Raw genomic sequence first — 72,089 nt, forward strand, 5'->3', positions numbered from 1 at the left:
CAGCCGTCTGGGACCATTGGTATTTTTCCTTTACTTCGACGACGTTCACCAGGGCCCCGATTATCGTTTGCAGACGATCTGAAAGTTTTTCTGCGCATCCGTTCAATCGCCGACTACCGTTCTTTCCAAAATCAGACTGACATCTTTGCTGACTGGTGTAGTCTATACCGACTTGTGGTCAACCCAGCTAAGTGTACAATCATTACTTTCTCACGCAAGAAACAACCGATTATTTTCAACTGCAAACTACTAGGCACGACTATCGAACGGGTGCATTGCGTGAAAGACTTAGGCGTTTTTCTAGGCCCAAAGCTGACATACTCACACCATATATCGTATATCGTCGACAAAGCGTCCAGAACGCTTGGCTTTGTCTTCAAGATTACTAAGAACTTCACATACATTGACTGCTTGAAATCGCTCTATTGCCATAGAGGTAACTCTAAGACCACTGGGTCCCGAAGAAAATCATTATTATTTTTGGCTCACTCAGTACCAGAACAACGGTCCCAAGCAGTCCCAAGCTATATCACTCACCCCTGCATGTTCTGCATGAATCCACACACCCCTGATGTTATCTGTCAAACTTTCATAGCGAATCAAAACAAACATAGTGTAGTAATAGAATTTCAACTAGAATAGGGTACGTTAATCGTTTGCTTGGGACCAATAGGCAATTTAAAATCGTTAGTTTCGTATTGATTGTTGCTATTGCTCTCTCGTACGATCTACTTTGGAATACTGCTCTGCAGTCTGGAGCCCGAACTACAATGGAGCCCGAATTGAATCTGTGCAACGACGTTTTCATCGCTTCGCGCTCCGTTAGCTCCCTTGGAGATACCCACTTCGCCTTCCAAGCTACGAGAATCGCTGCCAATTGATCAATGTCGAGCCCTTACGTATCCGAAGAGATGTTTTCAGAGCCTTAACCGTCGCCGATACTCTGCAAGGAAGAATCGACTGCGAAGCAATTCTGGAACAAGTGAACATTAATGTTCAACCTCGATCACTACGCAACAGTTTTATCATAGTGGTAACTCTAAGACTAGAAGCATAGAGGTAACTCTAAGACTAGAAGGTCCCGAAATAACGTGCTCGAATTTTTGGCTCAGCTCTGGTACTCTCTTCGGTCCCAAGCTAATCGATTTACCCCTCGAAACATAGGAAAAACCACTAGCCCCTCATTTTATCTGCCAAACTTTCATAGCGAATCAAAAGAAACATTGCGTAGTACTAAAATTTCGACTAGAATGGGGTACGTTAATCGTTTGCTTGGGACCAATAGGCTAGTCAAGTAGGGAGCCAATTTAAAATCGTTAGTTTCGTATTGATTGTTGCTAGAAGGTCCCCAAGAAACGTGCTCAACTTTTTGGCTCAGCTCTGGTACTCTCTTCGGTCCCAAGCTAATCGATGCACCCCTCTAAACATAGGAAAATCCACGAACCCCTCATTTTATCTGTTAAACTTTCATAGCGAATCAAAACAAACTTAATGTAGTACTAGAATTTCGACTAGAATGGGATACGTTAATTTCAAGTTGAGCACGTATCTTCGTCATAGCCTAGTCAGTAAAGGCACGGTGATACCAAGCCGGAGGCGGCGGGTTCGATTCCCGGTCCGGTCGAGGGAATCTTTCGGGTTGGAAATTTTCTCGACTTCCCTGGGCATAGAGTATCATTGTGCTTGCCACACAATATACAAATTTATGCATTGGTATTGGCATCGAAAGCTCTCAATTAATAACTGTGGAAGTGCATTTAGAACACTAAGTTGAGAGCACACAATAAGCTAATATGCGCTAAGCAATAAGCTTGAAATGCGAACAAGAAGAAGAACGTTTCTTCGGAACCTTCTGGTCTAAGAGTTACCTCTATGGTTCAAACGAGTAGCGTCGAGGTTCGATTTCCACTTGACGTGGAATATACTTCGCCGAAGATTCTCTGCCTTTTTTGCTGACCGAAGGCGTTTGACGCCCAACAGCTAAAGTGTAAAATTTAAGACTTTTTCAGTAACTTGACAATGCTTTCCTTGTTATTTTCGTTTGTAACTGTAGTATATGTATGTAGCCTTTATAATTTGTACTTTTTTTACAACACATCATTGGGAATATATTTCTAGTCTGTTGATGCAAACATAACAAATAAACAAAAATATGCGATTATTTTACTTGATGGAACAAACTGGCTTGATTATGTTTTCACATTTTTCATTATTAAAGTACGAAATTTTATCACGCAATATAAAAAAAACATATACACGTCAAATCTACGTAAGAATCACGTAGCTGCTTCGAATGCTTTCATGATTACATGATGGTAGTGAAATTGATGAACATATCATGTCATCTTCACTGGAGCTGATGATGAGTGTGACAACATTTTCACATCAAACTTCTATGTGCGGTTGTGTGATTTTTGCTTACGTAACATGAGTTTACGTGATTTCTTCTTCTTCTTCTGCATATCGCATATTAGCTTATTGCGTGCTCTCAACTTAGTGTTCTAGATGCACTTCCACAGTTATTAATTGAGAGCTTTCGATGCCTGTACCATTTTTGCATTAGTATAATTGTATGGTAAGCAAGTACAATCATACTCTATGCCCCCCGAACATAACCTAATATCAGTATATGTTAATACTATATGTGGGCTTGTCTTTACGACTTACTTATCCACCCGAACACTTCGACCGAATAATTGAAGGGCCATTCTTCACGAAACCACAAATACAGCAGACCGGAATATTCATCGATTATTTTACAGTATATTAATATGAATCATTGATCAGTTGAATATAGTTACATGAGAGATTATATACTAACAACGCACACTTATCAACGCCTAAGCTCTAAGACACTGTTACATTTTTCTTTCCATTATCATGTTTATAGGTTTTTGCTTGCCGAATCAATTTTTATACAGCCTAATTCTGTAATTTCTAGCGCTGAGCAGGTTTCAAACCCATTTGCTCCGCCGCTATTTATCACGAGATTGAGAAGGACACCATCGAACACTGACATTCACAATCTTGTTTGTATTAAGGTTGCTTTTTTGCTTTTATTGTTGGACCATCTGTTGAAGACTTATAAAGAGAGTTGTGCTGTAGCGGTTATCGACAGTAATTATCCTTCCGTATGTGCTATTAAACATGATTTAGTTTTAAAAATTATGATATTTATATACAGAATGAAAATAACTCCTTATTCAGCTATAAAAACAGACCTGCGAACAGTGAGTATGAAAATGATTCATCTTAAAATTCATAAAAAAATACACTTTCAACGCTCTCATCGGCTCGGCTTACAGTGGTCACACGGTTGTTTAAGATGTCAACATCTCATCGCACTGTTCGATCAAAATGAATTTCTATTGCATGGTTAGAACGGTTCTTTTCGCTTACACTTAACACTAGCGCTATAGATCGTCGTTTCGAGAGGTTGTTGGTCGCCTCTAGTTGCACTCCGCTATTTCCGACTCCACGTTTGGCATCTGCGGTTGACTCTTGGATTTGACCACCATGCACGAGTTGGCTACCGACTCGAATAATCTAAAAGAAGGCAAAAATATTCGATTAACTGGTCTAGTTCCAGCGACAATGGTTTCCGAGCATACTTCTCAATTTCCGGTGCACAGTGAACGAAATCATGGTCCCAGAATTTGTACGCTGGATTCTTGATTAACTCGATGAAGGTGATCAGCAGTCCCCACGGATGCGGGCGGTTCACAATCAATCGTTCCAGTAGAACGCGAGTGATTTGCTCCTGTAATTTTCAACGGTCATATCATGTTGCTGGCAAATCTGTACATTCAAAAAGCCCTACCTGTATCGCCTCCGAGTTGGCTTCCACGAACAGATAAAGGATCGCACAGCTAAAGTAGTGCGTGTGACTGTTCGGATACCGCAGCTGGTTGGCAATCGCGTTCAGGAACAGATATCGACCCTCGTTGTCCAGATCTACCGCCAGATTCTGGAAGATATCCATATGGGCACTGTGTACGATGGTGGCCATCGTGGGACCCAGATTTTTCGATCTAAATGTGGGTGTGACAAAAGGTCATAAGTTACTTCTTCTTTAGCCAAAGTGATAGAGGTTTTTTTTTTCACATTACCGAATATGAGCGATTGCCTGGGTACCAACGTACAGCACCAGGGCATTCATCAGCGGGATGTTGTACCGGGAACCGGGTTCGTTCGAGATTTGCAAATTGCTACGCAGTTCCGAGAGGAACGTTACCGGCGAACGGGCCTTCAGATATGAGTCTAGATCTTTTTTGAAGCTGCTCGGAGTGATTGCCGCGGCATAGTTGGTGAAGATGCGTGGCGAGCCGCCGATGTCGGTTAACATGTCGACCTGAAAATGAAATAAAAATAATTTCACCAAATTGGTTTAAGCTAAGACTAGAAATTACCTTCAGATTCGGTGTGAACGGATCGGGCAGGCGCATATTTCTCGGATACGCCGAAAGTATAAGATTCCTCATCTGAATGCAGTTCGGTGGGATCACATCGCAGAACCCGAAGTGGTAGTCGCACAAGAACTCCGGGAAATCATGCAACAAAACCAACAGCACACGGAGCGTTCCCTTGTACAGGTGCTGAACCGGCTTGGCCAATTCGGCATTACGCAGGAACGGCGCAAGGTACTTGAACAGATGGATCAACAGCTGCGAATACATGGACCATCCCTTCTGCTGGGGAATCGAAGCCAGAATGCGACCGATGAAGACACGATGCGAAATGAGCTCCAACCAAGAATAGCAGAATCCCGGAGCAAGCGAAGGCCGCAGGATATGGTACGTGTGACAAAAGGCAGTGATCACACTGAGGCTGATATTTTCCAGCACGGGATCATGCGCGCTCAGCTCCAGGAACAGCATAATGAAAATCCGATGGTAACCCATCTGCTGGAAGGCGGTGCCGTGCACTTCCTGATCCTGCATCAGAATGCCAACCACGATGCCAAGAACCTTGTTTAGCAGATTCAGCTTGGTGCTGGAGTTTCCACTTTCACCCGAGTGTTTGACCAACAGCGCAATCAACCGAACGTACGCATCGATCCACTGAAAGATCTTCGTCTTCGGATCGTTCATGTTGCGATACGTCAGATCGATGCAGCACTGCGTAGCATGACGGAAGAATCTGGTCAGCGGTTCATCTCCCTTCAGGATTCCGTACACGTTCATCTTGTTGACAAAGACGCTAAATGCCTTGATCGGATCCCGTCCAGCAGCCTGGGTATGAAAGATCGTAATCCAATCCTTCAGCAAATACTCTGCCCGTTCGGCAAAGCCCGGCGGATCTTCGATGTCGGTGGCCTGAGAATAATGAGTTAGGTAGGTTAATAAAGTAGCTGCAAATAAGTGAAAGATCAAACCACTCACCCTAGCTTGTATGATGCCGGAATGGATGTATGACGTCGGTCCAGCATGGGCACGATCTACCAGGAACGTGTTGGGATCATGGTTCGAACGAAGCATTTCCATCAGATGAGCCAAACCTTCCGGAGCTCGGGGATGCGCCGACAGTCTCGCCAGCAGTTCGATTGTATTCAACAGATCATTATCGGTAATCACCGTATTGGGGCGCTCGTCGATGAAGTAGGTCTGCACCAGTTGCATTGCGAACACAACGGCCACGTAATTGTTACCGTTGTCCATCAGCTGCATCAGCATCATATCGTACTGCGGCATGTTAACAAAGTTGGACGAAATCAACAGATCAACTGCTTCGACATTGTACCGGATCTCCTCCCGGCACTCCAACATGTACCGAGTGATCGCTTTGTTGGTACATACCGGCCCGAAGGCGCGTTGATCCTGCAGCAGACGCATCACCCGCAGGTGAATGTCACGGTACAGTTTGATCTGATCGATGTGATCCGGGATGTTCATCAGACCTTCCATGATGCCTTCGACGGCTTTGTTAAGTAGATTGCAAGCGGGAACGTTTTCCCGCGAACGTCGAGCGATGATGAGACATTCCAGCAGCGTATGCATGTTGTTAACGTGGACCTGTGTTCCGACAATGAGGAATTGTAAATGTTTTTGTTGGTAGAACAGGGAAAGCATATCAGCGATGGCAGCTCCAGCAATAGGAACCATGTCCGTTAAATCAATCAGGAAACCAAAATCTGAGTGTGGACCATTTGTTTCATATGAAATTTCTGAGTAGACCCGATAATTGTCACGCTGTAGCACCCAAAATATTCTCTAAGGCTCAGTAATTTGAGAGTTCTTGTAGATCTAGATGTATCAGGATTTCCAAAAGCATTCGAAAAAAAATAGATGGCTGTCACTCTAAAAAATCGTCACTTTCGATTTACGTGAAGTATCACGTACTGATCAGTGTTTAGGAAATGACGTGACATTAGTAACTTTGACCAGCATTAAGGTTCCACAAAGGGTAAGTAATTTGGATTATGCAGTTCAACAAAACTAACGTCAAACATCACTTCAAGTTTTCCTAACAATTGGGTTGTTTAGGAGTATTGAAGTAAATGCATATTCGTTATTTGCCTTAAAAATGGAACCGAAATCCAAAATTTTCTCAATTTCGGTGCACTGAAACTATTTTAAATAAGTACGATTACATTAACAAAAATCACCATCTTAGCACCCCTTGGTGGGACTTTGTATGGGAGCAAGCTGTCAAAAAATCCAGATGAATGTCTACGGGATTTATAAAAATATCAATTAGGCTCAGAAAACGAAGCTTTATCAGATAATGTATAAAAATCGGTATATTTTTCGAAGTTAAACAACCCAATTCTTCCCTTGGAATTCTCCTCTGGATTCTCTTCTCCCTTGGAGTTCCCTACAAATTCTCATCAAATTAATTCATTCAAGTTCATACGCTATGAATCGTTTGCAAGCCCCTTATTAAAAGACCTTACCCCCAGAAAATAAGGCTTGACAGTTCGCTGAATTGATTCTCGATATCTACTCCTTGACATCTCGACGCTCTCATTCCGGCTCTCAACTGTGTGTTTTTCAATTGCATTTTCAGTTTTAAATTTAGAGCATAGCAAGCACAACGGGACTCTTTGCCCAGCTAAGTTGAAAAAAATTCAACCCGAAAGATTCTCTAGACCACCGGAGTGGGAAAGAAACCCGCCACCTCTGGCTTGGTAATACTGTGCCCTAACTGACGAGACTATCTGAGGTTCCCTGGTTGTCAACATGTCGTCGTAACATTTCTATTCTAAACTCTTAATATGCGCTATTGCTATTGGATGACCATCAATCCCCTTTATGATGCACCTGCAGCTGCCAATGTATGCTCAATGAAATAAAACACACTTACATGCAACTGAGGCACATTTACCGCACTGCTGATGAATGCTTCCATCTTGCTGGCCAATTCATCGTACAGCACGCCTATCTCGTCCGGAGTGACAGCCGCCGGAGCAGGGAACTGAGGAACCGCTGGGATCGCTTCCGGCTAAAATTGAAAGCCCATTTTAGGATTAAGCTTTCCCATCAAGAAAACCCAATTATCATCTTACCAATTTCGGAGCAAACAGCGCATTATCCCGGTCGGTGATCGGTTGAAATCCGGGGATGTTCCGAGCAAACTCTTCATACACTGCCAACTGGCTAGGCGAAACGCCTCCGACGCTCAACCGAATCCTCTCCGGCATCCGTTCGGCCTGGTAGGTCAGCACGCTGGCATCGCAGTAGCGACGACCTTCCTGACGGGCGATCTTGCGCAACTCGTTGTCCGTGGCCAGCAGTTTATCCATCTCGGGGACGACCTTCTCGATGGCGGTCTTCTGAATGAAGGCCGATACCAATTCCATGTTATCCGCTGCCAGCTGACTTGCAGCCGCTTCCGCGACGTCCTTCTGTGCCGGACTGAGCGTGGTCATGAACGCCGTCTTGATATTGTTCTGGATGTTCTGCATCAGTTGATCGCGACAGGTTATCATGGCCATGCCAGCTGCAAGGTTACGAGCAAGATTGTGTGATGCGGTACGCATCCGCTGCTCGTCCGGATCCAAGGCAAAGTCCTTTCGGATGATTTGTTCGCACGTTTTGGAAGCGATCTTGACACTTCGTTCGACCACCGGAGTAATCCAATCGGTGATGGTGCGTTCCAGGGCCGTCTTGATGATCTGCTTTAGGTGTGGGTGAGTGTGCAGAAGGGCAATGTTGGGAGAGTACGTGACGTGTTGGTTAATGCAGGAAAAGTTTGAAATGTTGATATCGGAGTAGTGGAAGCGTGGCTCGGGTGGACCGGTGACGGCAAGCGATGGATCCATAGCGGGGGTGGCCGGCGATCCGGATGGTCCAGCAGAAGCGACTTCTTCGGCTACCTGCATGACCGGCATGGGTTGCATGGGTTCCTTAGCTGGTTTTGGCTGAGACAGCTGATATTCGATGTTTTGGGCACGTTCCGGATCTTTTAGGTAGATGGCAGGTTTCAAATCCGCCACGTCAATGTTCAAATTCTTGCAGAGAACTTCGATCTCAAACTTGAGGTTCAGTTTCAGATCCGGTTCTTGATGCAACTCCGCCAGGATGTTCATGATAGCCATCGTCCAGGGATTAGGAGGTTTGAACACCTTGCTCTTGGCGCATGATTCCAGGACCTTCGCAACGAAAGGAACCACGTATAACAATTCTTGCTGACCCTTGTTGTATGCTTCCACCAGTAGCGATTTGATGTCAATGTCCAAGTGTAGGATAGGTCTGTTCCGGCCCAAGGTCATCATTCCCAGCCAATGACCGAGGTTCTTCAGTAGGCTTCTATCGGAAAAGTTGGCAATTCCTTTGTCCGATCGAAGCAGCACCTTAATGTTGCGGAAAGTTTCCTTCGTGACCAGTTTGTTGACCTCCTGAATCTTCAGGGCATCCAAAAAGTTCGAGTAGAGAACGTGGAAGTTTACTTCGATTGAAGCTCGCTTCAGTACCAGATACTGAGACAACCAGCCGTGATAATCTTTCTGGAGGATATCCTTGATCTCTTCGCACTTTTGCTGTAGGTTCAACTGGCTGAGATTGTTGAAGATGAAGGCCGTTTTATCCTGCACGGCATCCGGTGGGTTGATGATTTTTTCCTCACCATCTTGGGTTGCCACCAGAAGAGTGTCAATGTTGGTAGCGTTGGCGATGGATTTGACTCGTGCGGGTTGACCCGTTGTGCCACCACCGAGTTGGGAACCCAGATTGACCTTGGCAGCTGCGGGAGGTGCAGCCGAAGTGAGGTTGCTGGTTCCCGTTGCGGTACTGCTACGGTACAGTGGGTTGCCACCACCTACTCCGGACGGTCCCGGAAGGAGTTGCGTAATAGACGATGGCAGTGGTCCCGGTCCGAGAGTCTTATTCGGGGGTTCTTGTCCTTGAGCACCGTACTCGATGTACTCTATCAGATGAGGTGGGAACTGATCGAAATGGGGTATCGAATGGACGTACTCGCAGTACTTTGGATAGAGATGGAGCTTGTTCTTGAAGCGATCCAGGGCAGTGATACCAAAGTAATACATTTTCGATCCGTCCGGTTTCTTGAGGGCATCTAGGACGCAACGGAGCGCTAATCCGAGTGCGACGTACGTGGTGACCAGATTCCGTTCAACCATTCCACCGAAGAGCTGAGCAGTGATCTGAAGTTCTTTGTCCGGATACTGGGGGAAGAATTTGTACTCTTCGAACAGATTACGTAGCATGCACTGATAAACGTCGCACTCCCGACGGATCGGAGAATCCTTGAAACGCTGCAGCATGTCCAGTACCTCGTCGATGGACAACGTGTTGTGGGGTGGATGATTGTAGATCCGCTGGAAGTAGCTGTTGGCTTCATCTTCCACTTCCTTCGAGACGGCTTGGCATCCGATTTCGGCGAAGTTTGTCTGTCCTGCATTCGGTATGGTCAGTTTATCACCGGTGGGAGTTTGCGGTAAGCGTCCAATGTTTCCCACAGGTGCGCTTGGCGGCATCGACATCAACGGGAAGGGGCTGTTCGAAGGCCCGGCAAGAAGTCTGGATGGTGAGGCTGGCGTTGACACCAGATTACCAAGGGCGCTTCCAAAACTGAAAGCACTATTACCTGGAGCACCCAGGTTTAATCCGGCCATGTTGCTTGCTAAACCGGACAACGATTCAACCGATGGTCCGGGGAAGATCTGTCCTCCAAGAGCAGAAGCACTGAAAGAAGCTTCTAGGACACGATGCGGCCGAACTACTCCCGGTGGAGGAGGCTGTTGTTGCTGCGGTGCCTGCTGAGCTCGGGTCTTACTGGTCAACATCAGGTTGTACTGGGTCATACTCATAATGATTTCAGCCACCTCTTGGCTTACATTTCCGACGCACGCCTGCAAACAGGATAGGATGGTGCTCAACGTCTCTGGAGGTAGCTGGGCCGATTTCGGAATCTGTTCGTCGGCAAACTTTCCCATCATAATTTGCGGAAAACGACGCTGCAGAAACTTGATGATCGTCTTGACGAACGGCTCCCCATGTTCGCGGATCTTGTCCGCTAGCCACTTCTCCAGCTTCAGATACTCCCGCCGCGACGCCAGACAAGCCAAATCGATGATGAATATGAACGATCGCACGTTCAAGAGATTCGATAGGGCTTTCAAGTCTTGAGCCACGTCCAGGATCCGCGACAGGCGAGATTGATCGTTCTCTCCACGAAGGTACCACTCGCTCATCGAATGCAGAATGATGTGCCTCAACGAAGGATTGAAGCTGGTATTATTCCACGCGTGGTGCAGAATCGTACCCGAATTCGGATGATTGCCGAGGAAAATTGGGATCAACGTGGTGAACAAGTCCTGACGGGAAACGGTCACCGGTGGATTGATCTGCAGCAGCGCCATGAACAGAATATCCGGGCAAAGCTGGATCGGGATTTTGAAGATTTCCATCGCCTGAGCGTAGAACCCATTATCGGCAACGTACAGCAAAACGTCCACCAGATGGAGCGACAACCATGAGGCCACTTCCTTGTTGTCCGTTTCCGGTGGTGTCTTCAGCAAATCAACCGAAACACTCGTATAGATGTGATCCGCAAACGAGTACAGATCGGGGCTCTTCAAAATCATCGTTATCAACGACAGTTGTCCTTCTACATTCGTCCATCGCTGGTAGACGCATTCGACGGGGAAGTTCTGTCCCAAGCCGCTGGCCTGCATTCCCATTTTGACGATAGACAATAGCAGTGCCAAACCTGGTCGGTCTTTGATCAAGAAATCCGAATGATCCAACCCCAGGCAGACATCCTTCCAGTTCAAATTTGGAACCACATCCTTCAAGGCCTGCACGAAAATCTCCGGTTTCCAGGTGCTGTTCTCCGAGCTTGAACCTCCATTCTGGCCGTCCTTCCCTTTCCCTCCAGGATCGCTGCCCTGCGGCCAGAAGCTGCTCGGGGTCGGCAAATTGATACTGCTCTCCGAAAGCGACGCATGAGTTAGACACATCGACGATATGATCTTTGATACATCCTGAGCGGAAATCTCCCGACCACCGACCTTCAGCAGATGATTCTTGCAATCGTCAACCGAGGCCGTGAAACCGTACCCGATTTCCATCACCAGACTACCCCAGGCTGTATCCATAATCGATGAACGGAGCAACGACTGCGAATTGGCCTTCACCGATTCGGCTGAAAGTTCTGAGTTTTCTGGGTACAGCAGCGGAGCAAGGATCAACGGTACACGATCCCGAGGGAAGTCCCGACACAGCTGCTGTACAAACTTTCCGTAAGTTGCGTCCGATAGGCCAAAGTCCTGGTGTTTCTCGTGGGATATCAACGATAGGATGTGCTGTAACAGTTCCGGAGAGACGTCGTTGAGACTGCCGTCCTGACTTGATACGGATGATTCTGTAATAATTGAAAGTTAGAATTTGAAATTTCCTATCAATGATTCATATCGGAAACTACCTAGGTCAATATAGGATTGAATAAGATCGGCAATGCAGCTACGAGCGTTATCTTCCGCACTCCGTACAATCTCCGGATGGCACGAATGGACAAGGGCAAGGGCAAGAGCGGCTTGCTGGATCGGCGAACAGTTAAGAGTCTTTACGATGCGAGTTACAAGACTGATCGACGGGGTCAAAGTCTGCATTTGGAAAAAATGAGAATAGATTATTTATGTTGCATAAAACTAGTCTGGTAACCCTACCCACATCTCGTCACACACTTGCACAACATTGAGGTTAGGTGTGCAAGTCGAGAGAAAAAAAAGAAAAACAAGAACAAAAGAGTCCTCTCACACAAGCTCATACAGAAGATCTCTCTTCCAACAAACCCAACAACAAAAATCCACTCTTACCCTTTGATGCGGTAGCGGATTGTCCACCGCGAAGCAAACGTTCCCGACCAGCTGCGGTTTGGTCAGCAATCCGACCAATTCCGTCGACAGCAAACGGGCTTGCAGTGACAATGGACCGCTACTTTGGTTATTGTTGTTGTTGTTATTGTTGCTAGTACTGGTGGTGGTGCTGCTACTATTGCTATTGCTCCTGGAATGTCCCGGGGTGGTAGCGTCTCCTCCGGTTCCTCCAGCCGAACTACTGGAAAAATCTACCGCAGACAATAGACAACGCAGCAAATGGCGATCAGCTTCTAATCCAAAATCTTTCACAAACTGCACGGCCGCCGTCGCCAGGAGGAAGAGCAGGATTCGGCAAACCCAAAATGAACGGGAATCAAGTCGCGTTCGACCGGAAAAAAAATCGGATGGTACAGAAGAAAAAAGCGAAAAAGAAAAGTTAGTGGAGCTCAATCGCGCACTGCTTTCGGCACTAATATTCACTTTTCCCGATATCACAAATGGCCACAAATGTACCGAATCGAAGGATTTTCCATGGTGCACGGTCGGGGACGAATTTTTCTCGCTTTTTAGCCAGCAAACACGACCGGGCCGTGGCTGTCTGTGAGGAAGATCGCTTGCTTCTCTTACTTCCGATCAAACATGGCCGAATGAATCGCGAGCAGTCGTCGGCTTGTCGGGTCGGTGCTGCAGATGATGAGCGAAGCCCACAAGCACCATCTATGTCCATGCAACTTACCAACACCAATGAACGTGCTCCAGTGTTTGACAGCTGGACTTCTTTTGTGCATTCTGACCGTTAGCACCAACATTGTTTGTATGCGTTTGTCAGCATCATCAATAAATTAAAATAAAAGAAGAAATCAAACATGGTACTACTAGGGTGGTTCAATAAATCGATTTCGCTCCACCCCGCTCAATCAGCTCTAAATCAGGTGCTTATTGTTCTTCCTAAATTTGAGCTCATTCCCTAATAAAATTATTATGGTTATTTTGCATAACGACTTATTCGGAGTATCATTCAAACCATTTGTGGAATAGTTCTATCATTCGTTCGTTTATGGTATTTTTGGTTTGTTTGTTTGGTTTATGGTATGGTTTGTTTGAAATCTCATTCCACACTGGCCCTTTGAAACTTCTAATGGCGGTAAGCTCCAACTCGGATTAACTTTTAATACCGTCCCTGTTTGGATGATCTACAATATGTTTGCATAAAGTCGTGTTGATCAACTCTGACTTCAACATCAAAGCAGTCGGACATTCTTGATCGGGATTTAATCCGAGGATAATACCGGTTGGAGCTTACAACCATAAGGGAATTACTATCAATTTGTTCTCATCGTCCTAGCCTTTTGCCATAATGATACCCGTACGTTTGCTATCTATTGTTATGCAGAATTTAATCAGCTAGAACTTTGTTGAAATCAACTTTTTTATTGAACCTCGGATTAAACTTCAAGAAAACTTATTATTAATTAATTACAGGATGGGCACTGGATTTAAGAAATCGAATTACCGTTTTTCCCGGGTTTTCCAGGATGTTCAACATAGTTTTCCCGGATTCATAAAAAGAGCAAAATATTTTTTTTAAATTACCATGTTGGTTGATTCCAGTAGTAGGTGTCGCTGAAAACAGTTACGGGATTTTATTTTTAAGACAAAAAACCGGAAAACATCTCTATTAAAAAAAAATCAGAATTTTGAAAACTTGTATATCAGACAAGCCATTTTCTCTGTCGCAGTTTGTCTGTTGTCAATACTTTACTGTTGAGAAATTGTCTGGCAACGTGATTACACTACCTACTGACTGTCACAGTCAAATTGGTGCCAGCCTTTTTATGCCTTTTTGTATGGTGATTACATTGTAAGGACAGACAAAACTCTGTAGCTGTGATCACATTGGAAGACAATTTGTGAGTTTGACAGCTGATGTTTGACAGAGAACGGAACAGCGATTAAAGTTTAAAGAATTTGTTTCCAATTTGAGTGATAGAATGTAATGTAAGGTTTCTTAATTCGACCACTTATGGGTCACCGTTCGACGATTACACTTGGCAGTTTTTGGCTCACTGCTTAAATTTTCACTGCAATCGTCCATACAATTTTAATAAAAGATTAATTATTAATAACTTCTATGTCATAAAACTAAAGGTGGTTCAAAATCAACTAAATCATACATTAAATTTCAAAATAAAACCGAGCAATTTTGACACACTAAATTTTCGGGCTTGTTGCCTAAATCGAACGGGTACTGTAACTGTTAACCGATTACATTAGAAACCAGATAAACTGTGCAGTATTGTACAGATAAACTGGTTAGCGTTTTAAAATTTAGATAATTTTTTAAAGTCTGAAAATTCAAATATGTTTAAAAGTCTCAGTTACATGTAAATTTTTAGAAAGACACTAAGTAGAACGCTACTGGACCGAACGAATCATTGGACCGAATGATGTATCATGATAGATTGATGATAGAAGGAATTGTTCAAATATAACATGAGAAAATTTGAGGCTAGATCAGTTTGTTACATTCTTGTAAACTTTTCTTAATTTCAAACTTCAAAACAATTTAAATTCTAAACATGGCGTTATTTTAGGATCTCGGAATGAACAAAAAACGTAAATCTTGAACTAAGACAAAATTTTAGGATTCTGTAGCCCACAACAATTTACTCTCTTTAAGAATTCTGAGGACAATTATAAACAAAGACATTTGACTAGAAGTTCCCGTTAATTTTAAGAAGCATTTCAAGAAAATAGTCAGGAGAACTAAAGGTTTATTCCAAGGTTGTTTTGAAGATACTATTATCGGGATCCCTGGAGGTAATTCTAAAGTAACTCGGAAGGACGTTCGACAAACTTAATGATGATACGAGTACAATTATGACACTACCTTGGCACTACCCATAAATATCACCTAAGGCAGAAAATCTATCAATTAATCAATTTATAAAAGAATTTTGAGGAGAGCTCCAGTCCGATAGTAAACGATTCCAAAAACAAACTTAACTATGGATAAAAATTCAAAAAATCTTTGTAGAACTTCAAGCTAGTTTGAAGATAGATTAATGTTCAACAGGACCAGTGGCGTTTCCTTAACCTCAATCTACCTGTGCACCAACTCTCAAAACAAACAATCATCAAAATATTGCTTACAATGGATAGATATCGAGTAAACTAGAAGATTAAGTGTATTTTTCAACCGATTCGAGTATGAATATGGCATTAAATCTGGTTTTGAAAGTTGGTGCACTGGTAAAAAGTGAGGTTACGCGACGCCACTGCACACGACCGATGAGACTAACTCAGAGCGAAGAATCACTTTTACTCAATTGTATTAGGAATGTATAAAAACGCAGGTGATCTACGTTTTTTATAAATTTCTCATGCAACCGAGTAAAAGTAATTCCATCCTCTGAGTCAGTCTCATCGGCCGTGCAGAAGATTCTAAAGAAATTTCCAATTCTAAGGAGAGTTTCATGACAATTCCAAAGAGGCATCCAACTAGAACTCCAAGATATTCTCTCTACACTATTTTGCGAAGGAACAAGGGAATTCTGAGCAAAACTCCACACTGAAAACATAGGTTATTATTTTATTCATTAAGATACATTACCAAAACTATACGTCGGCCCTAAACTTAGTGTTCTAGATGCAGTTGTTAATTGAGAGCTTTCTAGGCCTGTGCCATTTGTGGATTGGTATAATTGTGACGCAAGTACAATCATATTGTCGTTACAGCTGAAAACTGTAAAAACCCGTTAGAGAAAATCGATGTTGCCCTCGTTCTATGCGTTATACATAGCATCGGAAGTAGTGCGCACCTTAGCGTATCATTGTGCGATTACAACGTACTACTTCCAACACTATGTATAACGTATAGAACGAGAGTAATATCATAGAGGTAACTCTAAGACTAGAAGGTCCCGCAGAAACGTGCTCAACTTTTTGGCACAGCTCTGGTACTCTCTTCGGTCCCAAGCTAATCGATTCACCCCTCGAAACATAGGAAAAACCAATAACCCCTCATTTTATCTGTCAAACTTTCATAGCGAATCAAAACAAACATTGCGTAATACTAGAATTTCGACTAGAATAGGGTACGTTAATCGTTTGCTTGAGACCAATAGGCTAGTCAAGTGGTGAGCCAATTTAAAATCGTTAGTTTCGTATTGATTGTTGGTAATATCATAGACGTAACCAGAAGGTCCCGAAGAAACGTGCTCAACTTTTTGGCTCAACTCTGGTACTATCTTCGGTCTCAAGCTAATAGATGCACCCCTCTAAACATAGGAAAATCCACGAACCCCTCACTTTATCTGTCAAACTTTCATAGCGAATCAAAACAAACTGTAGTACTGGAATTCGACTAGAATGGGGTACACTTATAGATGTGAGATCATGGTGGGTGCAATTGACCGTGTACCGAACCGTGGGCTCAATTTCGCTGATGATGTTGCTCTACTAGCACAACGGCGCTCTGATATGCAGAGTAAGTTCAATGACCTAGCCAAACGCTCCTCTGCGGCGGCGGGTCTCACCATCAACGACAACAAGACCAAATCGTTGGATGTAAACACGGGCAACCCTTCCAACTTTACGGTAGCGGGGCAAGCAGTGTAGTGAATGTCGAAAGTTTCCAATATCTTGGCAGCCAAATAGCGTCGGACGGCGGGACCAAGAGCGACATAGGTGCACGAATCAAGAAGGCTAGGGCTGCTTTTGCGAGTTTACGAAACGTAGCGGCGGAGCCTCAACAAGGAAATAAAGCATGTCGATAGCAATCTGACCTGGGCCCAGGTCAAGGCAAAAGCGAGCAGCCGCCCAGGATGGAAGTCTTTCACGTTGGCCCTTTCCACCTCCGGTGGTGTACCCTTAAGTAGGTATAGATGTACTTGGGACCAATAGGCTAGTCACGTAGTGAGCCAATTTAAAATCGTTAGTTTCCACCAGTTGGTAATATCACTTTTCGCTAGTGCGTTTTCCAGTTTTCAGCAGTAACGATACTAGTAATCATCTTTGTTTACAGAAGACGGCAACAAGGAAGCAATCAGGAATTGGTAACGTTGTCATGTGTCCATGAAACCTAATCAATTCTGAAGAACACATTCCGTTCAGTTTCAGCATACAGTACTGCAAGAAAAAAGGTGCTCAGCTCGGTGCTCAGTGGAAAACTTTTTCTTTAAAAAGCGATTTTTGTTGTTGTATCAATATTAAAGGTTAAGGTTTGTTTGTCAAAAATATTGCATTTTCAGTGCATTGCCACAATTCAAAATCAAAACATTGATATAAATTACTTCTGTCAATTGCAATTACAGAGCGAAAATGTTTACATGCACTTTTGGCCCTGGCAGAAAAAAGTGCTCATTAGTGTTAGTAGTTTTAGATGAGCGCACCTCTCACTTCATTCATCTTGAATCTGTCATAGCTCATGCTGACTATCACTATTGTTTACAGTTCCTTTGGACGTGTTCGACGCAAATTGCGATATACTTTTTACGTTGTAAAATGGAAACCTAACAAATTGCCGTTCCTGTGCGGAAGCTCATCGTGCGAGACTGTGAAAATCAAATACCTTTTCCTAAAATTGCAACCATGTACGCAGTAAATTATTCTGAGACCCTATAGGTATGGAAAAAGTTTCAGGAAACCGGATCTGTGCCGGATTAGTCAGGATATGGCCGAAAACGGATTACTACTCCTCGCGAAGATACAAATATTGTTCGTCAAGCCGAGTGATCAAAGAAAACCTGCAGCTAACCATATCTGAACGTACTGTGCACTCTAGACTCCGTGGATCAGGCTTGAAAAATACACTGGCAGTGCGTCACCCATTGATTCGAAAGCAGAACAACAACAAGCGATTGAAATACGCAGAAAAACCTGTGTAGTTTTGGAAACAAGCTCTATGGAGTGAGAGTAAATTTGACCTCTTCGGGACCAAAGAGCGTCAAAAAGTTTGGATAAAACCAAGTGAAAGTTTGTTGGACCGGAATGTTCAGAAGACCGTCAAACATGATGGAAGGAACATCCTGGTGTGGAGATGCTTTGTGTGGTCAGGAGTAGGCAATTTGATGAAAATCGATGGAATAATGACAGCTGACAGGTATATTGCCATCAATAACGAGAATTTGGAGGAGTCGCGGTTGAAGCTTGAAGACTTGAGGATAGGTACATTTTCCAACAGGACAATAACCCGAAGCATACCGCTCGGAAAACCATGAAGTTTTTCCGCAGATGCCGTATAAAATTGCTTGATTGGCCACCGCAATCCCCAGACTTGAACCCAATCGAGAATTTGTGGTCAATCCTCGACCAGCAGGTTGACAAAGACGAGGTCACAAACAAAAATAAGCTGTTTGAAGTTCTCGAGCATGCCAGAATATTGATGAAAGCATTAGAATAACCTGGTTGAAAGTATACTACGGCGTTTACAAGCAGTCATCAAGGTTAAAGGAGGACATACGAAATACTAAATTCTATGTTCATGGTTTGGAAAAATTGAAAACTTGTGTGAGCACTTTTTTCTTCCACTACTGATAAGCCAATAATGACGATTTTATTGATAATTTTTTATTTTATTTTATAAGTCTGTATTTTGTTCAAATACACCAAATTTCTACAACTACATATTACGAAGTTATAGCAATCAAACGAGAAAAAAAAATACGTAATGAGCACTTTATTTCTGCCAGTACTGTAACAACCACATTACCAAAGATCGAAACCTGTTTGTCCGAAGTGAACTGACCCGCTCGAGACAGATGAAAATCGCTGATGCTTTGGAGAAGCTGCGAGCTGGAAAAGCCGGTGACTACGGAACTGTCACTAGGGACGATGGAAAAGTTGCACTGGCAACACGAGAAAGCACGAATGGTTGGCCGTAAAGCAAACCAAGCCCGATCGACTAATGCTTCGTTGCAGAAATGTTGTTGCGGAGGATTAAAGCAAAGAAGAATGCTAAGATAAAACAGTTGGAAGAAAACACTTTCTATTTTAGTGTGCTCTTCCACGGTCCCTTTCATCGAAGACAACATATCAAGAAGACTGGAAACTTTGCCTGAATCCGTGCGACAGACACAGTACCGCCATAGAGGTAACTCTAAGACTAGAAGGTCCCGAAATAACGTGTTCAACTTTTTGGCTCAGCTCTGGTACTATCTTCGGTCCCAAGATAATCGATTCACCCCTTGAAACACAGGAAAAACCAATAACCCCTCTGTTCCGTCGAGCGGTGACCAGGCCCTACGTTGTGTTTTAATGTCTTTCCGGATCCACGCACGTTTCAAAAACCAACCGAATTTTTGATTTCTTCCACTTACAGAAACTTAACTTTTCCTGATAAATTGACTCTTCTGAGATGCTCCAAAACTTAATCGACAGTTGAAAAATTTAATTCTATAACGTTTTTGCAAAGATCCTGCTGGTGAAAAGGAATATTGTTGTTGCGAAATATGGAAAATTAGAAAAGTGCCTTAGTGGTTATGATCTTCCGGATTTCTTGTGTGTGGATAGTTAAGGTACAAATCAGTTCAGATCTGTGGAAAATCGTACAATAAGACAATTATCGATAGAATTTGGTAAGATGTTGAATGAAAAATGCATTAAATTGCGTTGTGAAAAATTGTTATTCTGATGTAAACAAACGGTTTGGTTGACGTTTCGTCTCAAACTCACGTGGCGCACTCTACGTTGGTGGTGCATTAAAAATGCGTATAACAAATAGCATCCCTACGGTGATTGAAAAAAAACATGAGTGCTGCGAAGATTTTTTTTTTCTTTGATTTGTTTTCCATCGATCTTGTTTTCCGTGCTAAGCACCAATGCTACCGACACCAGGGAGACAGTTTCCACACCTGGACCCTACCTATCGACCCATCAACTCGTGAACCGGGGACCAACGTTTTTACTTCCCTTCCGAAGGAAGACGTGATCAGAGATGTTATGTCTCAGAATATCCCGGTGGTGCCGACTGGGATTGAACCCAGGCCTGCTGGAGTGAGAGGTAATCGCGCTTACCACTACACCACCGGCGCCGCTACTATGAGATATTATAATAATATGTTTCATCTGTAAGATGCAAGAAGAGGAGGTAAAGCTTGTGTATGACACATAAATCCTGTCAATTTGACTTTCAGAGGGTCACATTAGCGATTTTAGCTGTAATGAGCAATCGCAACAAGTGAGCGCTCATTGTTATAGCTAATCGCTGATTGTGACTCTGGAAGCGAAATTAACAGGTTTTATGTGTTATACACAAACTATACTAACTTCCTCTTCCTGCATCTCATAAAGGATGTCCCACATCAAATTGCATCACGGAAAAAAACGCTGTAGAAAATTACCTTGTTGACCGATCCTTTTCAAACTTTCAGACAATAAAATATAACCCACTTTTCGAAACGCGGTTGATTTTTGGTTTTTTGAAATTACACCCCCAATATGTCGCCGAAAGATGTAATCCTACGTCAGAGCAAACAGCAATCTCATTTCAAGAACTATTTTAGAGTTACCGAAGTTACATCCATTGTTGGGCGCTAGATGGAAACAATATGCCGATTTTGACGGATTTTGACTATATGTTTTAGTATTACTTCTACGTGAAGTCAACGATTTACATAGTTGAAGATACTAATTTCAAATAACAGACTGTAGTGGTAATTTTTATACGATAGATGGAGTAGATGAAAGCATAAAGTTGATAGTTCCGTTAGAGTACGGCAGTGTGAAGATTGCATATAAATATTAGAATAGCGAGCTAGGACAACTATTAAGGAAGGTACAAATCGGTTTTTTTCAATATGCCGATATTAAATCCATGTTCCTGAAAAGTATTCATTCACAATGGTAAGTTTAGTAACTGTTTATCGCACTCAATTGTTACGGAAATTATAAGCATATATTAATTAGTAGCTACGTCTACAGGGAAATTTCGACTGTAAGTAAATAATTTTATTGCGATATAATTTAAATCATAGCTGATGGCAGCTTATTAGACCCAGATTAGGGACATGTACCCTAACTCAACAATACAATTCTCGTTTTCCTATCGCACCTGATGATTTTCGATTCCCAAATTTTCCCGAATGGATGGGACAAATTTGTATGGCGGATCACAACTCACTGCTCTTTCAGTCTGCATTGAGGTTCTCAACATATATGCCAAATTTAAAGGAATTTAGTTAGGACTTGGTTTTGCGGGAGAATTTTATTTTGTGTATGGGAAAATGTATAGGAATTCGGAATACCGATTCGAAAAATAATGCAGATAAATTTTGTCGAAGACCACACATACTAATACACTTAATTGTAGGCTTAGTGCTTCGCTACCCTAATAAAATTGTTATGTTTATTTTGCTTAACGACGTGTTCAGAGTATCATTTGTGGAATAGTTCTATAATTTGGTTTATCATTCGGGTATGATATTTTTTTATTAAGGTACCTACAGGTATACATATGATCATAGGTATGCGCGGAGCACTTGGTCTAAAGTAAAAGGTCATTTTTAATGTGGAATCGTTAAGTAAAGTAATCCAATTTAATCTTTTCATCTCTTTATCAACATATTTTTTGTTTCAAATGCGTGTAGATCGGTCCCAGAAAATTTAATTGAGGAGTTCGGCTAGTTTGATGCCTGCCGGTTATGCTTACTGAGTAAGATCGTGGGTTTACCCATAAGCTCCTCCTAAATAAAATCATTACAATGGTCGCAGCGCCTACCATATCCCTACCATCCAACTCCATAGCATCTATGAGGGCGTCGGTTAGTCGCTGGCGTCCCATTAAATAGATGTAACATCAACAATATCCTTCCTTCCCCTGGAACGGAGAAGATGGGCCTGGTCAAGGTGTGATTCGTGTTGATGCGGGATGTAATAACAGGAAAGTTTTGCAAACATGCAACATTTTACTACATGTATTTAACTGTAATCTCTGATGAAATAATTATGAAGAACTGATAGAACTATGATGATCCCATAATAAATTATATACCTGAGCTTCTTGCAGAACTGCATTCTACTTTTCTAATAAACACCTTTAAGAATCGATCTCTGTAAATATTTGAAATAACTCAAGAACTGCGTCCAGAGAATTCCTATTGATATTATTTTGTAATAATATTGTAGTTTATTGTGACCCGCTACCAAACTCTCAAAAGACGAAAAATTGTTTTTAAAAATTTCACTGATTTCAGATATAGGGGAATTTACGTATTCTCGTCAATCTAAGCAGCGTCCGAACTTTTATTAGCGATTTCTCAGCGGTTTTGACAGGTTTGTTTGTTGACATTTATCTGCTGCTTGCTGTTCTACCAATTCCAATCGACAGAATTGATCAAAACGGGTTGAACATGTTTTTACAACGCTCCAAACTTCTCAGGTGAGAGTGACTATTGTCGGCAGTCTCTTTTTCTTCGGCACCCTTTCCATTTGAACTGCGTGTTAACCAGCTGTTCTATTATCGGCAACTCGAAATCAGCCGTATTTTGTAGTATGTATATTTCATTTAAAGAAAAATATGGTATAACAGGAATTCACAGTCGTAAAAATGTAATCAGATTTAAGCTGAAAAGGCAAGGAATCGGCTTAATACATTCAGCGAAGAGTTTTGATGGGAAAATACAGTAAAATAAACGTTTCAATTTCGGTTGCCGAAAACAGTCAATGGGTGCCGAAGCCATAATTTACCCTACTTTAAAAAAAAAGTTCCGTGTTGGATCTAAAATAACTAATAACTAAATTCCTCAGAGTAGCGTAAAACGTATTCGTAGCCCCTTTTTTCTCCATTTATGGCTGAACGACGATTGTCACAGAATTGCATTATACATTTCTCTCAGTGTCTCAGTCTCGTCCCCAAACAATAATATTGGATCGATAAGTGTAGCCATAATTTTTTTTTCTTTCTTTTGCTTCTTACCAGCTTCCATGGAAAATCCTTCAGACGGTCTACCGATGAGCACATTCACATTTTTTGTTAGTCAGGGTCATTTAGGTAGGTGTTGTTATACACGCAGAAAAATGGATTTTTGTTTCAGGGCCTAATGTATTTTGTTATTGATTCAAACATATTGTATCACTATTTCAACAAAACATATTTTTGAATCAACAAAATGGTTTTTAGAATCAACAAACAGATTATTGACTCTACAACCAGTTTGTTGATTCAAAAATATTTTTCTTTGAATTAACCTAATAATATATTTGAAACAATATCAAAAATACATTAGGCCCTGAGTCAAAAATATATCCATTTGAATTTAAAAACCATTTCTCTGCGTGTATCGGTTAAAGACGATCAACTAATGGTGATAAAAAATGATCCGATTTCACACTCGCACACATAATGGTTGTTAGAAATAATAATGCACATTAATAACTAGCCACTGATGACGATGCAATGATTTTTGTTTTCCGCAGACATAAACACATAATCTTCAAAGCTCTCGGTAGATAATTGGGTTAGCTTTGGCGATTTTCTTCACTGATTCTCACCTGTGCTAGTTGACGACTGTTCGTGGCAAAGTTCTTCTTGTTCAAGTTCGAAACCAGGTAACTGATCTGCGTTAGGGCGTATGAGCAGGGCTCTTGGTTCATACTTCCATCCAAAGGGGCTCACGAGCGCTTCCAACGCTTCCGCGGTTGAAGCCCTCTTCGATTATTGCCACCAACTTGTTTGAATTGATATTTATGGGAGAAAGCAACGACCACGACGACGACGACGAAGAAACTTCCCGATGCTGTGTTGTTTTGTTCTGCGATGATGACCGACAGCACCGGCTTTCTGATACTGCTGCACGGGTGACGTTTAAATGCTTCTCACTACCACTACCACGACAGCTGCTCTTCTCGCGCTGCTGCTCCTGAGGTGACTGATGACAACGATGACGACGACGACGACGGGGACGGAGGAAGAAAATTTCGTTCGAGGGAGGAATATTTTTGATTTTAATTTTCACGTTCTGGGCCCACATTGGGGCGGGTTTTTCGATGACCACCAATGGCAGCACACTCCGAGGAATACTTTACGGCTGAAATTGAACGGTATCGAGCAAGAAAATAAACGGAAAAATCGCAAATACTACACGCGCGAACTGATTTGCAACCACTTCCTTGTAATAGGTATCGAACATTGTGGAGGCACCTCGCGAGTTTTCACTTTTGTCATCATTCGGAACGATCAGAAAAAAAAATGATGACAGCTCTGACAAGTAAGTGGTCGGTTGGGGTGCGTTCGGTGCTTTCGTTTGGATACATTTGCTCAGGGGCGTACTAGGGCGGAAGATGGGATAGTGCTCGGTATACAATGACATTTACACTGTAACTAGAAAGTACCTATTTTGCGGTAAAGTAGGTAAACTCATAAAATGGGTAAAACATCATTACCCACTAATGGGTAAAGAGCTTGTACGTCAAATCATGGAGTACTTTTTACCCATTTCCAAAATTGATTGTATTTGGTAACTGGGTAAAAAGTACCAATTTTAAATAATATTTCAATGGGATATAATCTGATATTTGAAAATTTGTTTTTTTGTATGGAAAATACGTTTCGAAAGAAAAGAAAATAAAAATTACTGATTACTAGACTTGGTTTTTATTGAACGTAAACAATGAATTTAAAAATACAATAATCGTCAAAATCGTTTTCGTCAGCATTGATGAATTCCATATAAACGATAAAACAAAACGATTGACCATCTGCCGGGTGCTGGTCGTTTTGATTCCGTAACGCATGAACACACACTGGCGGACGAATGTTGAAAACAGTTAACACTTTGAATAGAGTGTCCAACGCGCAGATGGAGTCAATTCCACCGTGGATGCGTCAACGAAGATGGATTAATTCGACAGTGAGCATGCATAAGGGCGAATACGCGATGATCGATTCTCTTCATCGATTTTCTCTTTGCATTGCTACAGCTAAGCGAAACAATTTTCTAGAATTTGTTCAATGCAGAGTAGTAACAGGTTATATTGGCTTTCAAAAGCAACAGCAAACGCACCGAGAAACGTTAAATCTAGCGAGTTATTAACAAAAGAGAAAATCGACGAAGAGAATCGATCATCGCGTATAGGCCCTTATGCATGCTCACTGTCGAATTGTTGCCATTGAAAATCAGGTGGGGCACCAACTTTTATTTTATTTTTAAACGAGACAAAAGCACTCCAGGTATGTCAGCAAACTAACGGTGCAACAAAGATATTTTCACCCAATAATGGGTAAAAATTTACCCATAACAGTGTATACACTGAAACAAAGATAATAGTTAGGAATACTATTTTGCAGAAAACACTTATTTTCAGATTAACTACGTTTAAAACCGTTAAATCTACCATGATTTCAGTATAGTTAACTATAAATATAATCAAATTTACTACTATTCTGTCAAAACTACTATGCTTACTCAAACGGCATAGTAGTTTTGATAGAAAAAATAGTAAAATTAAATGAATTTCGTTTCTGCAAAAATCTATTGGTGGGAGTATTTAATTGACCACTTTGTCAAGCAGTTTTGGCGTGACATTCTACCAGCGATTTCACAAAACTGGACCAACTAATTTCTATTTTTCTATGAAACGCACAAATATTGGCTACTTATCTCGAGGTCCTAGAAGAAAAAATCTCAAAATAATGTTTTATTTCAAAGTTCGAGTGGTAGTAAACGTCATTTTAAGTGCTCGAATGAAGTGGTTAATTTAAACCATCAATATAGTATTTTTGCCAATAGATTTTGTTTCTGTGTATAAGGTCCGGGCCAAGGTGACTACATATAGGTATTCTAATGTGTGAAATTCATGATTCAGTCATGTTGGATTTTTGTATGGGACAGCGACCGAGTTTGTTTACAATTTGCTCTAAAACCGCACCATTTATATACCCACCATGGTCCGGGCCAACAGGCAGCTTGCTGGTATTAGAAGCAAAAAGATTGTAAACATTGCTGAGCACTCAAGTGACGACGTCACTGTACCATAACATTCCATACTGCGAACAGTGAGATTTACGTCACTCCCAACAGCTGTTTCGTGTTAAAAGATAAAAATTGCAATGAAATACGAACACTAACATCAATAAGCCTGTTGGCCCGGACCTAATATAAAGGACAATGCTCGGTATAGTGTTATCTGATGCGGTTATCTTTTCACGGCCAACTAACAACAACTCAAGCTGAACATTGCATTAGGTCCTAAATAACATTGATCGATTCTCTTCGTCGACTTTCTCTTTCGTTAATAGCTTGAGCACATATCCATTTCTTGTTGTGTTTTTCGTATTAAATGCTACATAAAAGCTTCTTTTATCGTTCTGTGTGCTGAAAATACCTTGGAATGTCTTTACATGGCCGTGGGGATACAAAGAGAAAGTCGACGAAGAGAATCTGTCAATGTTACTTGTTAAGGCATATGAGCCCGATATGCGGTATAAGAGGTGAGGAGAAAGGAAACTAGTGGACTCTTTCGTTCTCGCGTCTTCTTATGCAGCAACAGACGTGACGTCACGTCTGCTGTTGCATAAGAACACCGTCAGAATGAAAGAGTCCACTAGTTTCCTTTCTCCTCACCTCTTATACCGCACATCGATATCAGCCATCATGACAACCATCTTTGGGGGCCTCCCTTAGCTCAGTCGGTAAAGGCGCAGCTACAAAGCAAGACCATGCTGGAGGTGGCTGGGTTCGATTCCCGGTCCGGTCTAGGAATTTTTCAGGTTGGAAAATTTCTCGACTTCCCTGGGCATAGAAGTATGATTAGACTTGCCACACAATCATATAAATGCAAAAACGGTACAGGCATCGAAAGCTCTTAATTAATAACTGTGGAAGTGCATCAAGAACACTAAGTTGAGAGCACGCCATAAGCTAATATGCGATATGCAATAAGCTTGAAATGCAAAGAAGAAGAAGAAGAAGAAGACAACCATCTTTAGAATCTTCATGGAATCACCTTAAAGTTTACACTTTTTTAACACCCTAATAAACAAATCAAGAGCAACATGTGAAAAGCTGTGAAAAGGGCATACACGCTTTTTGCAAACAAACCTTTGTACGCCCTTTTCTCGCCAACCAAGGGTCGTTTTCGCAAACCAGAAACATCATCTGGAAGGGGAAAGTTTCCCCTACCCGGTGATGTTGATGGTTTGCGTAGGTGTCATATTGATGGCGAGAAAAGGGCATAAGAAGGTTTATTTACAAAAAGCTTGTATGCCCTTTTCACATGTTGTCCTTGAAATACCATTAAACGAACGGTATCCCGGATGGTAGAACTATTCCACAAATGGTTTGGATGATACCCCGAACACGTTGTTAAGCTCTTTCTTATAGTTATTTATATAAGGGAATTCTTTTAATGTCCTCATAAGTATTTAAATGCTTAAGCAACGTATAGGGAGAGGGGGTAAATTTTTCCTCCGAAACGGTGTAACGGTTTGAGGTGTATCGGTAGATAGGTTTAATCGAAAACCATTTGCGAAGTTGGATTCTGATTCCCGAAAAAAAATAACAACAAAAATACATTAAAAAACAATGTAACAATAAGACGAAAATTATTGTCTTAACAATGATTTCTATTGTTACGTCTACAATAAATTTACCTTGATTTATGTTGTACAAAACAGTAAATTTCATGGTAAATGGAAAATTTACAATAAAAATGGGGGGTTGTTAAGTATCTTAACAATGAAATTTTCGTGATTTTCCCATATAATTTTTTTGACGTTGGATAACGTCTTTCGGCAACATACGGGGGTACAAAATTGAAAACAGTCATTTTGGATGCGTTACAAAAAATTAAAAGATTTTGAACGATAATAACTCAACCGTCTCTCGATAGATTTACGAGATAATGGCATCAATCGATTGGAAATATTTCTAGCAATTTGCTGAATGTTTCAAAACTATTGATTTCAGTCTGTAAACTATTGAAAAATGGTTAAAAGTAAACCATTGTCAAAAGATGGTGAAAATCGATTGATTTTTTTTATATTCTTATACTTTCTCCAACCGAGACATCAGATGCGAGTATCTGACACCTCTGATATTTTCTGTTCTACTATATAAGCGTCCAACAAGGTCGCCCGTTCCATCATTGTCAACAACATCAGCCCAACAAAACGGCCCTTTTCAGGGCCACCAAACTTTCGCAAAAGATTTATTAAGGAATATTCCTAAAATATAATATACACAATTAAGTACAACACATAACAGACGTTATCCAACGCCAACCCTGCGGTCGTATCTAGTATACAACCCTTCCAACTTTTTCAATAACATTATATATTATTGTTATTTTACTGTTGGTTGGCGAATTTATTGATTAAAAAAAATAACAGTGTACTTAAGAGTGTATGTGTTGGCTTGCCAGATCTACTTTATCGACTTTAAAAATAAATCGAAAAAATAAAACATTGCCCCGGGAAGGGAAGGGGGTGGTATGTCTGTTACGGGTGGTCCTTTTTTTTACTGGTTATGGATCGAGATTCGATCCGGAACTTGTGAGAAATACAGGCCAACTCCCCTGCGCTCGATATCCCTAGGTCACGTCTCCTTGGTGGTTGAACGTCGTTGATAAGTTAATGCATTCGACTGGAGAGAATCGCCCATGAAATATGCTTCCACCTGAGAGTTCCTTCCTGACATCTTCAAGTGGTGGAATTGTATAATTATTGTATGATTATTGACTGCACGGAAAAGGTCTCCATTAAGCTTTAGAGAGGGTCTAGGATAAGATATGAGCGGACGCGGACTGCCTGGTTTTGAGCCAAACGAACTGTCAAAGCCAGAGCCATACGAGCAGCGCCTATCTTAATTACATTGGCAGTGTTGCTGACCCTCTCATAGTCTGCATGCTTCAATCAGATTTATTTTTATTGTTCGTGAAGTAACCCACAATGAAAATACACCAATATTTAATGTAACAACAATTTTTATTGGGATAGAGTTGTTTATTATTGTTCATGATCGAATCATGTTAACAATAAAATAAATGAAAAATACGATAAAAATCATTGTAACAACATTTTATTATGTACATTCATTGTACAGCTAGGTAGCAGTTTTTCACTGTAATTTTTTTTTCGGGTTTTCATCCGCTCAAACCATCTCCTCGGAAGTGACAAATCGCGAACAACTTCCAACTATAAACTCCAGTCTATGCCACGGCTCGGGATTTTGTTCGGCTACCATCTAACTGCAGCTTTTATTCGCCGGTTTCTGGATATATTGTATTGGAGCTACAGCTTATTTTTCGAGTAATTTGATTTACTAGGGCACAATTTTTGGTTGGGTATTATTTTTAACACCTAATATGTTAGTTGACAGGAGCGAGCCTTTACAAAGTCCAACGGACAGGCGCTAAGATGGTGATTTTTCTAATGTAATCGCACTTATTTAAAATAGTTGCAGTACATTAAAAATGATCAAATTTTGGATATCCAGTTCCATTTTTAATGCAAGTTAAAAATTGTATCTTTCTTTTGTAATAATTACAAGTAACTCACCCCTCCACTGTAATCAAATGCATGTTGGCTACCAGCATGTTATAAAGCCCCAGCCTGAATCTGTAAAAGCAAATTAAAATTTAATGCTAGGATGGGTTTTGATTCTCGAGAAATTTGCATTTGAAGCCATTGTTTACGTTTGGTAGTTCCACCTATTTCAAATGTTGATCTACAAATTCAATAATGTTTCTTCAAATAATTTGAAAATTCAACTATTAATATTTTGCTACGTACATATAAAGCACAATATATTTCATACAACATGGAATAAATAACAAAATCCCTGCTCGCCCTTACCAAAGCTTGTCGGAAAACACAATTTCCTTAAAGATACTATCCTGCTTGTCGTGGCTAACGGTGGTCTTCTTCGACACGATCGCATCGTGGACCTTTTCCTTGACCTCGCTAGCCTTAAAATCGATGCGCATGTAGAACAAACGCACCACGTGATCCTCCGTCAGCGAAGGATAGCTGGAGAGCAGTGTGTGCAGATCAAGGATCAACATTTCCGCATCGCACGTTAGCAAGTTTGCCAGATTGGAGATTACGTCGATGGGTGAATCACTTTTCGCTACATTCGGGGCCACTTTTTCGAAGAAAGTCTTGATCTGCTTGGCTTCTTTGATGACCTTCTTTGCCAGGATCTCACACTCCTGCCGTGGTTTGTTGAGTCGCTTCGATAGCATTGCCTTGATGTACCGCTTGGCCACTAGCCGCTGTGCTTCGTTGATGACGTACTCGAAATTGGTCGACCGCAGATGGTTGTAGTCCTAGGATGAGCTAGAATTGATTACCAACGTTTATTGCAAAAATCCCTATATAACCTACCTGAAAATAATCCTCTAAAGTGACACAAATCGTATCCACGGACACGGAAGATCCGACCCACTTCAAAGTAAACAGCTCGTTGAAGGGTATCTCCAAATCCAAAAAAGCTTCCTCGAGCAAAAATAGTCCCGCTTCGTCCCGAAGAGCCTGGTACGTGTTCAACAATCGCTCAAACTCTTCGTAGTGCATGGTCTTAGACTTTGGCCAGTACAGTTGTTTCATCTGCTGAGCATTTTCCATCATCTGGGCACAGTTGTTCACGATCGTGATTATGTGCTGCGTAAAGAACGGTGCCTGGCTACGATCACGAAAATGTCTCTCCTTGTACTCGATAATCGCCCCGCGATAGTTGTGACCGTACTTGATCACTTGTTGAATACTTAAAATGAATGCATTGAACGTCAAATCGGAATGTATCGTATTGGTGACCTGCAGGTTCTGATCAATCATCTGGAAAATTATAACCGGTGCCGAAGTGTGATAGTACTGATCAGCTGAGTCTGCTGGGACGCCATTGATCCAATCAGCCTTCTCCGTTTCCAGCGTTTTGGTCATCCATTCCTGATAGTTTCGTTCCATCGTCTGCAGATAGGCCGATTCCATTTCTTTGAGCACCTCATCACTCACCAGAGGCCCAACGTCCGACAGATCAATAAACAAGTCAGGATGATGCATCAACTCCCGGCCGGGATAGGTATTCATAATCCAAGAAAGAATCGTAACAAACTCGTTCCCTTCCAGCCCCATCTGAATCAGTTCTTCAAGCTGAAAATTAAACCCGTTAAACAAATTTCAGAAAAGCAACCAACATTCTTAACTTACGTATTTCGACAGCGCATTATGGTACATGCTGACATACTCCTTCAAAATGTTAAAATGCGGTGGAAAGCACGGAACGCACAACGATTTCACCACCCTGAGATCCTCTAGAAGGAACTGTCTAGTCAGTTCCAAGTCCCGAACCAGCCACAGTTTATTATCTGCTCGCTCTTCCAGCTTGGAACCTTCGATGCGCTGCATGACGGCCTCGTTCAGAACCTGCATGGCCTTTTTGCGCCACTCTTTCGGCCTTCCCGGTGGAATAAATCCCGTCTGTTTCTGCTGTTGCAAAGCAAAGGCATCTGCCTTCTCTTCCCGCTCGATTATCCTCAGTGCGGTCACAATCACCGTCGGCTCCTTGCGGACCGTATTCAGCGTACGCTGCAATATCAACCGGATTTTCTTTTCCAACGTCAACGAAACCGTTTCCACCTTCTCAAAGTACCGCTTCAGCGTTATCTTATCGTGAGCGTTCTGCTTGGGCAGCTTGTGCAGCTCGAACAGCAAATCGTCTCGGGAGTTTTCCAAATCTGACAAGCACTGATGCGCGTGCAGCAGCTTGTCCTCCTCGATCCATTGCATCGTTTTTGCCACGCTGGACTGAACAGTAAAGATATGTTTTAAATTCTCCATTGCCGTCATGTACTGCGAGTGCTTGGCATTCTCATCCCGCACAGCCTCCAGAGCATCATAGATCGCCGGAACGTCCGTCAGCTGCGATATTGCACCTTTCATCTGCTCGTCGATTTCCCCGATATCTTCCAGTGCCGAGAGCAGCTTCTTCACGCCGACCTTCACATCGTCTGTCTGGTTTTGCATGCATGTCTTCAGCATAGCTTCAATCGATACCTTCTTCCTGTAGACTCGGTGTCGATATTGATCCACCTTTTCCAGCTGGCCGGGGCGCTGGAACATGTTTTTAATTTCCTTAATCGCCGCATGGCGGGCTTCTTCGTCGATCTGCTTGAGATCCATTGCGTTATTTTCAGGAAATTTACGGAAAGTTGCAAATTTTTAAGCAGCGAAAAACTTAGATGCCAACAGAGGCGTATTTTTTTACCTTTTTTTATTTTTTTGTTGTCATTCTTCCGATGACGATGACGTAAACAAAATGAGTCGCGTTCACAAGACTCAAAATCATGATTATGAGTATAGTCGCTATATTATTTATAGTCTGGCGGATACACGGTGTTTCGTGAAAACCCATTTATGGGTAAAAAAATTCTCGTTTTCAAACCATGTACACAGCAAAAAAAAATGTAATATCGATCAACGTAATTCAAGCTGATGTAGGAAATAATGATGTAATAGCAAAAACCAGATACAATATTACATCAATGAATGTGATTTTGTTCGCAAAATCGATGTACATCGTACAACGTAATATTACACAACCGGCGGAATGATCTCTGTTCAGCTGTTTAGATGTAATATTCAACAACTTTTTTTCTGTGTATGCAGCTGTCAAAAAATGGAGGAATTTGGAAATCATAATATGGGTGAAAAAATACCCATTTAAAGAATCAGTTCACGATTGCATAATGGGTATATTTTCTACCCACTAATGGGTGAAAAAACACTTGGAAATTTTATCGTCTCATTCCGTCACCGACCATTGGTAATGCAAACAGTTTCTGTCCGCTTTTTTTTTATCAAAAATGGACGATCTCCGGAAAAGGTTAGATTCCGAAACATTGGAGAGACTTACGGATAAGTCTATGCAGTTTTATCCAATATGGTATTATAATATCTCGTGTAATATTTTTTTTCGCTACACCTGCATTTATTTTAAATGTAAATATTAGAAAGTTTTTTATATCAACGAGGACAAATAACCCAGCACCACCATCCTCCATTTGAAGAAATGGGTATTTTTTTACCCATTTTACGAAAAACACAATTCAAGAAGATGGGTAAAAAAACACCCATTTATTGACAGATCCCCCATTTACCCATTACAGAGTAAACCATAGTTTACCCATTAAATGAGGAGGGGCACTTTTAGCGGAAATGGGTGTTTTTATACCCATTAATGGGTTTTCGCGAAACACCGTGTAGAATTTCGATCCATCAAAAATCAATGAGCTGGATTACCGAGGTGAAGCAATCATTTAAGTTGTGTGAGTAAAACCCCTGTACGATACAAGCAATTAGTGACGTCACTACTTACGTTTACGTTGATTTTTTGGTTTACTAATACAACAATATTTCACGATCTGCTTCCAATTCTCGCGTAACATTTGAAAAGTCCTATCCTAGTTGATCGATTCTCTTCATCGACTTTCTCTTTGGTTTACCACGGCAACAAAAACGAATTTCTCGCTAAACTCGCAGGACAGTTCGATAGAGTTGTTAGCTTGCGCCTGAAACAACACACTCAATATTGGAAATTCATTTGCAGTCGGGTTATTCGCGAAAGAGAAAATCGACGAAGAGAATCGATTAGCAATGATAGGCCCTTTTCTCGTGTTGCGCGGGAATTCAATATATTTTAGACTAACAATTGAAAAGGTACTATTAATTTTATAAACAGAACGTTGATTATTCTTTCCTTGTCAATCAAACGCAAATTACCAGCATCATCGGATAGAGGAAACTTGCCCCAACCCAAAGATGGTGTTAGTTTGCGTAGACGAGCTTTGAGTAACTAGAAAAGGATTTCCGAAGTTTTGTTCGCAATAGCTGATGAGCTCTTTTCTGTTGTTGGTCGTGAATTCAGTGTTAAAATTTCAAAGGGGCGTAATTGCCATCAATTTCTCGCGAATGAAATCTTACCTCTCCAAAATAACAATGCTAGCTGGTGGAGGAAACATTTTTTTTCATGAGTGAGCTTTTATTTGCGAGAAATCGATGGCTAAAGCCATTGTTTACAAATGCAATTACGCCCCTTTGTAGTCTTGGCACTGATTTGTTCGATTGGTTCCACTACACGCAGAAAAATGTACCGTCGAAACAAAAATATTTGAGGTAAATTTAAACGTAAACTCAGTTTGTTCTGGCCACAAACATAAACTAGGTTGATTTCAAACGTATTCTACACACTTAAACAGAGATCCTGAGTTCGGTAAAAAAAATTACCGTTTTAATTCGGTAATTCTAAACATTACAGATGTTTCGGTATTTTCTCGCTCTATTGCTGAAAACTGTAAATAAAATTACCGAATTTCGGTGATGTCATTTCAATTCAACGAAAACGGTAAAAAAAATTACCGGCAGATCTGTAAATCAGCTTCATCACTGACTTCGGTGAAATATTTTACTGAAGTTTCGGTAAACAACCCGTTCCATTACCGAGTTCGGTAGTTTTCACAGCGAGAAACGTCAAATTCATCATATTGTGATTTTCGACCTTCTTAAAAAAATCGCGTGGTTTCAAACGAGCCAAGACTGATGACGCAGTATTGAACAATCCCTTATCAGGTGTTGTAAAATGGATACAGGTGAGACGTATGGTATAATAAAAATTAGTTGCTTTATTAATATTTTTTGTTCTAGCTCGAAGATGATTTTCCGCAGGATAGTGGAAGCATTCCACTATTGGTAGTGCGAGGAAATTTCCCTGACGTGACGGATGGATGTGCAGTATGCTGGCATACCATTGCTATTCCCGTTGGCGACTATCTAAAATCAGCATTTGGGATCTTCATCCAATGCTTCCCTGTTTTCGGTGTACCACTGAATCCTTCCGACAAAAAAAAAAATTTTTTTTGGAGCAGTTTTCAACATCAACATATTGACCACAACAGGAGCAAAATTTTTGCATGGATTGCAATAACTGCCAGCGCTACGTGTAAGTTTTGAGCTATTCGATTTACATAAAACATGTCCGTAAGAATGAAATAAATGACTAAGGAAAAATGTTTTTAATTTAAATAATTGATAAAACCAAGAAAACAACTTGAAACAATATTAAAGCGAATTAAACATTTTTTTTTAAATTACAGATCTTTCGGTAATTTTCATTTTCCATATCGACTCCAAAATTACAGTTCTCCGGTAAAATCAATTACAGATCAAGCTTGTTTTTTCGGTAAACGTTACCGATCGTTCGGTAAATTTGACATCTAGTTTTGCTGATTCAGTTTACAGATTTTTCGGTAATGTTCTCGATTACCGAACACATTACCGACCGTTCAGCTGTTGAGAATTCGGTAAATGAATTACCGAAGTCGGTAATTTTTTCTAAGTGTGATATGTTTGAATTCATTGATAATAATGTTTAAAACAAAAATAATGTTAGGTTTATTTTAAAAATATTCGTGTTGAAAATAAACGTGAATATTTTTGATTTATTTGGAAACTATATGCGATCAAAAATTAATATGTTTATTTTAAACATGATTTTCATGTTTAAAATAAACAAACATGTATTGAAATTATTTTAGCATTTGAATGCTGAATAAATCAAAATAAAATGGATAGCAAATAAATGGAAATTTCTGCTATTATGGAAAGTCTGTGGATGTTTGGATCCGGGGAGCCGTCGGGGTGGGTGTCCGATCCGATACAGTTCAGTAAAACCGGTGAAACTTTGTGATATTAGCGTCATTTTTCGTTTCTGACGCTGGTCCTCATACCGGCCTCTTTCTAAGTTTAGTGTTCGGGGATGATCTGTTTTTCTTTCGACGTTGGGTGGGGGGTGAGGATGATATGGGGATCGGCATCAGAAACGACGGATTGACGTTAATATTGTGATGTTCCACCGGTTTTGTCGAGCTTGGAACACTTGCTTGCGTTGGTTTCCGGACCCTCTACTTTGGTTTCGCCGCTTGCAGGCCGTTTTCGGTTAAGTTTGCCGAATGTAAACAAGAAGGAAAAAAGGACACGCTAAAAATTAATTACCCAGATTATGTATTGTTGAAATAAACATGCTTTTGAATTTAATTTAAACATACATATTTTTGTTGAAAACATATTTTTAATTTACTTTGAACTATTCATATTTTTATTTAATAAACATATATATTTTTAACTTAAATGAACAAAATTTGGTTCCGTGTATTTGACAGCTCAATTGGTTCCCGAGATTCCATTCGCCAGACTATGAATACAGCGACTTTAATTATGAGAGGTCACTCAATTAAAGCCCTACAAAAAAGTATGGACGACTGTCATCACAAAACTGAAAAAAGCTGTTCCAATCGAGCAAAGCGGTGCATTTTGACGGTTCGATTGGAACAACTTTTGACAGACGTCCATACTTTTACTGTAGGGCTTTACACTCAATGCGAAGGTACACTGAAACAAAGACCATAGTTAGAAATACTATTTTGCAGAAAACACTTATTTTCGGTATAACCATAGAGGTAACTCTAAGACCACTGGGTCCCGAAGAAAATCATTATTATTTTTGGCTCACTCAGTACCAGAACAACGGTCCCAAGCAGTCCCAAGCTATTTCACTCACCCCTGCATGTTCTGCATGAATCCACACACCCCTGATGTTATCTGTCAAACTTTCATAGCGAATCAAAACAAACATAGTGTAGTAATAGAATTTCAACTAGAATAGGGTACGTTAATCGTTTGCTTGGGACCAATAGGCTACTAAAGTGGTGAGCCAATTTAAAATCGCTAGTTTCGTATTGATTGTTGGTATAACTACGCTTAATGCCGTTAAATTCACCATGATTTCAGTATAACTGACTATAAATATAAACAAAGTTAATAACCATTCTCTCAAAACTACTATGCTTACTAAAACGGCATAGTAGTTTTGATAGAAAAAATAGTAAAATTAAATGAATTTCGTTTCTGCACAAATCTATTGGTGGGAGTATTTAACTTAAACCATCAATATAGTAATTTTGCCTATGGATTTTGTTCCTGTGTAGCATTAAACAATGTTCACCGTAGCATGTCAAAAGGGTTTATCCTACACCGAGGCAAAAGAACCACTTAAGAATTTTAGGCACAAGAAATCGATATGAATTTCATAGATTTGCCTTGTAAACAATAATGACGACAAAAAATAACTAACCGTAGCAGACTAGAACAACAAACGAAGTGACAGGCGACTAACTGGCGAAGAAATCAATCAAAATAATGAACGCTGTAATACGCCTTTTTAATGCACCACAAACGTAGAGTGCGCCACGCGAGTTCGAGAAGAAACGTCAACCAAACCGTTTGTTTACATCAGAATAAGTATTTTCCCCAACGCAAATAACAGCATTTTTCATTCAAAATCTTGCCAATTTCCATCGGTAATTGTCTTATTGTACACAAATCTGAACTGATTTGCACCTTAACTATTCACACACAAGAAATCCGGAAGATCATAACCACTAAGGCACTTTTCTAATTTTCCATTTTTCTCAACAAAAATATTCTTGAACACCAGCAGGATCTTTTCAAAAACGTTACAGAATTAAATTTTTCAACTGTAGATTAAGTTTTGCAGCATCTCAGATGAATCAATTTATCAGGAAAAGTAAAAAAGTGTTCCGCTTCCTATGTCGCAAGGCAAAAATTTATGCTCACAACACTCTTTTTGACGTTCTCCTATTCACCACCAGATGTTAAATCGATCGTTTAGTTTCTATTAAAAAGGCCTATAGAATTTTCTTAAAAGCTTGTGCCATTATCCACCAGATGGACTAGTATTTTTGTTTTGATTTGAACAAAGTTGATTTTGTGTGCAGTGATCACAGGGAACAGACGTTGAGGCTCCAACAAAATTTCTCTAAAAACTTGTGTAAAGATTCCTATTCGACTTAAGCACCACTAACGGCGACTGCCCCACTAACGGCGACTGCCCCACTCAAAAACTCTCTTTGACAACATGATGACGCTGGCGTTGCAAAACTTACACTAGACACTAAGTGCTGGTAGCGCCAAGTGGCAATTTTCAACAGATAATTTATCGATACTAGCGCCAAATTGGTCGAAAGTGATAAATTTATAGAGGAAATTAGGAGATGCTAGCGCCACGTCACGCTAGGCGACGTTTCCAATTAACTTTACACAAGTTTCTGACCGAATCTCTGTGCCGAAAGCGAATTATTCCCACTTCTCTCAATTGGCAAATCAAAGTTGGCACTCGTGGAGAATAGAAGAACTATAACAGTGATGATGGTTTCAAAATTTTCCACGGGGAAGTATACGAATGCAATCTTAAAATGCTTTTATTTTGCAAATGGAACATTTTATTTAAATCTGGTTGCTGCTACAGTGGTAGAAAAGCTCAAATCTATGTGTACACCTAAAAATCTGAAAAGAAATTAATTTTTCTGTATTATTTGTCTATTGAGTAGTCCTTAAGTTTTCTACTAACATAGCATCAACCAGATTTAAATAAAATGCTCCATTTGCAAAATAAAAGCATTTTAAGATTGCACTCGTATACCTCACCGTGTAAAATTTTGAAACCATCATCACTCTCATAGTTCTTCTATTCTCCACGAGTGCCAACTTTGATTTGCCAATTTCTATGTTGGGATTTTTATAACTTCCTACCAGCGGAACAGCGCCATCTCTGTGGAAAATGGTCGGACGATATGATTTTTTCTATGAACGCTCACTGTCGACTTGATTATGGAACACGTCCACAAGTTTATTTATGATCATTTTGTAACATGACGTTTCAGCACACGCACACATGCCGCCACCCACGCGTGTGTTGGTTGAACACAAAATACAAAACATTGGCGACTCCCGCACACAAAAGAGGCGCATAAAATCGGATTTTAGTGATTCTAGGCGAGGCGTTCGTTCCTCGTTCATATTAAATTTTATCGCATAGCATTGTCGGTAGCCAGTCCCAATCACCACATACAGAGAAGCAACTGGAGGAGACCAGCAGCAAAAGACAACAATATCGTGTGCATATCTTATCAGTTTTGCATTGGTCTTTTGTTGCAACTTGTGTATCGTCTGGTGTTCTTGTTTTTGGATTCATTTCTTCTCCACGGACCTCTGCCTATACCTGGTTATTCCATTTAAGTTCCACTTGAAAAAGAAAATGGTAAGTTTCCATCTGGGACCTATGCACTTAATCGATCACTTCCTGCAAGCATTTAGGGAATGGATTATCGAAACTGTTGGTTTTGTTTAATTACAGAGCGAGGCACAGATCTGCGACATCAGCCCCGAGGCCAAGGAGGAGATTAGCAAGTTTCGATTCCGCCGGAATGCCACCAACACTGCCCTGATCTGTGAGTAATGTCTGTCTGCTATTATCTAGATTATTACCAGCGTAAATCATGCGATCAATGCACTATTATTGTGTTGGCATCGTAGAGCAGTAGAAAAGTGGATGATTCATCGAGTTACAGCCATTTAAATCTTTTGCTCATTCCCGTTTATTCTTTTTTTTTCCTTGTCCTGATAAAGGGTTCATTCACCAGGATAACGTTTGACTAAATAGATTACCATTAAAATGTTAACGAGTCTTAAATACGATTAACGTCTATCCTCGTCTATCTATTGACGAAACATTGTTCTTTTGTTTTGTTAGTGAAAATTGACCGCGAGAAGCAACTGGTCACAGTAGACGAGCTGCTGGATGACGTCTCGGTCGAAGACCTACAAGAGCAGTTGCCTAGCCATCAACCTCGGTACATTATCTATAGCTACAAGATGGTGCATGACGATTCGCGGATATCATACCCGATGTGTTTCATCTTCTACACTCCACGGGACAGCCAGATGGAACTGTGCATGCTGTATGCCAAGACACGCATAGCTTTGCAACGAGAGGCGGACCTGACGCGGTATTACGAGATCCGCGAGCTGGACGAGATGACCGAAGATTGGCTGAAAGAAAAATTACGATAAACTGGGAAACATCGTCGATTGCCAAACGTCGCCAGGAGTTTGTAAACTAAACTGTAAGATTTTAACCATTTCCGCTTTTTGAAAATCTATATTTTTGTATGGACAATTTTGAAGGTCGGTCACGAACGGCAGCAAGTGCAGTTTACCTAGATGCAAAAACATTAAGTTGACTTGAATTTTACTTGGCTACGAACACATCAATCAAACGCATCATAACGAACAGTATGTGACGGCTGCATTTCATTTTAGTAGGTTTGATGTTAAAAAGTAGACAGCAATACAAATTTAGATACTAACGTTAGAGTCCTAGTGGAGAATAGTGAACCAAAAGACATTCGATCGCGGCGCGTGTTAAAAGCGCTGCAGGGCGAAGGATGGGATGGATGAATTCGTATGGACGAGCATATCTTCGGACGAACATTCTTTCACGTTATGCTTTTATCTTGGATGATCCATTCGATCCTTTGTCTTTCGTATTATTGTTTTCTACAATTAAACGCTTTAGAGAAGCTATGCATATTGAAAAAATGGGACGGTAGTGCTGAAAATTCATTCTCACAATTGTGGTCAATATGCCAAACAAATTAAGTTTTCTCATTATAGAATCGTATTTCCAGAGAATTTTAACGACGAAAACATTTTAAAATTGAGTTCAGCATAGTTATAGGTCAATATGTATTATCGAGAATAATCATTAACAATACATAATCCAAAATCGATCGAACACCAGAGCAGGTGTGCGTATGTGTAAGCTTATAACAGAGTACAAGTTAGTATTGATATACTATGAACTAATGTTTGCGAAAATCGAAAATCCATTATTATACAAACCAGAATAGCAATCCTAAGCGGCGCAATAAAGCTGAAAATATTCTAACTACGCATGTTCATTCTAACGATTCTATAACATACCCCCGAAAACCATTCCTCAGAAAAGTATACCATTTTTTTTTATTTGATTTTGAAAAACCAACAGTTTTTTTCTTGATAATTACAGACTACGAAAATCTTCATGATTCTTGGTTTTGTCGAAGGACTGAGAATTATTATTCAGATTGTAAAATTTTAAAATATTTTGTTATGTATATTATGTTGTTAAATCCCAACTTTGAATTTCTTCTCTTCCATGAAACTCCAATGAATCTGAAACTTTCCCAAGAATATGACATATTGAAATATTTCAAAAGTTCTTATAATTAGCTTGTTTTTCAACAGTCTGGCACTTCAAAGATTGACAATGTTGGCTAGAATTCTAAAGAAATTTTTAGCTCGACAGATAATTTCAATGGGTTCTTAATAAATCTTAGGGAATTTTATGGAGAACCCTTGCAACATTCTAAAAAGAATTTTAACAAAGTTTGGAGGAAATTTTCATTAGTGTTCTGTGGAATTAGAAAGCAAACTTCAATAGCAGGTCGGAGGTGAATTTCAAAAGGTTTCTGAAAAATCTGAAGAAATTACCAAATGAATGTTGGCCTACTCTGCGCGGCGTCTGAGGTGAGGTGTCACGCTGTCACTTGTGAAGGTTTGGGTAAGGTGACTCTCCGTGCAAATCAAATGGAGAGTCACCTAACCCGAGGTGATAATTGTCACTTCACCATCACTTCACTGTCATCTCACCTCACACGCCGTGCAGAATAGGCCCAATTTTAATGAATATAACAAGAGTATTTTATATACATAGAATAAACTGAAGTGCGAGGTTTCATGAGAATACCAACAATACTGTAGAGTGAATTTAAAAAAAAATCAGCAGATGCTAAAATGTTTAAGGGAATTCCAATTAGAATTCAAATGTTTATAGTGTGTCACTTGTGAATATATTTTTTAAAATGGCAATGGTAATGGCAACCTGAATCAATAGCACAGAGAACAGACTCTCGTAGGCTCGAACAAAATTTCTCTAAAAACACAGAGAACAGATATGGAGGCTCGAACAAAATTTCTCTAAAAACTTGTGTAAAGATTCCTATTCGACTTAAGCGCCACTAACAGCGACTTCCCCACTTAAAAACCCTCTTTGACAACATGATGGCGCTGGCGTTGCACAAATTACACTAGACACTAAGTGCTAGTAGCGCCAAGTGGCAATTTTCAACAGAAAATTTATCGATACTAGCGCCAAATTGGTCGAAAGTGGAAAATTTATAGAGAGAGGAGATGCTAACACCACGTAACGGCGACGTTCCCACTTATTTTACACAAGTTTCTGACCGAACTTGAACGTCTGTTCTCTGTGGCAAAACGTCATTCCGATAAGACTGATGTGCATCTTTGACTTTTCGAATTGGATTTTAATATAAAACATTCATTTCATTTCACGACACCGTCCAAGGTATATTTTGTCGGTGGGTATATCGGACAAAAGATGTAAACAAAAGTAAATTTCTTAAATTGCTTCAAATAAAGATGATTTGCTACTGTGGTATCCATGAAAACCATCTAGAATCATTCTCTCAACACAGTTTACCCATTTTTGAGTAGGTTCAGTTTTTAACGGTTTGTGTGGATTTTACCCAAATTTGGGTAGTTTTGAAATAGCGTGTAAAGATTCCTATTCGACTTAAGCGCCACTAACGGCGACTTTTCCACTTTAAAACCCACTTTGACAACATGATGGCGCTGGCGTTGCAAGACACTAAGGGCACAGAGAATAGACATGGAGGCTGGAACAAAATTTCTCTAAAAACTTGTGTAAGGATTCCTATTTGACTTAAGCGCCATTAACGGCGACTTCCCCACTTAAAAACCCTCTTTGACAACATGATGGCGCTGGCGTTGCACAAATTACACTAGACACTAAGTGCTAGTAGCACCAAGTGGCAATTTTCAACAGAAAATTTATCGATACTAGCGCCAAATTGGTCGAAAGTGGACAATTTAGAGAGAAAATCCGGAGATGCTAACACCACGTAACGGCGACGTTCCCACTTATTTTACACAAGTTTCTGACCGAGCTTCAACGTCTGTTCTCTGTGCTAAGGGCTGGTTGCGCTAAGTGGCAATTTTCAACAGATAATTTATCAATACTAGCGCCCAGTTGGTCGAAAGTGATAAATTTATAGAGGAAATCAGGAGATGCTAGCGGCATAGAGAAATTTTGTTCGAGCCTCAATGTCTGTTCTCTGTGCCTCAATGTCTGTTCTCTGTGACTACACTATGTTTGTTTTGATTCGCTGTGAAAGTTTGACAAATAAAATGAGGGGCTCGTGGATTTTCCTATGTTTCGAGGGGTACATCGATTAGCTTGGGACCGAAGATAGTACCAGAGATGAGACAAAAAGTTGAGCTCGTTTCTTCGGGACCTTCTGGTCTTAGAGTTACCACAGAGAACAGACGTACAAGTTCGGTTAGAAACTTGTGTAAAGTTAAGTGGAAACGTCGCCGTTACGTACCGCTAGCATCTCCTGATTTCCTCTATAAATTTATCACTTTCGACCAATTGGGCGCTAGTACAGAGAACAGACATTGAGGCTCGAACAAAATTTCTCTAAAAACTTGTGTAAAGATTCCTATTTGACTTAAGCGCCACTAACAGCGACTTCCCCACTTAAAAACCCTCTTTGACAACATGATGGCGCTGGCGTTGCACAAATTACACTAGACACTAAGTGCTAGTAGCGTGTAAGTTTGGCAACGCCAGCGGCATCATGTTGTCAAAGAGGGTTTTTAAGTGAGGAAGTCGCCGCACAGAGAACAGACGTTCAAGTTCGGTCAGAAACTTGTGTAAAATAAGTGCGAACGTCGCCGTTAAGTGGTGTTAGCATCTCCTGATTTTCTCAATAAATTTTCCACCTTCGATCAATTTGGCGCTAGTATCGATAAATTTTCTGTTGAAAATTGCCACTAACGGTGACCACAGAGAACAGACATGGAGGCTGGAACAAAATTTCTCTAAAAACTTGTGTAAAGTCTTCTATTTGACTTGAGCGCCATTAACGGCGACTTCCCACTTAAAAACCCTCTTTGACAACATGATGGCACTGGCGTTGTACAAATTACACTAGACACTAAGTGCTAGTAGCGCCAAGTGGCAATTTTCAACAGAAAATGTATCGATACTAGCGCCAAATTGATCGAAAGTGGAAAATTTATTGAGAAAATCAGGAGATGCTAACACCACGTAACCACAGAGAACAGACGTTCAAGCTCGGTCAGAAACTTGTGTAAAATAAATGGGAACGTCGCCGTTACGTGGTGTTAGCATCTCCTGATTTTCTCAATAAATTTTCCACTACCAATTTGGCGCTAGTATCGATAAATTTTCTGTTGAAAATTGCCACTTGGCGCTACTAGCACTTAGTGTCTAGTGTAATTTGAGCAACGCCAGCGCCATCATGTTTTCAAAGAGGGTTTTTAAGTGGGGAAGTCGCCGTTAGTGGCGCTTAAGTCGAATAGAAATCTTTACACAAGTTTTTAGAGAAATTTTGTTCGAGCCTCCATGTCTGTTCTCTGTGACGTAACGGCGACGTTCCCACTTATTTTACACAAGTTTCTGACCGAACTTGAACGTCTGTTCTCTGTGCGGCGACTTCCTCACTTAAAAACCCTCTTTGACAACATGATGCCGCTTTTGTAGCAGATTTGTAGCAAAATTCCTAAGGGATTGGCTTGTTTAGAATTAAAATCCATCCGCTATTGACAGAGTTATATGTGATTAAAACCTAACCACTTTTCGTAATGCGGTCAATTTTGGTTTCTGACGTAGGACTACGTCTTTAATTTCATTAAAAAAAAAATCAAACACAGACGCAATGATAGAGCGCAAATCGAACAAACGACACATTGCGCATGGTCACAAGAGCGAGCTCAATGCTCGGTTGATTGCTCACCATTTCACCAATTAAAGGAAGGCAGGAAAAAACATTGTTTATTATTTTCCTCTGGCTAACCTAAAAAATGTATGAAATTAGATCTGCCAAAATGAGTTTGACAGCGATTTGTTGTGTATTTTCCTCGGATTTTCACTAACACGCTCTCACATATCGCTCCAATACAACCGGATGCGAAAATCTCTATTATACAACATACATAATCACACAGTCAAAAAATTCCACACATTTTTATTGACGAATTTCCATGTGAAATTCCACATGATTTTCATGTGACCACACATAAACAGAATCCACTCAGAAGTACACATGGAATTTATGTGTTAAATGAATAGTATCCCGCATAAAAATTAAACAAAATATGACCTTATCAAAAATGGTTTATCTTCCACGCCCTTAACGTTACTTGTAATAATTATGCAACTTTACACGAACGTTTGTGGGATAAAGTTTTAACTTTACTTTTTATGGTTTTTTAGAAATGGATGATAAAAACAATGGGTTGTTAAGAACTATTACCATTCAAAATTCTTGATTTTTTCATATAGTTTCAGAATGAAAACTACACTAAAACCTTATTATCTGTGGTTCAAATCTTAATGTTATTAGTTATAGTTTATGAATAATTTAATAAAGTTTTTTTTTATTATTATATGGAGTAAAGTTTGAAAATGATTATAATTTAAACAAATAACCTTATTGGCTATCATTTGGATAAAGTTTTGATGCATAAATTCAACCATTATTTGTATAATTCATTAAAATCATGACCACAGAAAAAATGTTTCGAACTCGATAAATAAAAGATTTGTTTTAAACCAGAATTTTATTTTTATTCAGATTTATCAAAAATTGACCTGAAAAAAAAATTAAAATTACTTTCTACTTTGAATTCATTCAAAATATATAAAACCACGTTTCACCGACTTTAAATTCTCGGGTTCTGTGAAGCACGTTTGACAGCAGCCTTGTTAAGATTGCTGATTTTAACTGCCAGGGCCTTACGTACACGTTTCTCATCAGCGAAGTACGTAATTTGGTTTACCTTCGACGGGCCAAGACGGATGGCAACACGTTCTGAGAGTTTTTCTGTAATAAGGACAAACAATGAGCTAAATTGATATTATATAAAAGCAGACGATCTTACCAACAATCAATTCGAAACTAACGATTTTAAATTGGCTCACTACTTGACTAGCCTATTGGTCCCAAGCAAACGATTAACGTATCCCATACTAGTAGAAAGTCTAGTACTACACTATGTTTGTTTTGATTTGCTATGAAAATTTGACACATAATATGGGGGGTTCATGGATTTTCCTATGTTTCGAGGGGTGCATCGATTAGCTTGGGACCGAAGATAGTACCAGAGCTGAGCCAAAAAGTTGAGCACGTATCTTCGGGACCTTCTGGTCTTAGAGTTACCTCTATGATCTTACTACATATGAATTTGTAGATCGTCGGGTCAATTTTCTCACGGGCTGGATAAAACAAAGAGCCATCATCTTTAAGCACCCTTTTGAAACGGGGCGTTGGTTTCCCCGTAACGCTCATGTTCCTGAGACGGTCCGTTCCGAAAAAATGGATCGCCAAGTTGGCCACAAACATATGCTATCGGATGTTGATTGACCATCGATTGCCTTTAGTTCTTCGAGCGTGATATCGATAGCAGTATCATCCGTGAAGGAAACCTACAAAAAGAATAAAAGAAAATAACATCCCTTATAGATATAACCTTGAATAAATTGTTAAGCACGTACAATATACCATGCTTTTTTTTTAAATCGGCGCATAAACTCAAGCTAATATTGAATCCCGAGCAAGACCGGGCACATTCAGCTAGTATGTTATAAAGCTATCTAAATATTTTTTGTCTACAAAATTATTATAATATATTAAGGCTGTTGTGCGAACACGGCATTATTATGGTTATTTTCCTATCTCACTAAAATAAACATTTAAAATCTATTATTCTGGATTTTCAATATTTCAGTTCTCACACTTTCTTCAAAATGGACTTTTTCTGATATTAAAAAAATTGATCGCTAATCTTACCGATGGTATTTTCCGGTTTTCCTTCAGATCTTGAAGTTCTCGGGACAGCGACAAAGTGTGATCGTCACGAGCCACCTTTTCTCTGTTAATATCTGCAATCACTTTTCGCAACCGTCTTATTTCCGCGTTTCGTCGTGCCAGTTCTCTCTTGAAAAACGTACACTTGTCACAATCCTCCTTAATGCTCTCTCTGATTCCTCTAGCGGCTTCTTTCGAGTGTTCACCAACTACATGTTGATCGTCACGTTGGTCAACAGTAACAGCACAGACAAACAGACATAACACTCGCAAGTTGTTCATCGAACAAGCATTTAACGGTCAATTTAAAAGTATCGTAGTTGGTAGTACCGTCACATGTGGTGCGCATAGTCAATTCCCTTGAGTTTGACGTTTCACACCATCTGTTCAGCGTACTACCCACCACAGTATGCTCAACAGATGGCGGTAATGTTTTAGCGACGATGTTTTACAGTGAGAAATATTCAATGTGTTATGTCTGTTTGTCTGTGGTAACAGCTTCTTCAGGCTGGCTCATAGTCGTGCTCGCAGCAGAACATTCATCCGAGCTTTCTTCTGCAGTATAGGCGTCTGTATCCTCACGAATATCAAGAGGAGCTGCAGCTCTCTTGGGTGTTGGCTGAGCTTTGTTCGTTGATTTTTCACTTGAGCTTTCATCGGAGCTTGAATCTTGTCTGTGGTAATATTCTCTGAAGTGTAACCATATCCCATAAGGTACGGATAATAACCCGAATGGGTTGCTATGCACTTATGCTTACATGGATATTTTCTATGTGGGAATGATGTAGAACCAAACAATGTACTTACTGCTTCGTGAATACGTGCAGAATTTGCACTGGCAGCTGCTTCCACAACGGCGATATCGGTGGCGGAATGGGCTTGCGTTGAGGATGAAGTTTTTTTTTGCTCCTGCTTGGATTACGGAAAAGTTAATTTATCATCTTACGTTTTATATATATACAATATTTAAATACGTTTGTGGAGGCGAACCAGCCCAAGGCTGAAAGCCTCCCTAATAAAGATAAATAATAATAATAATATTTAAATACGTACCTTTTTTAGCTTTTCCCGCAGCAGGAGCAGCAACACACTTCCTTTTACGAGGCATTTACATGTCCGAAAATCGTGAAAATCGCATTAACAAAGGTCAACATGGCCGTCCGTTCAAGCGTCTGTTCGAGATCTTTCGAGATAGCTAGATCAACATTTGAAATAGGCGAAACAGGCAAACGTAAAGAATGGCCTTAAACGAAAATTTCTCGATAATCAAAACACATCCAGCAATCTAACACCAGCATCTCATAGAGCAAACTTACTTTATCGAATGACATTGTTAGTTTGCGTAGGTGTGTTTTAATTATCGAGAAATTATCAATTAAAGCCATTATTTACGTTTGGTTGTTCCACCTATTTCAATTGTTGGTCTTATGGTGGTTTTGAGATCCTTAAGATCCTTAAACGCTGTCCAGACTGGAGCATTATAACACAGAGAACAGACATGGAGGATGGAACAAAATTTCTCTAAAAACTTGTGTAAGGATTCCTATTTGACTTCTGCGCCATTAACGGCGACTTCCCCACTTAAAAATCCTCTTTGACAACATGATGGCGCTGGCGTTGCACAAATTACACTAGACACTAAGTGCTAGTAGCGCCAAGTGGCAATTTTCAACAGAAAATTTATCGATACTAGCGCCAAATTGGTCGAAAGTGGAAAATTTAGAGAGAAAATCAGGAGATGCTAACACCACGTAACGGCGACGTTCCCACTTATTTTACACAAGTTTCTGACCGAGCTTCAACGTCTGTTCTCTGTGATTATAACATGTTATAACGATAATTCGCGATTCCCAACGTTTTAGCGATGGAACGATGCGAGAGATCCTTGTTCTCGTGATGAATGCGCAAGATTTTATCACGCACGAGCTGTTCTTTCGACTCCATTTCCGCGAGTTTTGATCACAGGACTTTAAAACTTGCAGGATGTAAATAATGCACTATGAACTAAATCCACCCAAATTTTCATTAAATTCTACCCAACGGTTAAAAAGTTAGAGCAATTTCATAGTGTGGCAATTTCATCGTGGACACCCTTTAGGCGAAGTAACAAACATGGACGATATCACGTATTGTGTAACCACATCAGATAAGAGTCGGATGATAACCAGAACAGATTGTCAAATATTTCTTATGGTTATTTGTATGCTCGTTCTCAGATGCTTGAGCAGTATTCTTATAAATTTAATGTATCCAGCTGTCCCTAAAAACAGGTCTATAGCATAAATAAATCATAACTGAACTTACTCGAACGCTTTTTTTTTTAACCATTATTTTTTACATTCAATTATATTTGGACCATTAAACAAAAACCATTTATGAATTATTATTGATGTAGTTATCATAATGAGTAAGGTTTGAATGTCGTTTGAACCATTTTCGTAACCATTATTTTTTATTAGGGATGTGTGGTCTCAAATGGCTTTTATGTGTAAACATATTGAGTATGTGTCCGACACATAGATATCATTTGTTGATCACATTGCAAACATTCATGTGTGGGATACACAAAAACAATCTTTGAAATTTTCTTAGTGCACTTTATACATTTGAATGTATAATCCAAGTTTATGCTAAATTCGTATTCTCGCTCTTCATACCGAGCCATATGGGTCAACCAGGCCAATAGCGATTTAGTGAGACTTTTAAATTATTTAGTTTAAATTTGTTGCTGAGTGTACACATACTCTAGTATAGGTATACGTGTGAAACTCTTGGTTTAAAGTGAAAGATTAGTAACTTTTTGTACAAAGATCATATTTGCAGTCGTCGACAAATTTGTTTTGTATAGTATTGTCAATCGAAGTCCGATATTTGGTGAAATTTGAACATTTGGATTTTTGCGAAGACAACAAATCAAACATTTTTCTATGCGTTGCTTCGACCTTCACTCAAGCGCAGCGCTATTGTATCTGTCGCTTGGATTCTAGCAAAGTTGCCAGTCTTCTTGATATGATGTCTTTGATTTTTGGTAAGCAAATGAATAGTTTTTTTTCCGTTTCCCATACATTTTACCAAACAAAATTTAAAATTCTTCCCCAAATCGAGATTATAACCAAATTCAGTCAAATTTTGCACAGTTGTTGTGGACCTAAACACGTATTGAAAGAGCAGTGGGTTGTAAAGTTAACCCACCCTTATATCAATATTGATAAACTTCAAATAATCAGTGCATAGTTAAGGCTGCTACCTAAATTATACGCTCAAACTTTTGGATGACACTTAATTTAATCGATTTAGCTTGTTTGTAATAGCATACATAGGAACACTACAGTTTTGCAATTAACAATGGAAGTACTTAGGTCATTAATGTGCGCAAGAGAACAACAAAGATGCAGTTGATGCAATAATGTACCAACCACTTGCATTGCCATGCGACCTGCTACTCGTGCGAATGATTTAATCTGTTTTATTCGCAATACGTGAAGTAGACAGCGTTGACGTGTCTTACCTTTTCGAGGATGCAAATGAACAGATTGTGATTTAGCACCGTGCCATCTGTTATTTGTCCCCAATGTTTGACTTTGATGTAGCTCCACAAGTCGTAAATCAAGATCGCGAGCCACCCCTTTTCATCGTGTATCTTATTAATATACCATAGCTCTTATCTCAAACCCAAAATCGCTAAGACTAACATAAGCCCTTTGTCAAAATTTCATCTAAAGCTTTTTTTTTTTCTTTTCGACCATATCATTTTAAATTCCAACTAGCATCTTCAAACCAGTCCGTGAAATATGTATGCTTTCAAAGTCAAATTAGCCATATTCCTTCCAGGTTCACAACTTTGCATAAATAATTACGAAATCGTCACCACCACCAGGCTTGCTCGGCGCTCTCAACGGTCGAGATGACTGACGACTGTTTGATGAAGCTGCGTGTCAAAAGTGTGATCATTTGGCGTTTGAAACAGAGAGAGAAAAAAAACCATCGATATTACACTTTGCAGTAAACCCCTCGACAGCGACGACAGTACCAGTATTGTCAGTGAGCTATTCAAAACGCTTCAAGATCTTGAACAAGCAGTTCACTTATGACACCGGGTTGTTAGTGGCGTCGGTGGCGGCCATAGTCGTTGGCTAAAGGCGTCCACCAACTCACTATGGGGAAAAAGATGGACATAAATCGAAAAAAAAAACAGATCATTTCCAATTTAAAATATTTGTATACCCATATCGGCAAGTTTTTCACTGAGATCCAGTAAAAAATGGTGCCCAGTTTTTGGAAAAAATCTAAGTGTGTAGACAAATTACGATCACAAAATTTCATAGTTCGTTTAAAATTCTTCAAAAATGGTTCCCAATGTCGTGTGTATTCTTTATTGGGTTCAATGATATGAATAAATGAAAATGTGTGTTTATTAAACATCAACAAAAAGGGTGGTCAGCGTCTAGCGCCGGGGGGTTTTCCGATTGGCACAGCACTTTTGGGGTCAATGCATTTGCTCGGTACCATTTATTAGCTGTAAACCTCAGCTTTTCGATAGTGTGCACACCGAGCATATTCATGTAAAGTTGCATGATAATGAAAAATTGTGGATTTTTTCTCTCAAAATAATGCCTGAAAAAAGTCCTCTTACGTCATTTAAAATTTTTAACGGGTGTCCACTAAAAAATGAGAATGTGAATGAGAAATGTCACATTGAACTAACGTTGGATAGTTCTGGAAGGCACCAGGCACGTGGAGGACTTTCTTTTGGATTTGTACGCTGGGACACTGGTGCGAAGTAAACACTTAGATTCGTATGTTTTTTGGTAACAGATTGTAGATAACTGGGTTCTTTATTATATTTGATAGCCTATTTATAATGGTACACTTGTATGTATTTGAGTGGACTTATAGCACTTTCAGATGAACAATGATTATATAAAGCTTCCAAAAGTGTGATGATACAAAGGTTAAGCTCTATTCTTCTAATTTTGGTTCTTAAGTTGTTCACTAGAGACGTCTTGTTCACGAAGGTACAGAATATAGTCGATATAAATCAAATTAGAGGAATTAGACGTGAACAAGATGAATGAATCTTTACACTATCCAGAAAATTGTTACACATTTTATTTCAGTCTAACATGTTCAGTCGTGTTCAGCATGCCGTCGAAACAGAGAGACCTGCCCGCGCATTGTACATTTTTTTCAAACGAACGAAGATCATGGAAAAAGTACACGATGGACCATGTTAAGATGGAACATGTTCCGGTATCTACCGTATACCGTATCCTGGCCTCCATGACAGTAATCCGGAAGAGATGTAGTGGCCGTATAACGATGATAATGAATAACAACGCTGCACTGGCCACGGGTTAATAGTCATCAACCCTTACCGCTGGTTTTTACGGTTGGTAATGATCTCCTTCGGAAAGTTTATCCAGCACTATTGGTCCTGCTATCCACGTACATGTTCTTCGAGTATATTATTCGGGAATTTGATAATTTGCATACGAAGGCATTTTTTATTTGATTTTGGTTGAAGTTGACAGGTGAAAAAAATATCTTCTTGTTTACCGTAAATCGCATCGTATTGAAATGTTAATCATTTGAAATCGATTTGTTTTGAACATTTGTGTGGTTTCATAAGTCATTCAATTGAATTGATGATGTGGGATTTTTCATCAATCCAAAGCACTAGAACAACATTTTGATCCAATGTGAAATTCCCTGAAAATTATGGTGAATGTGCATTTGAAAAATCAAGTGTTCCAACATTTGAATCAGACCTGTAGATTTGTGTGACTGTATGTACAACTTTGATGGCGGTAAGCTACAACTCGGATTAACTTTTAATACCGTCCCTGTTTGGATGATATACATAATGTTTGCTTAAAGCCATGTTGATTAACTCTGATTTCGACATCAAAGCAACCGGAAATTCTTAATCGGAATTTAATCCGAGGATAATACCGGTTGGAGCTTACCACCATGAGAGGCTGTTTCAGCTTGTAAACTATCTTCATAGTTTGAAATTTAAAATATGCCCAAATATATATCTAGGGTAGCAAACAATCAGATTAGGAGACAAACATATTTTTGGCCACCCGTTTGTATGGGACCTTCCCATAGTGCAACCGGAGAAGATTATAGATCATTGTCGAGAGATTGTGTGAAGGTATACAATACACAAGCAACCGAGAGCAGTCTTCTTGGTAGATTAATGAATGATGACTGGAAAATCACTTCGAACGCGCGCTGACGACGGTGACATCAGCAGCCTCCGAGTGTGGCCCCTCCCCGCAACGCGTTTTCTGTTTGTTTATTAACTGACTGTTGTTTGCCTAAATTTGACTAGTTCTTGTCTACTCTCGTAGATACACAAACTTCTGCGGGCATGTGTCCATAAATAGTTGTTATAAGAGCTTGTACGTACATATAGAGCTAATGTCCCAAACGTCCACCTAAGTGTCCCTAATATTGGGCCCATACATTAGTTTACAAGGAAATTATGTTTTGACAATGTTTACCTAGCAACCAAAAATATCAACCATATGACGTATTTTTCTACGAAAAATTTAAGTATTGGAAATTTCTACCGATGGGCCTCCCTTAGCTCAGTCGGTAAATGCATAGCTACAAAGCAAAACCGTGCTGGAGTAGACTAATCGATTCCCGGTCCGGTCTAGGAATTTTACGGGTTGGAAAATTTCTCGACTTCCCTGGACATAGAGTATGATTGTACCAAAGGGTGTCCCACATCAAATTGCATCACGGAAAAAAACGCTGTAGAAAATTACTTTATTGACCGATCCTATTCAAACTTTCAGACAATAAAATATAACTCATTAGTAAGTTTTTGGCATATTTATTTCATTCAACTTCAATACCATAACCGTACGCTCGCACCTTACGCTTAACTCCACTCATTAGATTCTGTACAACATCTGGCGGCAGCTTCTTTTGTATGGAAACCCACTTTTTCTTAATGTCCTTGGGTACGAAAGTGACCCCGTTGGCTTCGTACCACTTCAGGACAACATTTGAATAGGGGCACGAAGATATATCCGGCCAGAAGATCGTAGGGCCCTCGTGTTGCTTTAACAGAGGAAGCATACGCTTCTGTAGACACTCCTTGAGATAGATCTCCCCGTTTACAGTCCCGGTAGTCACGAACGGCGCACTCGGTTTGCCACATGTGCAGATCGCTTGCAGAATCATGGCAAACTTTGAAAGTTTTTGCTTCCTTACTTCTTCCGGAATATCAAACTTGTGCTGAGCGATGAAGAACAGTAGCCCCGGAAGCTGCCGGAAGTCCGCCTTGACGTAAGTCTCATAATCCATGATGAGACAATGAGGCTTCGTCAGCATCTGGGTGTACAGTTGCCGGGCCCGTGACTTTCCCACCGTATTTTGCAGTTAGTCACATTTTTTAGCCTTCTGCACTTTGTACGTATGCAGTCTCTCACGGTCCTTGGCTCTCTGAACGAAAGACTTGGACAGATTCAACTTTTTGGCCACATCCCTGACCGAAGCATTGGGATTCCGCTTAAACGCTTTCACGACACGCTTGTGATCCTGATCACTAATAGAACATCTATTCTGACCGCATTTCTCCTTCCGTTCGATGCTCAGAGTTTCGTAGTAACGTTTAATCACACGACTCACCGTTGACTGCACGATTCCGAGTTGTTTTCCGATGTCCCGATGAGAGAATTGAGGATTTTCCAGGTGCTTGCGCAAAATCATTTCGTGACGTTGCTTTTCGGGTAACGCCATTTTTTCCAACTTTAGAAAAACTGACGTTTTTTTCCGTGATGCAATTTGATGTGTGACACCCTTTAGCCATACAATTATACTAATGCAAAAATGGTACAGGCATCGAAAGCTCTCAATTGATAACTGTGCAAGTGCATCTAGAACACTAAGTTGCACTAAGCACGCAATAAGCTAATATGTGATAAGCAATAAGCATTAAATACAAGGAAGAAGAAGAACCTTTTGATACATAGGCCAACTTTAGAGCTATTTCTCCTATATTGAAGTAAGCTTAGAAAGTGAACAAATTTTGAAAACAGCCAGATATTATTTGCTTATTAATATTAAACTGCTCACGTCAAGTTTAGGGGACCTTACGTACCCCTCGTTTAAGTTAATTACACAAGTTATTCGTATTTTTATCACGGTCAATGGCATTGAACGATGGTTTTATTTTCAATATTTCTAGTATGCATTACATAAAGGCACCTATTTAGACCATCCTACTATTTTCGGTCATAATGATGTAGGGTAGAGTACTACTTCGTCATAAATAATCGCCCATTTCCGTTCTATAGAGCAGAAATCATCAATAATATCCATGATTTCACCGTACACAAATCAATAATACGTTTATTTCGATGCGTTAGCTCATAAGCTACAACACAAAGCCTATACGAATGCGTTGCATGAATATTTAAACTCATTGTTCTCAAAACAAAAGAAGCGCCCCTAGCAAATCCATTTTTTTTCTTTTTTCATTCGTAGAACGAAGAAAATCCTACACGGTAACCGCAAAATACCCAATAATGACTACAAAGTAAGCATTTTCGAGGGAAACTGGGACTACCCATTAAATGAGAAAAATTTTACCCATTTATGAGTAATTACAACTACAAAAACAAGTAGTAAGTATTCATTTTTGAGTAACAAATACTCATAAATGGGTAATATTTTTACTCATTTAATGGGTAGTCCCAGTCTCCCTCGAAAATGCTTACTTTGTAGTCATTATTGGGTATTTTGCGGTTACCGTGTAGAGAAGCCAATGGCGTTTCAATACGTTAGGACGAAATTGTAATTCGTAGAACGATTTCTTACAATATCTCAATAATTTCTGACTCTTTATCAAATCCAACGGTTCATATAGAAAGGTAAATAAATTTGGAAGTCATCTATAGTAGAATCACTTCATGTTTAAATTCATATCCGTTCGAAAAAGAGAGGTTAAGTGTGGGTTATGCTTAATAGGACAGAAATTAGATTCAAAACCCTACCTTTCAAATAAATAAATAAATAAATAAAATTTCGAAAAGACGATGATTGGAAAATGGAAATTGAAACATCCACGACTGGTACAATTTCCAGGAAGTTCGTTCAACAGAGGCGCGGTGAGGGTTTAATGCCCCCTTCTGACTTTTTGGAAATGATCCCCCTTTCATACTCAACAAAAAATAAATTTTAATATTACATCCAAGAGGATGCACTTCAATCATGTCGAAAATCTCATGTTATTTACATGGCCACAACAATAAATAAATGCAGTAAAAGCAGCGAAATGTCAGCTCATGCACTGTATTAATGATAATTTTGTTCTTTTTTTCAAGTAATATTACACCATATTTTCGACACGATTGAAGTGCATCCACTTGATATTAAAAATAACTTTTTGCTCTGTAAGGGAAGGTCCATTAATTATGTCACGCAACTTTGGCCCATTTTCAACCCCCTCCCCCTTTGTCATATTTTTTGTATGGCTCGTTTCCAAAACCCCCTCCCCCCTAAAAGTGTGACATAATTAATGGACGATCCCTAAATGAAAAAAAATATCAAGTGCCAGGTTTTGACAGCGTCGCCGCCGGTGGTAAGCACATAGAGGTAACTCTAAGACAAGAAGGTCTCGAAAAAAACTTGCTCAACTATTTGGCTCAGCTCTGGTACTCTCTTCGGCCCCAAGCTAATCGATGCACCCCTCGAAACATAGTAAAATCCACGAACACCTAATTTTATCTGTCAAACTTTCATAGCGAATCAAAACAAACATAGTAGTACCATAGAGGTAACTCTAAGACCACTGGGTCCCGAAGAAAATCATTATTATTTTTGGCTCACTCAGTACCAGAACAACGGTCCCAAGCAGTCCCAAGCTATTTCACTCACCCCTGCATGTTCTGCATGAATCCACACACCCCTGATGTTATCTGTCAAACTTTCATAGCGAATCAAAACAAACATAGTGTAGTAATAGAATTTCAACTAGAATAGGGTACGTTAATCGTTTGCTTGGGACCAATAGGCTACTAAAGTGGTGAGCCAATTTAAAATCGTTAGTTTCGTATTGATTGTTGGTAGTACTACACACTTAATCTAGATCGGTAAAATCACCAACAGCCGATTACTTCGGCATTCACTTTTGCTGATATCTCTTCAAAATATCTGTTTGTTAGCTGATATCTCAGCAAAATGTTATTTGTTAGCTGAGTCTCGGCAATTGTTTTACTGAATCTCAGCAAAATAAATTGCAGAATTACTCGGCTGTTGGAATCTCGGCGAAAAAAATTAAGTGTGTAGAATATCGACTAGAATGGGGTACGTTAATCGATTTGCTTGGGACCAATAGGCTAGTCAAGTAGTGAGCCAATTTAAAATCTTTAGTGTCCACCAGGTTGGTAAGCGTGCTTTCTCATCAGTGGAGGCGAACCAGCCCAAGGCTAAAAGCCTCCCTAATAAAGATAAATAATAATAATAATGCTTTCTCATCTCAGTGAGAATCCCAGCCGTGGACATTGGGATTTTCTGAGGCGAAAATCGTATGGTCCTTCGAAAGCGAAGTAAAGCCGTTGGTCCCAGCCCAAGCAGGTTCGATATGTAGGGTCTAGGTGGAGTCAGCTAAATTTTCAATAGCGACCAATAAATCCATTAGTACCGTCCCAATCATGCGCTCATCTAGATAAAATTGGTAAATAGCAGATTTTTAGCGATGGGCCCAATCTTAGATCCATTGGCCAATATTAGAGCCATTTCCCCTACATTAGGGTGGGTCACCGTTATATGGAAAAACGCAAACTTGACCTCATCAAGTGAGAACAACCCTTTTTTGGTTCCATTTAGGGTTCCAAACAACTATGCAAATTTTTGGGGCGATTGTTTGTGACCCGGCTTTCCACATTGCGTTCTATGGAAATTAGTATGGGAAAACCTACTTTTTTGCATATTCATTCCTAGAGATCACAATTTAGCTTAAACGATGTAACTAACCATGAGGAAGTATGTCTTAGTCGCACACACAACACACTGCCGGTGGGAAAGTCAGATTCCAAACTGAAATAACTTCGGAGTTTCTTATCTTATCGATTGGGTGTGTTCAGATGAATTATTCAAAAATAATTGCTAAATATCATAAGTGTGTTTAGATAAATGGGAGAAGACTTACTATACCCCCACCCCTCACTCATATCAATGGAAGCAAAGCTTCAAACTGGAATAACTTTGGTGTTTCATCTTGTGGAATTGATATATTCAGATGTGTTATTCGAAAATATTTAATCAATCCAATTGGCGTGATTGGAAAGGGTGGAGTGGGGCTTACTGTATCCCGTCCGCGATTCATTTCAATCAATGAAAGAAAAGTTGAAGACTGAAATAATATCGGTGTTTCCCATCTTCTCAATTTTGTATGTTCGGATGGGTTATTCAAAAACATTTGCTCAATCTCAAGGAGTACCCCTTCTTACTTATTTAATCTCTTGATCAAATATACAATGTCAGCCATATTCACACAAATATCAAAGGATTGTAATGATTATATTTAAGTTTAATAGATTCTACGATTTCTTAGGGTACTATTTTCGATGCTGTTCGATCAACCGATTTTGCTGTTGAACTCGATCTTGGGTGGATTTCTTGTTGAAGTCGGAAATTAGATTCAACCATCGAGGAAGCAACTCGTTGTTTTGCAATGAAATAACCTGTATTATTAATCCACTTGTGTGCCGGCAACAGGGTTACTTCCACTCACTTGCTATACAAAATTGTTTTTCAGAATTATGAAATCATTAGATGTTATAACGATAATTTTTACTTGTAAGTTACAAGAACAGGTCGTGAAGAATGTGTTTGACACATAAAATCTGTCAATATTGCTGTCTGTTCAACGCTCACTAGACTGATGCAAAATTTGAAATTTTCGCTCCACAGTGCTTAAACGGTTCCAAATTGGGTCCTGCTTAGCCTCCCAAAATTTGAACTACTTTAGTAAGAAACTGACCTGGCACAAACCATTTGAAGTTTATATGGGAATTACTATCGGAAAACTTATGTTTTTGTTCTTATCTATCTAACAATTCACCACATCACTATGCTTTTAAAAATGATAGCAGTGTAGCAAATTTTCTCAGCTATAACTTTGTTCAAAACCACTTTTCAATCATATGTAAGGAACAAAAGTTATTAATGATTCAAGTCACTGATGTCTGATTATGCGCATTCAACTGTTCAGTTGGTGTTTCTGGTGCGTAAAATAGAGCACAAATATTATGGCTATTATGTCACACTGCAGAATACAGTGTTGCCCACAGAACAGTTGCTTGATCATGCCATAAGATTATCAATCTCTTAAACAATTAATAACAATTTAATTTGACATTTGGCTGAAAAACGGTATTGCGCAAAGTTGTAGCTTAGAAAATTTCCCGTAAGAATAGTTATAGAAATTTTCGAAAAAGCAATATGGAAAATGGGTAGTTGACAAGGAACAAAAATTTTGGTTTTTCCATAGTAATTTCCTTATAAACTTCGAATAGTTTGTGCCAAGTCAGTCTCTTACCAAATGAGTTTAGATTTTGGGAGGCTAATCAGGACCTGATTTGAAACCGTTTGAGCACTGTGAAGCGAAAATTTTAAATTTTGCATCAGTCTAATGCTCACTAATCATAAGATCGCTGATTGTGATGCTCTGAAACCAAAATTGACAGGTTTTATGAGTCAAACACATACTTTAGACCCTCTTCTTGTTACTTATAAGTACAACATACCATTATATTATCTAATGATTTCATTATTCCGAAAAAAAAACAATGTGTTATAGCAAGTGAGTGAAAGCAACCCTGGCCGGCAATCTGTCTTCTTTCTTCACACTGACGTTGTTCGAGATATTTTGTCCATCCCAATTAATGACTACCGGAAGTCTTGTTTTATCTGATTAAAAAAAACTGAGGTTAGTTATTTAAAGTAAACTATAATTTTTAAATTCATAAAAAAATACCAATATTTTTCTATTTTCCTCAGCTGTCTCTGAAGATTGATTAATAATTGTTAGATGAGTTTTGCTAATCAAAATCAACCTTTTTCATTATTCAAAAGTTGAAAGATTCCATGTTGATTTTAGTTCATGAGCCGTTCCAGGCCAAATAGCGAAAAAATAAACAAATTTTAGTAAACTCTCAGAACATGAACAGAACAGAATTCCATGAAACTTCGCATAATTATTGTTCACTGAGGCAAATCACCAACTCGAAAAGATGGGAAACTCCGAAGTTATTTCAGTCTGTAACTTTACATTCATACAATAAGCCCCCCTAAAAGACTGAGCTTTTTTTTGAATAATTCATCGGAATATACCAAATCGATAAGATAAGAAACTCTGAAGCTATTTCAGTTTTGAATTTTACTTCGGGGGCAGGTTATAGTATTATTATTATTGTTATTCTTCTTCTTCTTCTTCTTCTTCTTCTTCTTCTTCTTCGAATTTCAAGTTTATTTCATATCGCATATTAGCTTAATGCGTGCTCTTAACTTAGTGTTCTAGAAAAACACTGCCACAGTTATTAATTGAGAGCTTTCGATGTCTTTACCATTTCTGAATCAGTATTATTGTGTGGCAAAGTACAATCATACTCTATGCCCAGGGAAGTCGAGAAATTTTCCAACCCGAAAAATTCCTAGACCGGACCGGAAATCGAACCCAGCCACCTCCAGCATGGTCTTGATTTGTAGCTGCGCCTTTACCAACTGAGCTAAGGGAGGTTATAGTATGCCCCTCCCTTTGACAACTACGCATATGAGATAGAGCAATTGTTTTTGAATTATTAATCTGAACATACCAAATAATAATATGAGAAACTCCGAAGTTATTTCAGTTTGGGATCTGACTTTCATTGGTACACCGGCAGTGTTGGCAGGAAAAGTGATGTTGGCATATAATCCGAAGTATCGATATTGGAAAATCAAAGCAAAACCAAAACTGGTCATTTTTTCCTCTGTTCGGATCCTAACACCACTGTGACAAGTAATTTGATCTATTGTAGTCTATCCCGTATCCTTAGTTTAGTCCATGTCGTATTACTCCATCACTACTGAGAAATGATAAAGTATTCGATTTTTTACAGTTGTCATTCTTGCATTTATCGCAAGGATTCGACTCTAATTGAAAGGTCCCGCTATTTATACCCTAGTCGTAACCACTTCAAACTAGAGATCAACGAATAGAAGATTAGGAATCACATAGATGAAGACTAACTAAGTCATTTTTCCCTTGTTTCAAGATCATCCTCGGTGGGCAAAGCCGAGTCTTGTCACTATTAACAAGGCATACAAACTAACAAGGACTAAGATGTGTTCCTTGGAGTACTGAAAAATCCTGTTTTCCTAGTTTGAAGTAGTTAGGACTAGGAATCGGTGGTAGATCTTACATCCCGTAACGTACCACGAAAAGGTGATCTACCCACGTTACGGGGCAAACTGGTCATGCGACACCTAATTTTAAGATCCGCAATTACAAAAATGCTGATGTACTAAAAAAAGGTCATGCAATTTGACACATATCAAAACGTCATTACCATTACCAAGTGGCACCCTAACTTAATTCAAGAAAATAGCTCTCGTTCCGTTAGTAGAGGAGAAGAATGCAGCACGGGCGAGAATGCTGCAACACCGCACGAGATTGAATGTGGAGCGATACAGACAAGCGCGGAACAGACAAAACTCGGTTTTCCGAAGGAAGAAGCGTCAGCAGGAAGACCGAGATCGCGAGGCGATGGAAAATCTGTACCGCGTAAACGACACCCGAAAATTCTACGAGAAGCTAAATAGTTCGCGCAAAGGCTACGTGCCGCAAGCCGATATGTGCAAGGACTTGGACCTTCTCACGAACGAGTGTGAGGTGATTGAGAGGTGGAAGCAGTACTATGACGAGCACCTCAACGGTGATGCAGCAGAAAACGAAGGTGGCACGGCAACAGACCTTGGAGCACGCGCAGAAGACTACAGGCTACCGGCCCCTGATCTTCAAGGAGTTGAGGAGGAGATCGGTCGGCTGAAGAACAACAAAGCAACTGGTGTAGATCAACTACCAAGTGAGCTATTAAAATACGGTGGTGAAGCACTGGCTAGAGAGCTGCACTGGGTAATTGCCAAGATTTGGGAGGAGAAGATATTACCGGAGGAGTGGATGGAAGGTGTCGTATGCCCAATCTACAAAAAGGGCGACAAGTTGGATTGCTGCAACTATCGCGCGATAACACTACTGAGCGCCGCCTACACGATACTCTCCCAAATTCTATGCCGCCGTCTGTCACCATTTGCAAGTGCCCACACATCATTTGTTCATCGATTTCAAATCCGCATACGACACAATCGATCGAGATCAGCTATGGCAGATTATGCACGAGTACGGATTTCCGGACAAACTGACGCGATTGATCAAGGCGACGATGGATCGAGTGATGTGAGTTGTTCGAGTATCGGGGACACTCTCGAGTCCCTTTGAATCTCGAAGGGGGTTACGGCAAGGTCATGGACTTTCGTGTCTGCTGTTCAACATCGCGTTAGAAGGTGTGAGCAGAAGAGCTGGATAGACACGAGTGGCACGATATTCAGGAAGTCCATCCAGCTCCTTGGCTTCGCCGATGACATTGACATTATGGCACGGAAGGCTGAAGCTAGACGGATTGGACTTGCCATCAACGCATCAAAGACAAAATACATGAAAGGAAGAGGTTCTAGGGAAGAGAATTAGCCTCCAACCCCGAGTTCAGATTGACGGTGACGAAATCGAGGTGGTCGATGAGTTCGTGTATTTGGGCTCACTGGTGACCACCGAAAATGATACCAGCAGAGAAATTCAAAGACGCATTATGGCAGGGAATCGTGCCTACTTTGGAATCCAGAGGGCGCTCTGGTCGAATAAAATTTGCCGGCGCACGAAGTTGACTGTCTACAAGACGCTGATTAGACCGGTGGTCCTCTACGCCCACGAGACCTGGACTATGCTCATGGAGGACCAACTTTGGTGTTTTCGAACGAAAGGTGTTGCGTACCATTTACGGTGGAGTGCAGATGGCTGACGGAGCGTGGAGGAGGCGAATGAACCACGAATTGCACCAGCTGCTGGGAGAACCACCCATCGTTCACATTGCAAAAATTGGGCGACTACGGTGGGCTGGGCACGTCGTAAGAATGCCACACGACGACCCAGTGAAAATGGTTCTAGAAAGCGACCCAACAGGAACAAGAAGAAGAGGCGCGCAGCGGGCAAGGTGGATCGACCAAGTAGAAGGTGACCTGCGGACCCTTCGCAGACTACGAGGCTGGCGAACTGTGGCCATGGATCGATTAGAGTGGAGACGACTTCTTTGGACAGCAGAGGACAACAAGGCCTTAGCCAGATAGGTAAGTAAGTATCTCCAACAATGTAAATCTAAGATGCCAAGAAAGCAAGGATCGAGGAACGTAAAATTCTGAACTAAAGAAGAGATGAAGAAAAGCTTCTGAAAAGTGCTCTTATGAATGGAAAACAAAATCAAAATAAGAAAAAAAAGCTACAAAAAGAGAAGCCAGAAATCCCAAGGCCATTAATGAGAAGTAAGACAGGTTTTTTTTTGCAATTTCAAAATTTGAGAGTTATGTTGAATAAATCAGGTGAGAAAAATCATTTTTATTTATTGATCCATAATATGATGCAAATTGATCCACAATTGTGACCTCTCCCAAAAGTGATCCAAAATTATGTATTTAATGAATCATGAGAAAAACATTTTTTTGCGAGAAAAATTTACATTACATGGAAATAATTACTAAACCAACTGAAAGATTAAATATTCAGGTACGGAAAAGAATTGTTTGCGTTGCAATAAAACAGTAAAATACATTAATTATGATTTTTTGAAGACATACATTCCTCTTAACTTCATTCACAAACATCGGAGCCAGTGGTGTAGTGGAAAGTGTGATTGCCTCTCACCCCAGCAGGCCTGGGTTCAATCCCAGTCGGCGCCGCCGGGATGTTCTGAGGCATAACATCTCTGATCACGCCTTCTTTTTCGGTAAAGTATAGCCGTTGGTCCGCGGTCCATGAGTTGATGGGTCGATAGATAGGGTCCAGTTGGTGGGAGCTGCCTCCCTGGCGACGGTAGCATTGGTACTCAGTACGGAAAACAAGATCGACGGAAATCAAATCAAGGAAAAAAAAGTGATCCATAATTTGTGGGGGAAGTTTAAATACTAAAGTACAAATTGCGCATAAAACATTCAAAGTGCAAAAACACTAATCCACTATCTTTTGATTTAAAGAAAACTTTATTATTTATAATTTGAATAGCATTTGAAATAATTTTGCCGAAAATTTTTATTAATATGCTAAGTTATAAAGGCTCAATCAGCGCATCCTTAACACCTAAAATAATAAATTTCTCAGAAATTAATTTTAAATGCAGATATGGTAGCATCATGGTGTGTAAGCCCAATACTTGACATATGTCGTATACATGTTTAAGACTCTGCCAACGCTATGGACTCAATAATTTCTATCATGACGAAGCAGAAATCCCAGAAATCCAAGTGCACCGTTTCATAGGCCTGACACTGAACTGAGCTCAAAAATGTAATCTGAAGTCTTCCAACACATAGCGTGCCGTGTCATCTCTTGAACCATTGAGATATACTTTATGAGTGAGAATGTGTCCATCATCTGCCCAATATCACGTATCAGTTGCAACGTTAACACCCATCATTTCACCCGTTTCACAATAACCCAAGTACAAATGCCAAAATAATTACATTAGCTGACTTGCTTCTTTTCGGCGCCGAGCATCAATGGATCGTGACGGGTCACGAAGGTCTCAGAACCATTCACACACCAAGTCAGTGGCGGATTCGTTCCGATCGCATCGTAAAACCGAGCTTAGCACTAGCACTGTCGTCTCATCATGCCAGTCAGTAGCACAGTGCGCTGATCGTTAGAAATGAGCGGAGGTTGTCATTTAGGAAAACTCATCAATGAAAAATATCGTGTGTTAATTCACATTCAATTACCGCTTAATGCGTGTGTCGATGTCGATGAGTGGGGGTCACAATTGTAAATAGGTTACACGCTCAAGGACTTTAAAGTGCGCGTCTCTCCGCATTCTGAATCGGAACCAACGACGACGACCTAGGCACGAACCAATGGGTAATTGAAAATTTGTCTTCCAATTGCAGAAAGTTGCAGCTAAATAAGGGGGTTGAGTGAGCGAGCGCCCAGTGCACAGTGTGGGTTCGTGTTGTCATTAGGCACGTCTATCTGCCTGCCGGTGGCTGGCGACGATGAGAACGAATCGAATCGATTCGGAATGGATTTATGGTGCACCGCCCGCGCCTGTCCTACAGGCCTATAGGCCCGCGCGGAGCAACCTATGTTTGAGCAACAAATTGTGGGTCAATTTGCATTCAATTAAAATTTATTAAATCTAGGAATTATGGAAAGCGGCATTTGTGGGCTGGGGACTACATACGGCCATATGGGACAGTCTCGTGCTCATGTGCATTGGTTCGATATAAATGTCTGTTTATCTTTGCTGCAGCATTTCCAATGGCACCGAGCAAAGCGCATTTAAAACAGTCATGAAATATGCATAAATTTTCAAATCAATGTTTACTTCTCTTTTAGGTTAATGCTAATAATTGAATGGGTACATATTTATAATAACGTCTCGTAGCTTTCCTTGTTACTTGTTACCTTAAGCATAAGGTTGTTCATTGGAAGTTGTAGCAAATTGGCCTATTTTGACCAAATGATGTTGTATGTTCGCTAAACTATGAACATTAGCAGGAGCTTGAGTACGATTGATCCTTAGTGTAACTTTGCTTAATTCTCAATCCAAAAGGAGAGCCTCTTTTATTTTTGAAGTATAGTCAAATTACTTTTTATTTTTATTGATTTGCTGTTACATTTCAAGTGATTTGGCCTGACTCATCTTTGGATCTGGTTTGGAATTAAATAATTTCATATGAATTTTTGGTTTGACAACTAGTTTAAATTACTCCCCCTTGGGACATTTTTAGTTTGAATTGAAAAATGTGATAACCTACCTAAATTCAAACTACTTATCTTATCGAATTAGATCCCTAAGGATCTGTTGATCTGACCTCAGACAGGTATCTCTGAATGTCTCCAGGATGAGCGTTTTTCGCTACTCCAGTATCTGTAGATCAGCCAGGTGGTGGGCCTAATAATTTCGAGCCCGTAGAGAACTGTTTAGGATCATCCTAAGAATCTTGGTTTGGATCCTTCGAAGTCTAAGGTAATGGCATTTGGCATTTTGACATATCGTACTCTACTATAGGTAGGATTATTTGTTTGTAGGCAGCAAGCTTTGTTTTTTTTTTATCAGATAGACGTCCTGTTGATACGAGGTGAACAAAAGTTTGCTTTTCCATTCGGGTTGGCGATCGTTTAAGGTTCCGTTTGTTAGGGCAGTGCAGTATGAGATCGAACGCGAAGTTCGCAGTAGTATCACCTTCTAACTCCCGAACTATAACTGTCTACAATGACCATAAATGCGACATTGTTGAGAGAGTTCTGCCATAATAACACTGCCGGCCAGCTGGGGTTAGAGGGAATACACTTAATACACACAAACAATACAGTATGAAATAGCACACGAATGAGCACAAATGAGAGAATTATCAGGACCTGATTTGAAACCGGTTGAGCTGGTTGGAGCAAAATCGATATTTTGAACTACCCTAATACATACTCATAAAGTTTGTAAAAGCTTGATAAAATGATCTTGAAATACAAATAGCCAGGTGATACATATTCATAAGATCGTTATCAACATTGAAATAATATGTTATTCACACCCGAGAAAACCAGGACAACATGGATTTGCCAACATTATTTTCATCCCAGAGTGCAAACATCGCAACCGGTCATATTGTTTGTTCAAAACCCTTATTGACCCACAATATCCAACGCGCACATAAGAAATAAAAAAAAATAACTCCCCAGTTGCCGGATGGGGATGGCCTCTGGCCCGGTTTGCTTAGGCACAGATTTTTTTTTCTCTTTTCTTTCATTTGTCCATCTATGCGCAATAACAACAACAAACAACCCGACGCAATCAACAATAAACACGCGCTGCCCGGTAAAATAAACAAATTGTCACTCACGACGACCGATTGACCACGCTGGGGCATGCCGCGCTCATTCAAAGTCTATCCGTGTGGCGACGGCGACGGCGTCGTGTCGCGTCGCCTCAACTCTATAGAGCATAATTCAACCCCATCGCCTCGCCATCAGTTTGTGAACTTTCGACACAGCACAAGCAGCACAGCATAGGTAGTACTTTTGCCGAATAGGCGCGATCACGTTGCGGAAATTTCTCTTCCCGCCAGGTCGTCGTCGGTTGCCGCTGAAATCGTGATTTCGCTCAATTTGTATGCGTTTGTTGTAGAATAACAAACGGTTCGAAGATAAACATTACGGCATTATGAGCGCCGTGATTTTTATGGTTTTCCGAAACGGAAGGTGGTGGGTATGACGCTAACGGCTCTGTGAATTTGTCGCTATTATTAGAAAATCATAACACGAAGATGGAAGTAAGATTTCTGCTTCGAATTCGTTCGGGGCACGGAAGTCTACTCATGCACCTCAGATGTGATATAATCGACGAATCCAGCGTTTAGTTCGATGTTACTTCTATGGTAGCTTATTTCGTAGCATCGCGATGTGACACCTGTGCAATTCTGTGCGTATTTCAAGGCAAACTGCTGCTGCGAGCGATCTGCCGTTTAACCCATTTGTGTGGCACCGATTGGCGGCAATTGACTCGGCGTAGGTATACTACGTACACATACGTGCAATATCGGTAATTGATGTGTCAGTGCCCTCCGCGGGTTGAGAGTGACAATATATGTACAATTGTGCAGATTGAAGACACTAATGCGATACGAGAGGAAAGCGGTAGACTGTTGATCGATAGGTGAGACGATTGCGCGTTGTAGCGAAATCGATGCTGACCAATTTGGGACTAAAATTGTCATGCAAAGAACGGTAATAATGCCAGATGATGTCATGCTAGTTGCATGACCCCGGTAATTTAAATCAAGATCAAAATCGTGCCCCACCAAAATCACTACCAACAGGGGGATTCGGAATAAATGTCACTTTTAAAAATGGTCATAACGATTGAACGCTTGCATGATTTTTTGATATCAGTATATTCCAGATATACTACTTATATAACCTTCAACTTAGCATACTTTAATTAAAAACTCTCTCCCTTTATCTTTAATTACAACCCACATTTGACACGAAAATGAACCACAGCTGGCACCGTATGTTATAGTTCCAACACTTTTGGAGTCCTGGCGATGCGTCTAAGCTCTGATATTGGACGGACGGATTTTGCATGCATGGTTCCTTTTTATCTCTATAATGATGCGAAAAATAAATGTTTCATTCTTTCGAATAGATTTCAGTTTCTAAAAGATAACACATATGCAGATTTATGACATACCCCATTTTCACGTCCATGGCTGGTTGAAATCGAAAACGAATGAAATTTCAAATCCTTCTATCAATACAAGCTGGTATCTGTCCACACTTTAAAACAAAAATACTTGAACATATACCCATTTTACCCATTGAGAATTGCATATTTGTGAAGTCAGTGACAGTTGTTCTGATTCACCCTGTAAAGCTTCGAAAACATGAAAAAGAAATAAAAGGTCTCAATATAATGTACAGAAGTAGTAAGGCTGGTAGCTCGGTTTGCAAAGCACCAACTTTTTAAGGTTTCTGTTCAGCCTTGTTCCCACCACCTAGAATGCGCTCGATTTTACCTTTTAAATTGACCGTCCACGGAGAGGCTTTCTTGGGTAAAGGCGTACATTTCATAATATACAGAAATGCTGCCCAAGACGTCAAAGACCTAAGGTCTATATCCGGACACATCAAAACTTAAGTAAAACGCAAATTTTGTATAATATTTCAATTGTCGTTGTTTATTTCAGATTTACGGGATAAGATTTAAAAATTCACGAAGTCAAAACATAGTTATTCGGTATTTGCATAAAATTTTCGAACTTTGTGCTTAACTCCATCCATTAGGGTTTGTACAGACTCCTCAGATACTGTAATGGCCGTCTTTGTCCAAATTTGCTGGAAGTGTTTGATATCTTTGATTCCTTGTTTCTTTCCAGAAAGCTTCCACTTCATCAGAGCCCAATATCTCTGCATTGGACGTAACTCTGGATAATTTCGCGGATTTGCGGTTTATGGTAAAATATTCACTTGATTGGCTTCATTCCACTATCACAGTTTTAGCATAATGGCATGATGCCAAATTGGGCCAGAACAAAGGGCTTCTTTGTGGCTTTTGATGAAGGGTAGCAATGAATCATATCGTCCGGCCATTTTTCACAGAGATGGCGCTGTTCCGCTGGTAGGAAGTGATTAAAATCCCCATATATAAATTGAGAGAAGTGGGAATAATTCGCTTTGAGTGCATATTAAGTTAAAAAAGTGAGCGACAAGCTGAAGAAATTAGTCAGAGACTTTGTTGTTCAGTTTTTTCCAGGAAATTATTGTTAAACAAGCTACACTTAATTAAAAAAGATTTTTCCCCATACAGTTTTACCTGCCTCACTACCAATCTCCAGAGAGCCAAAAAATTCAAATTTAGAAAGATAATTTGCTCTCCCTAGTTCAATTTCTAAACATGCCATGTATGATGATACTCTATTTGTGATTTCCCTCTCAGACTACAAAATAGAGTACCTGACACTGCAAAACATGTCTGGTACCTCTATATATGCATTTTGATTAACATCCGAAGTCCCTCCGTTTGATCATATTCAGCACAAAATATACTTTCTGCCCCGCCCCATTCATAGAAATCGGAGGGAAATCCTGTGAGAGGTGAGCTATTTTGTGTGTAGAATGTGTAATAAAGGAGGGATTTTGGATGTTAATCTAAATGCATATATAGAAGTACCAGACATGTTTTGCACTGCACTGACATCTGATGGAACATGAATGCAGAAGGTTGACAAAATGATTAATTGCTTCTGCAGGCACTTTTCTGGTAAACCTCCTTGTTGATTGTGCCTGTAGTGACGAACGATTTACTCTTTCGGCCAAGGTTGCAGATATTCATTTCAGCTAAAACAATGTTTTTTTTTAAATTATGAAATAATTAAATGCTATGATCATATTTTGAATTGGTAAGATACAAGAAGGGGTTGCAAAGAATGTGTTTGGCCTATTAAACCTGTTTATTTCACTTCATGAGAGTCACAATCAGCGATTTTTCACACACTCACTCTCTCACTCACTCACTCACTCAGCGATCAGCAAATCGCTGATTGTGACTCATAGAAAGTAAAATTTGCAGGTTTTATGTTTCAAACGCATACTTTGTAACCTCTTCTTGTAAGTTACAAGTAAAACATGTCATCATACAATCTTTTGGTTTTATTATTCCGAAAAACATTATTTTAGCTGAAATGAGTATTGACAACCTTGCTTTCGGCCACACGTACAATTTGCTTGCCAAATAAGGTATTTTTGGGAACTTCCGAACATCTTTGTCCTGCAATACTTAGCGGGGGAGAGGTAGCTCATCGATTCTTCCGGTTCGCCTCCTAGTATCGTGCTATAAGGTACCAGGCGATAACCAGGGTAGTTGATCGATAGCTCGATGACGTCATTTCGTTGACGTCTGCAATGGGAAATTCTCATAGCAGGCGTTGACGATGGGACGTTGTCGAGTTGTTGAATAGCAACTATCGTGGTAACTCACCGATTACCTGTCGATCTGCCAAATTTGGAAAGACGTCTGCATTGAATTGTCTCATATAATAATATTCCGCCCACTATATCACAAGAAATTGCGAGTAGCTGAGTGGAATGGAGATAAGTTAAGCATTGGGTACAGGACCAAGTCTCCCCTGGGTGGTGCCAAAAGATGAGCGCAATAGAATCATCAAGTTGCCATAAGACACGGAATGAGACTATTGCATGGCTGGGTAGTCAAAGTCTTCCATTCGTTAGTCATTTCAGGTGGATTAGAACAGGTTTAGGTGGGCGTTGGCCAGATTTGGATTTTTCAGATGTAATCCTGGATAGGACCCTGTCATTGAACGTCGCGTGAAAGTGGAACTTAATGGAGGCCTAAGTACTTTTTCGTAGTTTTTAGTTTTCGGATTTGAAAGATCGTTGGTTACAGTGGCCTGCTTACTGAGCAGAAAAACGCGGTCCCAGGTCCTTACATATCAAAGAGATTTATGGTTAAATCGATTGTGTATCGTGTATTTTGCGAAACTCGTTGTTGTCGTTGGTTCCGGGTTTGAATGGATACACAAATTTGAGCAACGGTATTATGTGATATGAGGGGCTCGGTGGCCTTAGAGCAACCGTTTTTGCTTACTGAGCAGAACATCATGAGTCTAATCTCAGGCCCATCCACATTCAAGATTCGTCAATCTTTTTATTTGTTAATATGACTACATGGTAATAATAGCAACTCGGTGATTAAAAAGGTGCTCGTCTGCCTAGTGGCAAACGTTTTTGCTTACTGAGCAGAAGACCGTGGGTTTAGTCCCAAGCTCCTTCGCGTTATATGATCGTTAGGACATCAATTCAGCTTATCGTTTACCAAAACCAACCCTGCTGCAAACCCAACCTTCTTATCCAACATCCCAGTGATTCCTCATGGAAGTGCAGAGGTGTTCTCGGCTTCCATCAAAGCGAGTGTCATGTCAACACAATCCTTCCCATTCCTTTCTTGACCTGTGTTCGGGCGCGGCCGGCGCTGGTATTGCATAATTTAAGATCACCAGTTTTTACACATTGAGGATGATTGCTAGTCCCATGCATCGTCTATTGGTTCTCTGTGTAATTACAGCTGATCTGGCAGTAACGTCAGCCCTGGACGCTGTTTGAAATCCTGCAGGACATAAGTTTCATCGTCCATAAGAAACGCATGAA

The 72,089-nt window shown here is 40.1% G+C and overlaps 3 protein-coding genes across 5 annotated transcripts; 1 reads left to right on the forward strand and 2 right to left on the reverse strand.

Annotated features, from left to right (window-relative positions):
* Positions 1-3,447: 3,447 nt before the first annotated feature.
* On the reverse strand, positions 3,448-23,987 carry Not1 (CCR4-NOT transcription complex subunit 1). 2 transcript variants are annotated; one of them, XM_065229536.1, is made up of 11 exons: positions 23,771-23,987; positions 12,278-12,592; positions 11,884-12,064; positions 7,505-11,823; positions 7,303-7,440; positions 5,382-6,011; positions 4,410-5,315; positions 4,110-4,351; positions 3,821-4,031; positions 3,612-3,760; positions 3,448-3,546 (listed from the first exon to the last, which is right to left on the reverse strand). In XM_065229536.1, exons 1-11 carry the CDS (start codon positions 23,870-23,872, stop codon positions 3,450-3,452), a joined length of 7,290 nt encoding a protein of 2,429 aa, XP_065085608.1. In that variant the 5' UTR covers positions 23,873-23,987; the 3' UTR covers positions 3,448-3,449. The 2 variants fall into 2 exon arrangements, with proteins under 2 accessions (XP_065085608.1, XP_065085609.1); XM_065229537.1 differs by lacking the exon at positions 23,771-23,987 and adding an exon at positions 12,761-12,913.
* Positions 23,988-30,024: 6,037 nt separating this feature from the next.
* Positions 30,025-32,459, reverse strand: Sec6 (Exocyst complex component Sec6). Its single transcript, XM_065229604.1, has 3 exons — positions 31,425-32,459; positions 30,603-31,367; positions 30,025-30,544 (listed from the first exon to the last, which is right to left on the reverse strand). Exons 1-3 carry the CDS (start codon positions 32,394-32,396, stop codon positions 30,068-30,070), a joined length of 2,214 nt encoding a protein of 737 aa, XP_065085676.1. The 5' UTR covers positions 32,397-32,459; the 3' UTR covers positions 30,025-30,067.
* Positions 32,460-39,126: 6,667 nt separating this feature from the next.
* GMF (Glia maturation factor) lies at positions 39,127-41,068 on the forward strand. Of its 2 annotated transcripts, XR_010518265.1 has the most exons (4): positions 39,127-39,387; positions 39,484-39,577; positions 39,880-40,252; positions 40,314-41,068. XR_010518265.1 is itself a non-coding variant. In XM_065229605.1 (3 exons), exons 1-3 carry the CDS (start codon positions 39,385-39,387, stop codon positions 40,197-40,199), a joined length of 417 nt encoding a protein of 138 aa, XP_065085677.1. In that variant the 5' UTR covers positions 39,127-39,384; the 3' UTR covers positions 40,200-41,068. The 2 variants fall into 2 exon arrangements, 1 of the variants encoding a protein (XP_065085677.1); XM_065229605.1 differs by having other exon boundaries at positions 39,880-41,068.
* Positions 41,069-72,089: the final 31,021 nt, after the last annotated feature.

This window comes from Ochlerotatus camptorhynchus, unplaced genomic scaffold (assembly GCF_037179485.1).
Source record: "Ochlerotatus camptorhynchus isolate MF236.1 unplaced genomic scaffold, CSIRO-AGI_Acam_v1.1 ptg000316l, whole genome shotgun sequence".
NCBI lineage: Eukaryota > Metazoa > Arthropoda > Insecta > Diptera > Culicidae > Ochlerotatus > Ochlerotatus camptorhynchus.

What these genes read in the sequence shown, in the direction of transcription:
- Not1 (XM_065229536.1), bottom strand. Translation starts at nt 23,872, where the DNA reads ATGAACCAAGAGCCCTGCTCATACGCCCTAACGCAGATCAGTTACCTG. An exon ending in CGTTCACACCGAATCTGAAG is followed by an intron (nt 4,352 to 4,409) that starts GTAATTTCTAGT and finishes TTTCATTTTCAG; the next exon opens with GTCGACATGTTAACCGACAT. An exon ending in CCAACTCGGAGGCGATACAG is followed by an intron (nt 3,761 to 3,820) that starts GTAGGGCTTTTT and finishes TGAAAATTACAG; the next exon opens with GAGCAAATCACTCGCGTTCT.
- Sec6 (XM_065229604.1), bottom strand. Translation starts at nt 32,396, where the DNA reads ATGGATCTCAAGCAGATCGACGAAGAAGCCCGCCATGCGGCGATTAAG. An exon ending in ATAATGCGCTGTCGAAATAC is followed by an intron (nt 31,368 to 31,424) that starts GTAAGTTAAGAA and finishes TTTAATTTTCAG; the next exon opens with CTTGAAGAACTGATTCAGAT. An exon ending in CTTTAGAGGATTATTTTCAG is followed by an intron (nt 30,545 to 30,602) that starts GTAGGTTATATA and finishes AGCTCATCCTAG; the next exon opens with GACTACAACCATCTGCGGTC.
- GMF (XM_065229605.1), top strand. An exon ending in CACCAACACTGCCCTGATCT is followed by an intron (nt 39,578 to 39,879) that starts GTGAGTAATGTC and finishes TTGTTTTGTTAG; the next exon opens with TGAAAATTGACCGCGAGAAG.